This window comes from Toxorhynchites rutilus, chromosome 2, assembly GCF_029784135.1.
Source record: "Toxorhynchites rutilus septentrionalis strain SRP chromosome 2, ASM2978413v1, whole genome shotgun sequence".
Classification (NCBI taxonomy): Eukaryota; Metazoa; Arthropoda; class Insecta; order Diptera; family Culicidae; genus Toxorhynchites; species Toxorhynchites rutilus.
This window is the reverse complement of record NC_073745.1, coordinates 12,310,639-12,382,727: the sequence shown is the minus strand read 5'-3', so window position 1 is coordinate 12,382,727 and position 72,089 is coordinate 12,310,639. Positions and strand designations below refer to the sequence as shown.

General features: G+C 39.0%; 6 protein-coding genes across 7 annotated transcripts in view; 3 read left to right on the top strand and 3 right to left on the bottom strand.

Moving 5' to 3' along the window:
- Positions 1 to 11,359, bottom strand: part of LOC129771705 (G2/mitotic-specific cyclin-A) — a 14,977-nt gene extending 3,618 nt beyond the window's left edge. The window contains exons 1-3 of the mRNA XM_055775641.1: positions 10,749 to 11,359; positions 9,459 to 10,078; positions 9,165 to 9,369 (exon numbers count right to left, since the gene is read on the bottom strand). Coding sequence (XP_055631616.1) covers positions 9,165 to 9,369; positions 9,459 to 10,078; positions 10,749 to 10,931 — 1,008 coding nt within the window. The 5' untranslated portion in view covers positions 10,932 to 11,359. The remainder of the gene's footprint in view (positions 1 to 9,164; positions 9,370 to 9,458; positions 10,079 to 10,748) is intronic.
- A 2,577-nt stretch (positions 11,360 to 13,936) lies between these two features.
- Positions 13,937 to 15,078, top strand: LOC129769333 (exosome complex component RRP43-like). Its single transcript, XM_055771538.1, has 2 exons — positions 13,937 to 14,072; positions 14,129 to 15,078. The coding sequence occupies exons 1-2, from the start codon at positions 14,053 to 14,055 to the stop codon at positions 14,931 to 14,933; spliced, it is 825 nt and encodes a 274-aa protein (XP_055627513.1). The 5' UTR covers positions 13,937 to 14,052; the 3' UTR covers positions 14,934 to 15,078.
- A 10,344-nt stretch (positions 15,079 to 25,422) lies between these two features.
- On the top strand, positions 25,423 to 33,358 carry LOC129769510 (N-acetylgalactosaminyltransferase 6). The gene is made up of 3 exons (XM_055771831.1): positions 25,423 to 25,901; positions 26,025 to 26,246; positions 30,979 to 33,358. Exon 3 carries the CDS (start codon positions 31,018 to 31,020, stop codon positions 32,839 to 32,841), a length of 1,824 nt encoding a protein of 607 aa, XP_055627806.1. The 5' UTR covers positions 25,423 to 25,901; positions 26,025 to 26,246; positions 30,979 to 31,017; the 3' UTR covers positions 32,842 to 33,358.
- On the bottom strand, positions 33,354 to 34,282 carry LOC129769511 (mpv17-like protein 2). The gene is made up of 2 exons (XM_055771832.1): positions 33,841 to 34,282; positions 33,354 to 33,779 (listed from the first exon to the last, which is right to left on the bottom strand). Exons 1-2 carry the CDS (start codon positions 34,088 to 34,090, stop codon positions 33,370 to 33,372), a joined length of 660 nt encoding a protein of 219 aa, XP_055627807.1. The 5' UTR covers positions 34,091 to 34,282; the 3' UTR covers positions 33,354 to 33,369.
- A 5,769-nt stretch (positions 34,283 to 40,051) lies between these two features.
- On the bottom strand, positions 40,052 to 50,619 carry LOC129770370 (N-acetylgalactosaminyltransferase 6-like). The gene is made up of 5 exons (XM_055773158.1): positions 50,393 to 50,619; positions 42,679 to 43,064; positions 42,247 to 42,605; positions 41,307 to 42,187; positions 40,052 to 41,227 (listed from the first exon to the last, which is right to left on the bottom strand). The coding sequence occupies exons 1-5, from the start codon at positions 50,441 to 50,443 to the stop codon at positions 41,048 to 41,050; spliced, it is 1,857 nt and encodes a 618-aa protein (XP_055629133.1). The 5' UTR covers positions 50,444 to 50,619; the 3' UTR covers positions 40,052 to 41,047.
- A 17,510-nt stretch (positions 50,620 to 68,129) lies between these two features.
- LOC129767658 (ATP-dependent (S)-NAD(P)H-hydrate dehydratase) lies at positions 68,130 to 69,835 on the top strand. 2 transcript variants are annotated; one of them, XM_055768758.1, is made up of 2 exons: positions 68,130 to 68,275; positions 68,388 to 69,835. In XM_055768758.1, the coding sequence occupies exon 2, from the start codon at positions 68,539 to 68,541 to the stop codon at positions 69,520 to 69,522; it is 984 nt and encodes a 327-aa protein (XP_055624733.1). In that variant the 5' UTR covers positions 68,130 to 68,275; positions 68,388 to 68,538; the 3' UTR covers positions 69,523 to 69,835. The 2 variants fall into 2 exon arrangements, with proteins under 2 accessions (XP_055624733.1, XP_055624734.1); XM_055768759.1 differs by having other exon boundaries at positions 68,130 to 68,279.
- Positions 69,836 to 72,089: the final 2,254 nt, after the last annotated feature.

Genomic DNA, 72,089 nt, shown 5'->3' with positions numbered 1-72,089 from the left:
CGGAGCAACGGTTCACATGACTCATAACAAGGTACTATTGAAGGAGTTGAAGCCATCAAATGGTAGCGTAGTTGCAGCGAACAAGGCTGAGATGAGCATCGAAGCAATCGGCAAAACCATTTTGCGACCGAGCTGCCGTGACAGAAGCACTAGTCTTCAAGTCAACGACGTGCGGTATATTCCGCAGCTATCTGTGAACCTCCTTTCTGTCAACAAAATTGTAAAGAACGGGTACAGTATGATTTTCGACAATGAAGGTTGTAGGGTGCTGAACGCGAGTGGCGATGTCGTGGCAACAGGCAGCCACACTAATGACATGTTCCAGTTGGATCAACATAATGGTGGAACGGCATTAGCGTGCTTCGCAACAGTATCTATGGATATCTGGCATCGACGGATGGGTCACCTGAACTCGGCGGGACTGAAGAAACTTGCGGATGGACTGGTTGATGGCGTGCTACTGAGCAACAAGGCTGGGAATGATTGCAGTGTTTGTGCGATGGGAAAGCATAGCCGTCATCCATTCAATAAGAAAGGTTCCCGTGCATTGGAGCTGTTGGAGGTTGTTCATTCGGACATCTGCGGCCCGATGGAGGTCAAATCGATCGGAGGAAGCAGGTATTACATCGTGTTTGTGGATGACAAGTCCAGACGGATGTTTGTATATTTTTTGCGATCGAAGTCGGAGGGCGAAGTTCTGGATATGTTTCGGAGATTCCACGTGATGGCTGAGCGGCAAACTGGACACAAGTTGAAGATTATCCGGACCGACAATGGATTGGAGTACACCAACCAGAAGTTTTCTGAATATTTAGCGAAGTTCGGAATTCGTCATCAAACCACGAATAGCTTTACTCCGGAACAGAATGGACTAGCTGAGAGGGCGAATCGGTCAATCGTCGAACGTGCGAGGTGTATGCTTTTCGAAGCAAGACTGGAGAAATCTTTCTGGGCAGAAGCTGTGTCGACGGCAGTGTACCTCCTGAATCGTTCACCAACGCGAGGTCACAATATCACACCTGAGGAGCTTTGGAGCGGAAAGAAACCGGAATTATTGCACATCAGGATCTTCGGAATCCAAGCCATGGTTCATGTTGCGAAACCGAAACGACGTAAGTGGAATGAGAAATCGGAAGCTAGCATCCTGATTGGATTTGATGAAGACACCAAGGGTTACCGTCTATTCGATCTGAAGACCAGGAAGATCGTCAAGAGCCGGGATGTTCGATTCATCAACGAAGGGACAATGCATGGTCGTGAATCAGAAGTAAATCGAGGAAGTACTCGCACGATGGTCAGGCTGGATGTCGAGGATTATGTGTCGTTATCGCCAGACGTTACGGAAGGGACGAGTGCAGCGGCTGAAGCAGTCCCGGCTGTTACCGAGAGCGACTTCGAAGACGACGAACATGAAGAAGCATTAAGCAACATTAGCAGTAGCTCGACAGATACCATGATTGATGTGACTGTGCTCCCTCTGCGCCAAATTTCATATCCGTCTGGGTCACTGGCGTTGAGGCGAAGCGGTCGGGAGCACCATCTTCCAGGCAAGTATGATCAATTTGTAGTTTCGACCAAAGGCTTGCTCCGTCCCCACTCTTCACAGATAACCCAACCCGATGTCGTGCAATAAAAAAAACCCGATGCCGTGCAAGACGCGCAACCCGATGATGAGCAAGTTGCGAAGCCAATTGTATCGAGCCAGTTCAGCGGAATGACGACTCAGCAAATCGACGAAGCGAACGACATCTCAAGTGATCCTGTTACACCACAAGAAGCGATGTCGCGTTCTGATGCCGAGAAATGGAAAGCAGCCATGCAGGAGGAGTACGATGCGCTGATCAGCAACGGTACCTGGAACCTGGCAGAACTACCAAAAGGTAGGAAGGCAATAAAATGCAAATGGGTGTTCAAGACTAAGCGTGATTCAAGCCGAAATGTGAACAGATACAAGGCGAGGTTGGTGATTAAAGGTTTTTCGCAGCGAAAGGGGGTAGATTATGACGAAACGTACTCCCCCGTCGTTCGCCACAGTTCGCTGCGATACCTGTTCGCGGTGGCATCAAGGTACGATTTGCGAATCCAGCAGATGGACGCCGTCACCGCTTTCCTCCAAGGAGACCTGGAAGAAGTGATCTATATGGAGCAGCCCCCGATGTTTGAGAATCCCCAGAATCGTTCGTTGGTGTGCTGCTTGAACAAGGCGTTGTATGGACTCAAGCAATCTAGTCGAGTCTGGAACAACAAGCTGGACTCGATGCTGAAGAAGTTTGGCCTTACACAGGCGAACTACGACCCCTGCGTTTATTATCATATCGATGGCCAGCAGATGATATTTGTGGCAGTATACGTCGATGACGTGATGATTTTTTCGAACATTGACGACTGGATCAAGCGTGTCAAGGTGTTCCTGAATGAAAACTTCCGAATGAAGGACTTGGGTGAAGCTAAGAGTTGCCTAGGAATTCGGATAAGCCGGACCGAGGATACTATTGCGTTGGATCAGGAAGCCTACATTGAAACAATGCTGGCCAAATTCAACATGACACACTGTAAACCAGTCAAGACCCCGATGACTGACAAGCTGAGCAAGGAGATGTCACCAAAAACCCCTAGCGAGATGAACCAGATGGCCAACATCTCGTATCAGGAAGCAGTCGGTAGTCTGATGTATTTGGCCCAATGTACCCGACCGGACATTTTAATTTGCCGTGAACCAGCTGAGCCGATATAATTCCAATCCAGGAATGCAGCACTGGAGTGCTGTAAAGCATCTGTTCCGGGACCTCCGTGGAACCGCAAAAGTGAAGCTGACGTACAGGAAGGATGCTAATGAAGAAGTCGTAGGATACAGCGATGCGGACTGGGCAGCAAATTTGGACGACAGAAAATCGACGAGCGGTTACATATTCAAGCTACAGGGTGCGGCGATTTCCTGGTGCTGTAAGCGGCAGCCTACGATTGCGTTGTCATCATGTGAAGCTGAATACATGGCCCTATCAGCAGCAGTTCAGGAAGCCTCGTGGTGGAAAGGATTGATTTCGCAGTTTCAAGAAATTGGCCCTATCAAGATTCTATGTGACAATCAAAGTATCATCGCTGTTGGTAAAGCTGGCGGATATAACCCTAGAACGAAACATATCGATATTAGGCATCATTATATTCGAGATGCGCTGGAGAGAGAAATGGTCAACATCGATTACGTCAGTAGTGAAGATCAACTCGCTGATGGGCTCACGAAACCGTTAACCCTCATTAAACTGAACCGGAGTCGTGAAGCCATAGGATTAATTGCTTAAGGAGGAGTATTGTAGTGTAGTAAGCCATGACTCAATATAGGAAAATAAAATTTTCAATCAAGTCGATTTTTCACTCGAAGCTACAATAATAACCAGTAATCCATTGCAATCATTTTTCATAGTGTACGACTTACGTGTGACGCTGACCTAAAAAGAGAGCATGAGGAAGGCCTATTCAGCGGAAATCTTCAGAAAGTAGAAATAACTTTGATAGGAATGGCAGTGACAGACACCCTCCGATGATATAGCTTTGTTGAAAAATGGTCCACGAAATCGGACACGATTAGACGGGAACAGCAGTTTATTTCACCTTGCTCCTGTTTCAGACGAAGCAGGCGATGCAGTTTCCGACAATTATGTCATCACACTCGTCCAGCCTTGACGTCTTTCTGAATGCTGTGTTCGCTATAAAGTTGTGCCAGTTTGGGGTTCTCCTTTCTTTTCCTCCACACTGAACCGCGCACCGTTCATCGTTGCCTGAATTAATCTTGTCAGCTTTCGAGGAAAGCGGTGTTCGCCTATGATGCTCCATAGCTGTCGTTCGTCGATTGTTATATTCGGCTATTGAGTCGACGAAGATGTGGTGCGTAGGGACTTGATACTAGCGGGAATCTGCCTCAATGTAAAAATCAGGTCAGTCGTCGAGATACCGCGCATGGTAACTTCCCACAAATCTGTTCCCTATTGCTATAGACGGCGAAAGAGGATCTGAGACAGAATTTGATAAACACCATTCAGGATCATGATTGCACGGTAGTTTTTCACAATCCAAATTGTCACCTTTTTTACAGGTTGGACAGATTACCCCTTCTTTCACTCCGCTGACTGTAAATCAGTGCAAACACTGTATAAGTTTCCCTCGACCTACCTTGAAAAGTTTCGCTGTGAGGCCATCCTTACCAACTACTTTGTGTTTCTTTAGCTGATTAATGGCCTCTTTAACTTCATCCATCGTAGTTCTGCCTCCACATTTCGATCACCTCGCGTTCGTTCGTCAAGATGCCTTTTTCCTTGTTTCTGGACATTTTGGTATGCGACACACGACCCTTGTGCGAGGTTTTTAGTTTCATGAAGAACTTTTGCGATTTTCAAGAACGATAAAGCTGTTCTATCTCCTCACACTCTTTCTTTTCCCAGCGGCACTTTTTTCCCGAAAAACCCTTGTTCGCTGCCTTCGCTTCAGTCTGTATCGTTCCACGTTTTTGTAGAGTTGCAGTACGACTCGCGCAGAAGCGTTCGTCGTTGAACCATTCGTTTCGCTGTTCACGTTTCTCATAACAGATGACGGTCGCTGCTGTGTTGCTTTTCATCGAGGGGAGCAGCATTTAGTTCGTTCATCCACGTCCATCCCATCCACAGCTTCAAAACGCGGCGCATATTTATCCATGAGCACAGATGTCTTATATTATTGACGACTGACAGTTTAGAACGCAGTTTGACCATCATCAGGCTGATGTGTGCGCAACGATAAGTTCTGACGACGATGATATCTGAGAGCTACCGATCATTGACCAAAACGTGGGCGATTTGTTTCCGTTTACTGATGTGATCTTCAAGTGTAGTGACATTGGAGACAGTGCTGGAAAAAGAAGCTACCTTTGTTCATGCTCTTGATGTCCATAAGTCTTAGGCCGTTTTCGTTAATTCGCGGGTGGACGCCGAACCTACCAATTACCGGTCTGAATTCCTCCGCTTGGTCGACCTGAGCTTGACCTGACCTGAGCTCGAATTACCGATGAAGCTGTTATTGTCGTTAACTATCGAATGTAGGGTAATCACCGCTAAACCTGAAGTTGTTGTGAAACTGGTATCAAAGGACAAGGATACTACTCTTGATTCTGGTTATGTTACTTCAGGCAAGTACCAAAATCGATTTTTACTGTTCCTGATGCTTTCCCACGTTTCAGTCAAAACATCAATCATCAGTTCTGTTATACCATCACATCGACTCCTATACTCCTCGATCGCCTCGCTATTGTTCGTCAAGATGCCTGAGATTCTTGCACATATCTGTTCGCGACACAAAACCCTTGTGCAAAGCGTTTTATTTTCTTGAAGAACTCCCTTCATTTTCGAAAACGACAAAACAGCTCCATCTCCTCACACTCTTTCTCTGTCCAGTGATACTTTTTTTTCCAGAAAAATATGTGTTTGCTGCCTTCATTTCAGTCGATATCGTTTAACGTTTTGACTGCGCTAGAGATGGGCAAACCGTTCACGAACGGTACGAAAGAACTAGTTCGCCGAAAAGGGTGAACGAACGGTCGTTCTTTTTCAAAGAACGGTAGTTCTCCCCACGAACTGATTGCGAGCGAACGGTTTGTGAACGAACTGAATCCGAAAGAACGGTTTGCGAGTGAACTAGTGCAGCTGAACTGATTTGCGCTGGACGGAATGGATAAATATAACGAGAACGCTTGTAAGGAAAATAAAACGATATTGTCATTTATGAGCAAAACGCATCTAACGCAGGGTTTATTTTGTTAATGTATACTCAATTTTGGGTTAAAAATTAAATAGAATGATTATCAGAAAAAAATCTTGGCGATCCTGGGGCGATTGATGGATTAGGTAAACATAAAATCTTATAGTGAGGGCAAAGTTTTTTTGTTGCTTTCAATTAATTGTTTGGCCTGTGTGTCTAGACTGCGCGTGCTGCACCCTTCTCACTGAGAGGCGCTCAGCACTCGTCGTCAACCATTCACTCCGTTGTTCACGTTTTTTATACCAGATGACGATCTCTGTTTTGGTGCTAATTGCTAATTTAAGGGTATTCCAGCATTCAGCGAGGGGAGCAGCATTCTGTTCGTCTATTTCTGACGCTGCGCGTATGTTACAATGAGCGCTGATGTCTTACGTTATTGACGACTGACAGTTTACAACGCAGTTTGACCATCACCAGGTAGTAGTCTGAATGGATGTTAGCGCCGACACGCAAGCAGCTCTCTGGAAGCCCTTCAATCAAGTTCAGTCTACAAAGCCTCTCTTCACGCGCTCCTGTGTCCCACCATCAAAGTCGTCTCGATCCTACGGTTGAAAACTGTTGACATTGCCAGAGAATATTCTTATTCAAAAGCACATTCGCTTTCTGAGAGTCTCGTTACTTCCAGTACAATATCTGATAATACCAGCAATCCTCGCAGTGATATTGTTGTCGCAGTAGCAATGGAGTTGACAATACTGGCAATCAAAGAACATGTCGAGAAAACACCGATACCTACGGTGTAACCACAAGTGTCGATCAAGTAAGCACAGAATCTTGAACAATAGAAGCTTGAGGTGAATAGATCGGTCCACGGTGAATCTATTAAATATTGGATTGAATTTATAAAATGGTTACCGAATTGTAAGCCCAGAATTTATTTTTTTCTATTTTCGTGAACTAAAATCATTATACTTTGTAACTTTTAAGCACTCCAAATAAAAGCTGCCAAAAATTAGTAATTTCCTTTAAATCGATCCCGACAGATACGGATCCTGTCTTCACCGTTTACTGTCAAAACGTGGGGGGCCTTATGTAAGAGAACTGAACTTCATTTTGTAACGAGCGTTCTCAGACCTAGAACAGCCACTAACGCCGAGGAAGGCTGTTACCAAATAGAGGTCCGACTAGAGATTTGCAGGGCGGACTGTTCACGGGTTTCAAACACCCTCTTCCATGCGCGTTTATTGTATAGAGGCGTTTCTACCCATCTGATAATCTATTACACACTGTACTATGGTAGGAACTGCTAGTCACCGAATGTTGCGGCTTCTACATGTTGTGGGAAATTGCACAGCGTCCTGAAATTCCGTCAGGGTTGATCGAATGGGAAACTCTTCCACCATTAGCTCGGGTAACACTCCCCACTACTCGCACTCGCACGTCACTTGGAAACGGACTCTCGCTTTTTTTTTTCTTCGCGTCGTTTTTATTCAATTTTTCCGCCCGCTATTTTCACCACACACGGCTTTGGCGTTCTCCACCAAAGTGCTTGGATTTTCAATTTTTCTTTCTGACCTCTCCTTCTCTTTCCTCCACTTCTTTGTCATCCTCCTTATTTTTTTTGTTTCGTAGGTTCGCATTTCCGTTCAACGTAAACATCGCAGGGTAGATTGAGTGGTGATTGGAATGAAGCAAAAACGAACTGATGCAACTTCCCCGTCGACGTTGAGATATATAGAAAGGTTCATCGATTTTAATCTCACCAAAGACCGCCTAACAAATTTTATAAACATGAAGCTAATATTTGGATCGCTTCATTAACTTTTTATAAGGCCATGGAAACTAGGAAAGCAATCGACTCAAACTTCAGAGAAGATGAGGAAGAACACATGTTTACCTTTGATAAAAAATAAACTATTGAAACAGCTGAAAAGACTGGTGTCAATATAGTTGCCACTGCCCTTTAACCCCAAAAACACTTATTGCCACTTCCTCGTAAATTAACTTTATTGCGCCTTTGCTTAAGCATAAATTAAAAAAAAAAATCTAGTGCAGCAACAATTTTTTTTATATATCGACTTACAAAGAAAAGAATGAAAATTTTATTTTTTCATCAATACATTATATATTTTATTGGAAAAAAATGCTTGATCTTACACAGTAGATCTTGAACAGAACGCTTACAGTGAAAAATTTTTCAACGATTTTAAACAGAATTTTCTGCCGGTGCTTTGAAATCGACTTAGACAGCTGCCACTGACTTTAATTCGAAAATTACGCTACGTAGGACAATTCTGTTGCTTCCATTTGAGAAATGAGGAAATTGAATACAGGATACAGTTGTAAAACTTTCAAATCAGTAGAATTAAGTAATATCTCAGAAGTAAAAACTTAAAAGTTAGTGATTTTAAAGGTGTTTTATGTTTCTATCAGCCAAATTAAAGCTCTCTAATCACTCTACAATTTATTCTTTGACACTTCTATCCTTTTTAATTTCGGTTGAGATTTCTATGCCAAATAACTCGCCTTGAATACATTCTGAGTGGCAAGCTCTAGAATACGCGTGATCACAGTGCAAGTCGGAGAAAATTTCTTTGACGAAAAATTCCCCCGACCAGAACGGGAATCGAACCCGAACCCCCGGCATGATAATGTGTGACGCTAAACACTCGGCCACGGGTTCACGACTCGATTATATACAGTGAAAAGAAATCAGAAACTGTAATATAATGGAGTCCGCCCTGTATAATCGAATCACATATAATCGAGTCTGTATATAATCTAGTGCGACCTGTAATATTGGTTTCATTAAGAAAAGTATGAATCCACCAAATTGTCCAGATATTCTTCCAATCGAAAAATATTGAAGAACTGTCATGTGTAAATTAAACAAGTTTGGCAAGACTTTCGATGTGAAAAAAGTTGCCGGTACGGTTGACTGTCCAGTCACTGACCAAAATATGATAGGAGGTATTTAGTGAAAAGTTCAGAAAAGCAGAATATCTTCATAAAAAAACCTACAAAAATATGTTTTACCGATGTTTTACTTTATTTCCCCGTGGAGAAATTGGAAATTTTGTGCGGGCAAACTCTAGATGCGACAGATGTTATATGTGTTTCTTAAGAAGGCTGGTAGAAGAACATCGTTGCGAGCGTAAGATCGGAAGTACGATTTCAGGTCATTCTATTGATTATCTTCTGACCTTTTTCAGGATTAAAATGAAATTTATAATTAAAAACTATGAAGCTCTAGTCTCTAGTCTACAATGCTTCCGTTAATACTCTGAAGAGACATCGACACCCAATTGTATTTTGTCATCCGACCATTCCCTCAAAAATGATAACCTTTCTTTAGATAGATTACCCCATAAGTAGATCGAGAGTAATCGGTAATAAATCTACTAAAACATATTCAAAGACATATCGGATACCATACTTACCATGGACATGTATTTCACCGTGTCGGGCACATCATTCATTACGCAATAGAGCGTGGTGAATACCAACGGAGTTGGTACGGACAGATCGAATCCGAGCACCTTCAGAATTAGCTGTTCCATACGGAGAACCTGCGATTTAGTGTAGGTATCATCGGTAATGTATACAAACTCTCCCACATCTGGTGGATAGATTTCTTCGTATTTGCTGCATAGAAAAAAAAGGAAGGCGACAAGAAAATCAGTGCAAGAAGTAGGAGACGAAAACGAAATCGCCACTGAACAATGGCTACTTACGCAGCAATAAACATTGCAGCTGTCCCCACAAGCTGCAATTTGGCGCGCACTACCGACATGAAACTGAGAAACCGATCGATATATGCGATGGCCAGGCAAAGGGTTTCGCTTTGCAGACGGTATTCTTCGCAAACCTCCACTAACCAATCGACCAGAATGGTGCGCATTGAGTGATTGATGTCCGGTTGCTTCTTCATGTAGCCCGGTTTCGGGCGGTGGCGCTTTTCTGCCTCCTTCAGGTAGGTCAAGATGTCCGTTTGGTACTCTTCTACCTCGAAGAAGCGCTCACGATCGTTCCGTGGAGTCAGGGTGGTATTTTCTGCGATAAGGACCGACTTGTCCACTGACATTGGCGATAGACTTTCGCCGACCGACATCGGCGTCTCGAGCAGCTCAACATTCTTCAGCTCATGGAATGGTTCACGTTTTGCTTCCACCGCATCGGTTTTTCCGGCGATGGTTTGATTCTCTTTGGAATCGTCATACACTTGGAAGACTTTGAATGGTTCGGCAGCTTTTGCTACTGCTTTAGCATGATTTACGGGTATGCAGGCCTTTTCATCCTGCTTACCTTTTGTCGTGACCGATGGTTTGATTTTCAGCTTGGGATCCTTAACGATCTGTCATTGGTAAGGAAACAGAAAAATTATTGAATTTGAATGAAAGAATAAAATATCGCCTTATAACAGTTACGATTGTTTTAAAGAAATTTTCAACTGGTTTATCCCTATGGTACTGAATATTTACAAAGTTAATAGCTATGTATTTATAAAATGACCAGCTTTTTATAGTATTCATTTGATTTGATTTAAGATATATTGCCGGCGATCTAGAGCTATAACTCGTTTCCAGATAATATATTATTTCATAAACTAATGTTCATTTAAATAGTATTTATAATCCATCGGTTTAGCTCAAAGGTGCTTCAAAGACCGCTATACAATTAATATCGTTGAATTGACGAATCAGCTTAGTCGATCTGAATAAGCTATTATTTCATGTTTTAAATATTCCGAAATGAGACAGTAAAATTGTGTTTCCTGATTCTAAAATTCATCTTAGCGTCATCCATCTTTAGTAACTAAAAGTAACACTATGTATCTTACTCCAAGTCATATATTGAAATTTCTTAATTCAAATGTCCATAAACTACATTCCATCGTATTTTGTACTCGGATTAGCTGGGATGAAGATCTGTGCAAACAAGAGCTCATAGCAATATTTGACATGTTAATCTATTATTTTAGGATAAATTCTTGAGGCTCATGAATATTAAAAACAGAAACCTACCGCTTTCTCCCCAACGGTGTGCAGTTCGGGTCTCCCATTGGTGGTCAGATTGTTTAAGACTCCGAATGTTGATCGCTGCATCGGTTGAATCTGCTGTTTGAGGCCTCCGCCAGCAGCTACAGCCTTGCCCGCTAGAACGCGATTTTCCTTTTCCAAATCTTCGTGAATCCGGAAAGTCGCCATATTTTCACTTTTGTCTGTTGTAGACTATTGTTGCGCAGCCCAGCCTTCTGAGGTTGGGGTTAAGCCTTTTTTCGCCTATTCGCTGTACACTTTGTTAGCGTCACCGTTGACTTTTGTGTTTCGTGTCTCACTCTGGCACTGGGAGCTGATCCGATCCTCTAAATCAGTTTGGCTCTCCCTCGCACTCACGTAGACTTCACTTTACGGCTTAAGCTAGGATTCAATTTTGAGGATAAAGCCCATTGAAATTGCTATATCCGACAAAGTAAGTAAATTTCACATCAACATTCTGTGCGAATCCCCCAGAGATGTTCACGCAGTAACAAACAGTAATAAAATAATCCAGAAAATGGTCCACGATGTTAAATAATGCTTCTTCGCTGCGACAATGCCACTACAAATGGAGGGATTTGAGTTTAACAGCTGCACTGGAAGGCACCCGCTAACAGAAAGTGTGTACTAAAAAGCGGATGAATTTTAGCACTCCAGTGCCCGCCTTTGTGTTGACACAGCGAAACTAAAATTCCACATATTTTGACGTTATGGTTTGGGGCTTCATGTGGAGTTTCTCTTGTTACTGATGGCTTGTTTTAGATTCAAAACTTCGTCTGGTCCCAAAAATTATGTATCTGAACCTAACAATGCACACTTGAAGAGTGAAATATTTTTGTTTTATCCCATTTGTTTATTTAGTTTAGACTCATTTAACACTTCAGCTGTGAAAGAGCCAAATTTATTCGTGCACATTTTTTTATCTCATCGATAACAAATACACAACGTTGCCTGTCGCCTATCGCGAAAGAGTATTCCTTTTGTTCTAATGTTCACCGTACACAGCGGGACAGGTAGAATAATACACAAATATGGTCGATTGAGGGGCCCTGAGTTTTGAGCTCTTGATCATTCGCTTAGTAGCGGACACGCCACCAATTAGGCTTCGAAGACCTCTCGAAATATTATTCTCAAAAGTCAAGAAAAAGACCTGAGTCTGATTTCCTGTTATTCAAGAAATCTGACAGATGCATAAGCAAAGCTGAACCATGTATAACTGAGCTGAGCATTCGGATGTTTTAGATTGAATGCTCTTATCGCTTAAATATCTATCTCAAATATTCAAAGGGAATATTTCCTTGATTTCCTTGTTGTTTTCGATTTTCGAGCTGCTTGGAACTAAGCGTTGATCAAGAGTTTGAATAAACCTGTATCGCACCTGGAAAGAATATTCTGAAAACTGAAAAATATTATGAGGACAGGGAACAATTTCGATGCGTTATTCCTGCTGCACGCGTGATTTTCCTAATTTAATCATATGTGTGTGTAGCTTATGGAACTCTGGACCTAATGCAATCAATAGCTCGAAATTTTCAATTTTGCGGGTTGGTCCCCTCTGATTTAACACCGACCATTTATGAACAAAGAAAGCACCCTTACATGTTTTTGAACCCGAGCTGTATGCAAAACGAGAGAAATCAAAGACGTAGTCCTATGTTGAAAGTATCCTCGAAATATTTCTTTCGAATGCTCAAAGCTACGATTTTATCTGTATTTTGATTAAATAGGGTTCAAATAAACCTTTTTTCCTATATTTTATCCCTACACTTTATCGCCCATAAATTGAATTAATCGTTTTACAATATTTTCTCGTACTAAAACATGCACAAACATCCAGGTGATGAAACAATCTCATGCGAAAATTGTTTTTGAACACAACTTTTTATTATAATGAAAAGTTTCAATAACAATGTTGCAAATATATAGACAAATATTAAAATAAAGATCGAAGATACGTGTTTCAAGCAATTAAATAACATGATTTTCATTCAAGTTTTAACAACACTGGATTCGTGTCTTCTAATCTGATAGAGATTACACTAACGAGTTTGGGACCCAAATTATATAAATTATTGGAAGTCGCCACCAGACGACGATACTATTTCACTGTCAACGTGAATACCTACATTTTTGTTCCGTCATTAGGATGAGCACATTCAATTCCGGTAGTTTCTCCGTAAAAATTATTCCTATGATAGCTGACTGACAGTATGAAAATGTAAATGTAGGAGTATGTCTAATAAAAAGCCATATCCATTTCAATCAGTTACAATTTCGGTGGGAGAGAAAAATATTTTTTTTAACATTTACTAATATATTTTTTATTTTGCATTGAAATTTAGTTGCTCTATAGAATATTAGTAGAAAAAATACATACGTTCTAAATCAGATATTCAGATTTCATTGGAAAGTTGCAATCGAAAGCATGAAGTCACCTCAAAGGATATATTGCTGTACGAATTTTTAAACGAGTTTTCCTCGAAACCATGTATTTTTCAGCTGGTGGTATGGATATCTCAAGATCTACTCGACCGATTTGGCTGAATTCTTTTTATCAGCGTGTAAAAATAATTATCTAAAGCGTTTCATAGGGCCTGGTCACAAATGTCACTTCACGGAGAAAACGAAATGATTAGTATGCAAGGTTTTCACTGTGAAGTGATGTTCGTGATCAGGCCCATAGCCGCTTTTGATATTTTCTAAACAGTGATTTTTCATAAAAATAACTAATTTTAAACAGAAATGGCCGCCGTTTTGGCAATTTTCAGAATTTACAAAAACCTCTGTGTAACGCTTTAGGTATCGTCCTAAAGTTTCAAAACATTCATTGGAATTCACCCCGATGCTTCAAGACCGATACCACCAACAAGGTAGCTATTTTCACACAACTACGTATCTAGTTGTCAGCAACGCAATTGTTTTGTTTGGGCACTCAAAAAATGGAAAATACATCTTCAAATGTACCTTCAAGAACAACCAAAATAACCAAACACCTTACTTTATTCCTGACATCCGAAAAAAAAAATCACGAAAATTCATTATTTCTCAACCTTCTAGACAGGGGTCCCCCTTAATTTTTTTACTACTGACAACAAAATGAACTGGCATCTTTGTCCAATTTAAATCATGAAAAGTCGAAGTGGTCGTTGAAGGATCGGCGTTACTTTCCAAACCCACAACAATTTTTGAATTTTAGTACAAATTTTGACGTTCAGAAATTTCAGCAACAATCAAATATAAACAAAATCAAACACGTTTTATATGCTCCGCTGTTTATCTTTGAACTTCAATGGATCTAAAAACCTACAAGTAAACAAGAAATTGTAATTTACCACTGTGTGTTTAATAGTATGATTCTCTTGCAGGATAATCCATCCAGTGAAGTACTACAAAGATCACTTGGATAATAACATCCGGCCAGATGGGCGGGAAATCGCCGATCTTCGACCATTGGCGATTAACTTCGATTCCATCAAATCAGCCGATGGCTCCGCGATTGTTAAAATGGGTAATACAACGGTAGTGTGCGGTATCAAAGCAGAGCTGGCGCCCGCTAAACCTACCGAGCCCGAAAAGGGATATCTAATTCCAAACATTGAAATTTCTCCGCTATCGTCCCCAAAGTATCGTCCAGGACCTCCCAGTGAAGAAGCCCAGGTGTACAGCTGTTCGTTGGCGGATGCAATTCTCAACTCAGGCTGTGTGAATTTGAACGATCTTTGCATCACTAAAGAGAAACTTGTCTGGGCGCTGTATTGTGATTTGATCTGCTTGGATCATGATGGATGTGTTTTTGATGCATCTGTTATTGCCCTAGTAGCGGCTTTGCATACGCTTAAGCTACCAAAAATGAAACACAATCCAGACACAGATGAGCGGGAAGTTTTGGAAGACGAACCACGTGTTTCACTCAGCTTGAACTCGATTCCGGTAACAACATCGTTTGCTGTGATTTGCGGAAAAATTATTGCTGATCCTACGGTTGAGGAAGAGACCATTGCGACATCCACGATAACTATTACTATTTGTAACTCGACGTTGAGTTATATTAACAAAAGCGGTGGGGATCCTTTGGAGCAAGAGAAGCTAGACGAATGTATAGACAACGCAATGAAACGGGAGAAGTCTGTCCAAAAACTTATACAAACCATGATTAAAAATAAAGCGTGAGAACACAAACTAAACTGGTTTCATGCCAATTTTTCATTGCAAAAAACTTTACTGCACAACTGTTGCCTCTTAACCCATTGTAAGCCCGGGTTAACAAAAAATATGTTTTTCGCTGCACTTGGAATATTATTTCAATATTTGACCAAAAACATCTAAAGGCGTTTATTTTTGAATTGCAGGGTATCCTAAATTCTACAAGTGAAAACTAGTTCAAGAACTACAACATCCGAAGAGAATATTAAAGTCTTTTAGCGAAGGGATACTACATTTGGGATTTCTATTTCTAAAAAAATCCAGTGCTTTTTGAACACATGTTCAATGGAATCGTCAATTGAATCGTACGATAATCACTTAGTGTTTTTTTTTTAAATCCAACAGTTTTGAAGAATTAAGTAGTAACAAAATATAATTTCGGTTATCTTAGCTAATTACTTGATTGGTTCAAGAAACAGAAATGAAAAAATAATTTTATAATTGAAGAATGATTTTATATATATTTTCTTTTGAGTTCAATGTTTGGCCAGCAATTCTTCAAAAAAAATCTCATAAGAAAATTGTTTTTGAAGACAATTTTATATTATAATGAAAACTTTCAGTAATAATGTCGGGAATTAATAGACAAATGGTTAAAAAAGAGCAGGAATACGTGTTTCAAGTAATTAAATAACATGATTTGAAAATTGTCATTCAAAATTTAACATTTGAAAACTGGCTTCGTATTTTCAGATTAAAACAACTAAAAAGCTCTTGCATTATTATTCAGAATTTGAAATATAATGCTGGAGCAGTTAAAACCCGTACATATGATAAGAAATAGAATTAATCAGACACGTCATTCCTGGTTGCCGAAAATACAGATAGCCATACGAGAAAGGTGCTGCTTGATAGTACAAACAACCGAATTTCGAATCCCATCGGAGCAACTAGTTTAACACTCCTATACTCGCGCATTGGTCTGTCAGACCGAGAAATCAATAATTCGTTCATTTCTCAGAAAATATCAACACTACGACTTTGCGATTCTCTCTAGCTTCCTTATTCGTCGTTCGTCATCGTTTAGCGTATCGCATGTGTTGGTACAAAGGGGACGTGTGCCACTTTTTTAACACTTTCGGTCTGACACACCGACGCGAGTATAGGAGTAACTTTTTTGGACAAGTGCCACTTTTCATATTCTAGAATATTGTTGAATGAAATGTATAAATTAAAGTTAGCGACGTGGAATATTAATTGAATTTAATGCATAAGATCATTACCAGACTATTCTTATTTGATTTCAGTCCCTTTTGTAACTGGATTGAACGGATCCATATAATAACATTTCGTCGATATATTCGTCGTTAGATTCAAACGTTCAAAAGCAAAATATGAATGTTTGGCTTTCGTATAGTTATTCGCTAAATATAATGGTCATATATATACACACTTTTGAAAGAATTTCACTTGTGGAAGAATTGTAAACAGTAAACTATAAACTAATCGGTGGCTTGTGGTAATTTTTAACAGTTACAGTTTCGGGGATATTTTTTTTATGATGGACAATATCTACAAGAAAACAAGAAAAAAAAGGAAGTTCCTAGAAAACCTTTTATAAAATCTTTTTATGCCCCATCTAAAAAAACATTAATTCTTAGTTTACCAAGAATACAGAGACGAAGAATATTAGAAATATGCAAACTTTATATTCCAGAACTTTTATCATCTGGTAATTATCCAGAATACGTTATACATTCTTCTCTTTAATAAAAAAAAAACAAAAAACACGCAACAACTGCATGAAATGTAAAAAATATGTTTGCTTCGAGCATGCAGTCATGCTATGTTCCGATTCTTACTCCAATGAAACCACAATCAATGAATAGGTTTTTATTTTATTTTATAGCTCTTTATACTTCCATGAATTATATTTAGTTGCTTACTTTTAATTAATAACAGTGGAAACTTCGAATTTCGTTATTTGTGTTGGAGTATCAAAAATTACTCTGTTTTGATGAGGCTGAATTAGATGACTATAAAAACATAATGAAGACGAAGAAAATATATTTTTGGAGTATTTTCATTCAATCATACCCTCTTCTTCAATTAAATGCCTATAAAGCCTGAAAAATACACAATGGCAACAATACACAGAAGTTTAATTTTCGGTCTGTGACACTGTGCGCGAGTATAAGTGTTATGATTTTGCACGTGAGTACAGGAGGGTTAACCATCAGCACCACTCATTTTATAGCGAATTCGTTTTTGTTCAGTTTCAACCCCAGTGCCGCACTAACTGCTGTCAAAACGTTTTTTTATTCACTCAGTTTCGCACTCAGTGTCGCACTAGTTCGCCCCGAAAGCTGTTAGTTTCGCACTGAGATGTTTCACGGGTTGGCACTCGGGTTCACCAATACAACTATACTAAACTGTCAAGTTCCGAATATTGTTTTGGAAAATCTAAAAATAAAGACTATGAAAATGGAAAACCTACTGCTTTTGCTTTTGTATTATTGGAATCGTAATCCAATTTGGATTCTGATTTTGAAGAGTAGAGTAGACGGCATTAAGCTACGTGTGCTTTCATTGGGAGGTGAAAATAATGATGGATATTCAGGTGGAATAAATTTCAAAATCAAAATTATGAATGAAAATTTACTTTAACGTATCGAATATTTATTTTATGTGATTAAATAAAACTTTTTTTCCGATATCGCAGAATATTGAACGAAAACTGTGTCTAATGATGGTTTTATATTATAACTAGCTAACCCGGCAAACTTCGTCCCGCCCATTTACTTGATTAATTCTCGAGTAATGCAGAAATTTGTGTTTTATTTGTATGGCAGCCACCCCTAAGAGAGGGGGGAGGGGTATCTAACCACCATAGAAACATTCATTGCACCCTAAAGTTTCCATATGCCTAATTTGGTTTAATTTGCTTGATTAATTCTCGGGTAATGCAAAAATTTGTGTTTCATTTGTATGGAAGCCCCCCCTTTGAGTGGGGGAAGGACTGTCTAACGATCATAGAAACATTTATTGCACCATAAAACTTTCACATGCCAACTTTGGTTTCGTTTGATTGATTAATTTCCGAGTAATGCAAAAAATTGTGTTTCATTTGTATGGCAGCCCCCTCTAAGAGAGGGGGAAGGAGTATCTTATCACCATAGAAACATTTATTGCATCCTAAAACCTCCACATGCCAAATTTGGTTTCATTTGCTTGATTAATTCTCGAGTAATGCAGAAATTTGTGTTTCATTTGTATGGCAGCCCCCCCTTTGAGTGGGGGAAGGACTGTCTAACCATCATAGAAACATTTATTGCACCCTAAAACTTTCACATGCCAACTTTGGTTTCGTTTGATTGATTAATTTCCGAGTAATGCAAAAAATTGTGTTTCATTTGTATGGCAACCCCCTCTAAGAGAGGGGGAAAGAGTATCTTATCACCATAGAAACATTTATTGCACCCTAAAACTTTCACATGCCAACTTTGGTTTCGTTTGCTTGGTTAATTTCCGAGTAATGCAGAAATTTGTGTTTCATTTGTATGGCAGCCCCCCCTTAGAGAGGGGGGAGGGGTCTCAAAATATCACGAAAACCTTCCCCGGCCCCAAAAACCCCTACATTCCAATTTTCATGTCCATCGGTTCAGTAGTTTCCGAGTCTATAAGAATCAGACAGACAGACAGACATCACTCCATTTTTATATATATAGATAGATAGTAATTATTTGTGGAACAAACAGGAAATGCATCGACAAACGGTTAAGTGAGTGTCAGAAATACATGTGTTAGGTAATCAAACAATATTAAGTAAAAATTTTCATTCAAACTTTTATATGTTTACACTGCACTTGGCCCTTCTGATCTGATGGAGAACAATTTACCTCCCAAGCACTAATATCACCACCAGACGTCGACACTGTTCATTTGCCGTCGTAAATATAAACAAATCAGACTATATAACGCACACCAACAAACCACCGCATTCGTGAAACTGAAAACGTTCTTTTATTACAGAGTCAGTTTGGCACTGACTCTGTTTTAAAAACGAATTCGCTATTAAACATTTTGTATTCCACTCCCACCAATATATATATATATATATATATATATATATATATATATATATATATATATATATATATATATATATATATATATATATATATATATATTAGGCTGTCAAAAAAGTCCTGCGGTATTTCCGCGTACCAATTCTCTAGTCATTTTCAACCCTACTAATCATTGGTACATGTTACAAAAAAAGAATGGTAGGCACATATGTCAAACAAACTACAAATTGTTGGTCCAACATTGGTGCAATAACAGTGAAGATTTTGCTTCATATTTGTGAGAAGTAATCATCAGGGATAATGACTATATTTTTTAATGATTATTTTTAATTTAAAAAATTGTATTTCATTGCGTTTAATTCTACATACTTAGAATACATTATACTAATAACTTATTCTATAAACAACATCAATAATTCTCGTTGGAATCATTCTATAAACTGCGTACAAGAGGCAAATTTAAATCGCAGCCTCAACCACCTCAATTTGATGAGCATTTCCAAAGCAAGTTCCCGTTCCTCTTCCTGCTGCATCGCTCTGATTTGCATTAGCTGATTAGCCGCTGATTAGCAGAGTGACGGTAGAATTAGCACGTTTCATCCGTATTTTGTTCTCTCGTGTCCCTATGAAGAAAAGAAATACATATGTTAATGATTTTAAATATGCAATAAACTATGTATGTTCACCTTAAGTTTTTTACGGTCGATGATGTGTTGAAGAAAGATTCCGATCTTAGCGACAAACTCGCCGTTACCTTCAATCCCATAACTTGGATGGTTTTTGGTAAATAAGTATTACGAGTCTGGGATCATGCCAGCTGTAAAGACAAGGAAAAAGGTCAAAAGTGTTGTAATGTATAGAATATAACTGATGTTTATCCTTGGCGGGAATATGAAAATAGTTTCCCGACCGAGGTGACTGATGTAATGATGTAAAAAAAACGAATACTTATCTCCGATTTGTTTATGATGAATGATTGTACTGCATATAATTTTAAGGTCAACTAAAAAAGAAAAAAATGGTATTAGGTCAATTTTCCCCGCCGAAAATATGAAAACAAATTCTCGGGGGAGATGAATACATAATTGAATTCAATAAAAACAAAGTGCTTACCTCCGAATCGCTTCGTCTCCAAAAGACAAAAGACAAAGTGCGCACATCACAGTTGTTAGGTATGACAATAAAAACAAATTTACTAATGGTATGAAGTAAAATATACGAATTCCTGGTAGGAACATTCATTGCGTCTGACATCTTTTTTACGCAATTTTAGTAATATTTACAAAAAATGTGTATATTTTACCAATGTTTTTGCTACTAAAGATTTGGTAGCTGCTTTTACTAAACTATTTCTCCAGTGTATCGAGTCATGCTATAGCTTGTTGGAAAGGTATTTTTGCGCGCTATAATATAGTCCTTGACAGTGTTTTGTTTGGTTAAGTCGTTCGTGAGTTATAGTGTCGCAAATATGGAGCAAAATAAAGAAAAAATCCGACATATTTTACAGTACTACTATGACAAAGGCAAAAATGCATCTCAAGCTGCCAATAAAATTTGTGCAGTTTATGGACCCGATAAAGTTTCCATTTCCACCGCACAACGATGGTTTCAACGTTTTCGTTCTGGTGTAGAGGTCGTCGAAGATGCGCCATGCTCCGGAAGGCCTGTCGTCGAAAATTGCGACAAAATCGCTGAATTAGCCGAGAAAGACCGGCATAGTAGCAGCCGTAGCATCGGCCAAGAGCTGGGGATAAGTCATCAAACCGTTATTAACCATTTGAAGAAGCTTGGATTCACAAAGAAGTTCGATGTATAGGTGCCACACACGTTGACGCAAAAACATCTTTGACCGTATCGACGCATGTGAATCGCTGCTGAATCGCAACAAAATCGACCCGTTTCTGAAGCGGATGGTGACTGGCGATGAAAAGTGGGCCACTTACGACAACGTGAAGCGCAAACGGTCGTGGTCGAAGCCCGCTGAGGCGGCTCAGACGGTGGTCAAGCCCTCATTAACGGCCAGGAAGGTTCTGCTGTGTGTTTGGTGGGATTGTCAAGGAATAATCTATTATGAGCTGCTTCCCTATGGCCAAACGCTCAATTCGGACCTGTACTGCCAACAACTGGACCGCTTGAAGGTAGCACTCATGAAGAAGAGGCCATCTTTGATAAACAGAGGCCGCATTGTCTTCCATCAGGACAACGCCAGGCCACACACTTCTTTGGTGACGTGCCAGAAGCTCCGGGAGCTCGGATGGGAGGTTCTTTTGCATCCGCCGTATAGTCCGGACCTTGCACCAAGTGACTACCACCTGTTTTTGTCCATGGCGAACGAGCTAGGTAGTCAGAAGTTAGCCTCAAAAGAGGCCTGTGAAAATTGGCTATCCGAGTTTTTCGCCAATAAGGAAGCGAGATTCTATAACAGGGGTATTATAAAGTTGGCATCTCGTTGGGAACAAGTCATCGAACAAAACGGCGCATATTTGACTTGAAACAGATGATTGTAACTTATTTTATGAACAAATGAAAATTAAAAAAAAAATACCGCAGGACTTTTTTGACAGCCTAATATATAAATCTCGTGTCACGGTGTTTGTTACCGAACTCCTCCGAAACAGCTCGACCGATTTTGATGAAATTATACTCAAAATACTTGGTAGGTATGAGAATAGGTTGTAAACTATATATGATACCGGTAGGATACCGATAACCATACATTTAATACCGAATAGGGTGGCTCTATGCAGAAAAAAAGATCTGGATATTTTTTTTCAAAAATTTGACTCCATACCATACATATAACCTTAAATTTTGACCCCAATTCCCTATTTTTAATTGGGATTTTATTATTTTTGTGTCAAAAATATTCTAATAATTTAATCGTTGTTCGTTTTTTCAACAGAACGAATTTATTTAAGTTGTTGAATGACTGATGGCGTAACGCCCGCTTCATTGAACATCCATCTACAAATACACAAGTAACATCAATTCATCTAAAGCAGGGAGCATCTCCGACGAGCTGGAAGCCTTTTTGAATGAGCACAATGAGTTTTTTATTTTTTTTATCCAAAATATATATTTTATTAAGGCTCATATGGCGTCAGCCTAACGGGGCCGGGAGTTCAATATTTTGACAATGTATGCTTAGACTATGTTAGTAATATGTAACCGATTACTCGCGGTTGACTCGAGGTTAGTATTACAAGTGTTCTCATAATTGGTATGTCGCAGTCTTCGATGCTCTGTACGTGTGCCCGACACGGGATACTTCCTATTGGGATGCAGCTGACCATTAATCAGCAACGCCCCCCTAGCCTGTACCCCATATCTAGCGTGGTGCGTCTTTCTCGACTCGTGGAATCCAGGATAGAATGGTCACTAGCCGGCGCAATCATCAGCTCGTGTAGAGTTGTCATGAGCGGTACAACCTTTGGCTCTTGTTGAATAATCAGTGGACTGCACAACCTTCGGCCCGTGCATCTGTAAAGAGTGTGTGTATGTATTGCCGCGACTAAGTAAAAGTTTATCGATCGGATAGGAGGGATATGAAACGGGGACACAACGAAGGAAACATCATTAAACGTTGACATCGGCGTTTCTGAGGAACAGTTATAGATGAAGCAGAAGATCAGGATCACGGCTACCTAAGATATCCCGGACGGGGATATCCGATTGTCTGCCTTGTGCTCTCAGTGCTCTAGAGAGCTGAGAGCGAGCAGCATGGAACCGGATACACGACCAGACAACATGCTCGATGTCGTGGTAGCCATCGCCACAATCATAAAGATTGTTTGCTGCGAGCCCAATGCGATAGAGATGCGCGTTTAGGTTATAGTGATTGGACATAAGCCGACATATCACGCGAATGAAATCACGACCTACATTCAATCCCTTGAACCATGCCCTCGTCGAGACCTTAGGGATAATCGTGTGTAACCAACGACCGAACTCATCACCACTCCACATGCGCTGCCAACTTACGAGCGTATACTGACGAGGAATGTGGAAAAAATCATTTTAAGCAATTTGCCTTTTAAAAAGTGTGCCTTCTAAAGCGCCCACCTTAGCTAGCGAGTCCGCTTTCTGATTCCCCGGAATCGAGCAATGAGAGGGAACCCATGCTAAGGTAATCTTGGATAATTTTTCGACCAAAACACTCAATAGTTGTCTTATTCTTGTTAGGAAATAAGATGAGCGTTTATCAACTTTCATTGAGCGGATTGCCTCTATTGAGCTGAGACTGTCTGAAAAAATAAAATAGTGGTCGATGGGCAATGTTTCAATGATCCCTAATGCGTAATATATCGCACCCAGTTCAGCGACATACACGGAACAAGGATCTTTGAGTTTGAAAGAGGCACTGGAATTTTCATTGAAGATGCCGAAGCCAGTGGACCCGTTTATGAATGAACCGTCAGTAAAGAACATTTTATCAGATCTAACTTTCCCATATTGTGCTCCCTTGGCCGAGTGGTTAGCGTCATAACTAACATGCCGGGTGTTCGGGTTCGATTCCCGTTCTGGTCGGGGGGATTTTTCGTCAAAGAAATTTCCTCCGACTTGCACTGTGATCACGCGTATTCTAGATCTTGCCACTCAGAATGGATTCAAGGCGTGTTATTTGGCATAGAAATCTCAACTAAGTACTAATATAAATGACGCAAGTAATACTACGTTGAGACGGCGAAGTTCCTCTAGGAACGTTAGTGCCATTGAAGAAGAAGAAGATATTCTGCCGAAAATATCGGCGGAATAGAATCGGAGCGTAGGTGATCTGGGATTCCATGGATTTTTTGTCGCATGGACAGATAAAAAATAACAGAGGAATTGCAGAAGTATAGGAATCAAACTTGGTTGGAGATGCCTGGTGAAGGGTGCACGTCGTGTGTAAGGTACTCATGGTATAAAGACATAAAACTTGACTGAGGAGTCAGTTGGAGTAGATTTTCGAAGTTATCAATTACCAATGGATTCATGATCTTGCAACGGATGAGAAATCTGTAGGATAATTCTGTGAACCGAAGAGTAAGCGGGGGTACTCCTGCCAAAACTTCGAGACTCATCGTATGTGTCGAATGCAAACACCCCATGGCTATACGCAAGCAACGATATTGTATTCTCTCCAGCTTGAGAATATGAATCCTGGCAGCTGATCGGAAGCAAAAACTGCCATATTCTAACACTGATAATATCGTTGTTTTGTACAACTGAATGAGGTCTCCTGGATGGGCACCCCACCATGTTCAGATAGCCGCGCGAGATAGCTGGTGGATGATAATCCAGACAACCGGAGTTCGAACCCACATCGAAGCAGTTTTCACCAAACATCAATCTGTGTCATTTTAAACATTTATATTCCACTCCCAACACAGGTTAATTAGATTATTATTTTTTCTACAAATATAAATACTCATATATAAAAATGGCGCTTCTTGATGCTATAATAAACATTTTATGAAAATATTTTGCGCCATTTGTTTTTTTTTTGTATATCTGTAATAAATCGTATATGAGTTTGGCAAAAGTCGTATTAAGTTGACAATTCATGAATATATTTATATTAGATCTCGATTCAATTGCAACATAATCGCTATTATAGTCGATCAAAGTTGCATATTCATCCAAACTAATTCGGTAAGCATTTGCCATGTATGTATAGGCCTCCACTTTTGCATGCATATGCCAGTTAGGCGCATTATATGCCAACCAAAATTTAGGGCATATGATGTTATATATACGCTTGTTATGCGATTTAATGTTTGCTGGGTTCTTCCAGGAAGTTTGCGGATACCGGGCGCATAAGGCCGATTACCGATGCCGATTGGCGTAATGTGGACGCGTCTTAAGTTTTTGTCAATTAAAAACAAGATCGGCAAGTTTTTTGTCAATCAGATATTTTCGTGGAGTTCCCACTGAATATGCGTGTAATGTGACAGTATGCAGTGAAAATTTGTGAAATGATGTCGGAAAAGATGAAGTGATATTTTTGTGTTTCATTTTCACTCTCTCACCTTCATAGAAACAAACAAATTTTCATTATTTTCGCGACGATATGACGATATTTTGAAGGCTCCCAGTACCGGTGTATGTGACTTAAGAAAAATAGTTTACAACTAAGCAACATTTCATTGAAAGTTCAATATTCGATATTATCATCATCTTTTAAAAAAACAATCAATCACAAGATTTCATGAGCATTTTGGTCCATGACATCATCAAATTGTGAGTTATTCAAATATTGTTTCGTTTTTTCCATATACATACCATATTGAATGCAAATAATTACTACACGATATTTTGCTTGCCAATACAGATATACTTCGCCTACTGCTTCACCTCGATATGTAGTCATTGAATCGAACGGTTAACCGACATCTCTAGCCTCAGGCGTATTTTGCGCGCCGTACGCTCAAATTACGCCGGAGATTGCAAAAAGTCGAAGACGCCACAACACCACGAAACGAAAGGCGCATTTTCAAACCCGACATGAATCTACGCTGGTATTGATCTAGAAGATGCTGTGTGGATGTATGGAACTGTAGAAAAGAGAAATGCAGCAGCAGTAGATGTTCGACGCAAGGGGTTGTATGTACACCATCTGCTGTTGACAGTCAGAATTTCGGATGACACTGCCACGCACAGAACAGTTTTTTCTTGTGGATGACGGAGAAGAATTGCCGAGTATTTCTGCATCTTCAGACACAGCAGCGGTCATTGCTATATGTGTTCCAGGTGTCATTTGCGACTTGTTTGTGAAAGTTGCCCCGAACCGCCACCTCACATAGCGGTAATACGAGTAATACCCGATCGGGGAGCGATACACCGCTCCTAGTTTCGTGCTGTAATCAACTTGTTGCGGATCCGATTTAATGTGTTTTGTTTTGGTTCGCTGAATTGGTCTAAATTGGTAAGTATATTATCATTGCTATCAGAGTGGTTCATTCTGTGGGACGCATTTCACTCTCATCATTTACGTTTGTTCGTGGTCATAATCTGTCGCATTAATCAGATGTTTTATCCTATTTTTTAGTGCAAACTGTGTGAGTTAGAAGTGGCATTCATTCATTCATTCTCGTCATAAAGATCGTCTTACAGCTAACACAGCTTGTTTATCATGGTAAAGGTCACTACGAAATGATACACCGGCATTACTTTGCTAAGATGCGCTTTGGGACCAGAGGTTAAACCAGTATTAAAGCTCGAAGTGTGTGCCAACTCATCGTTTGTCGTCGCCTGTGCAAGCTAAATAAAGGTAAAATGACTTGTCTTGCATGTTTTGCTTATCACGAATTATTTTATCAATTGATGAATGTTTTTGCGTGTCTAATTTTTTTTTCAAGTTGCTTTTCGAGCTTCTTCGAAAGTAGCGGTTCGAGTTCGTCACAAGAGTGTGTCTATGTCTAATTAAATTGGCGATGGTAAATCCTAAACTAAACTTGAACGCTGCATTTGAAAGGTGGCGAAAGTATCAATAAAAACAGTTTCTTCCGTTCTGTGTGACCACTGTTTTATAATCGTTACCGGAATATATGGAGCACTGGGCACATGTGCAAAATGAATGGAAAAACTCACAATAATTACAATGGCTGTGTTGCTATAATCATACAATTATGAGGCCATCATTGTTCCACTTTGCGTTGTAATGATTTCGGCACAAGTGTTGTAAGGGTACCACCGATTATGGGTGAATTTGCATCTCGGATGAGGAAAAAAAAGATGCAGCCTTCTAACTGACCATCACAACAGGGTTTTTGGGCAATTTCACTCAAACATTCGATATGACCAAGGGCACACTCCGCGCTTTCGTGTGCTTTCCAAACTATTGGAGAACCGCAAATGTGACATCGTAGCGCTGCAGGAAGTTTGTTGGGTAGGATCTACAGCATGTACGTTTCGCGATGGTCATACCGTCTACCAGAGCTTCTGTAACACACGGAGATTTCAATGCTCAGATCGGTAAAGAGGAGGAATTAAAACCTGTAATTGGTATGTACAGAGCACGCCAGTTAACAAAACAAATCAGCCTAAGACTCAACAACTTCGCCACCTCTAAGAATATGGCCGTACGAAGTACCTTTTTCCAGTGACAGTTGGGAGACAGCAAACCCAACTCTTCAGGGGAAAAAAACATCGCCAGGAAGAGGATTGTGAAAAACTCGATCAGCTGCACATGAGACGCGAAAGTTCTGTCGGAAACATCTCGAAAAGGCTTCGTGCCACGAGTAGAAATGAGTCGGAATAAGGATGGGAGAATTCTAACGAACGAACGTGAAGTGACCGAAAGGTGGAGACAGCACCTCGATGAACACCTAAATGGCGTGCAGGCAGAGGACCAAAATGACGATAGAAGCGATTACATTGGTGCAGTAAACAATGAAGATGTACCACTCTCAAAGTTAGGAATACCATCACGGCATAAGAACTACATATCAACTGGAAAAGATTGCATCGGAGCGGAGCTTATCGAGATGAACCCGGAAAAGTAGGTTATTTGTTTGAGTTGACTGATCATCAGAATTTGGGAAACAGAACAGCCACCGGAGAAGCGGAAAGATAGGTTTATTTGCCTTATCTTCAAGAAAAGATACAAACTAGACTGTGAAAACTTTCGTACAATCATCGTTTTCAATGCCGCCTACAAAATACTTTCCCAACTCATCTTCCGTCGTCTATCGCCATTTACAAACAGAATCTTGGGAGGTTATTAGGCCGGCTCAATCGAAGGTCGGTCTACTACTGACTAAATCGGACCAAACCCTGCCGAGTTTGGTCCGATTTAGTCCCGCAGGGGGCTTCGACAAGGTGATGCTATCTCTTGCCTGTTCAACATCGCGCTAGAGGGTGTTATGAGACGAGCGGTACGATTTTCCATAGATCCAGTCAATTCATCTGCTTCGCTGATGACGTAAACATTGTCGGTAGAATATTCGAGACGGTAGCTGTACATTACACCGGATTTAAGCATTAAGCAGAGAGAGAGTTGAACTGAGAATCAATGCATCTAAAACCAAATACATACCGGCTGTCGGATCCGAGTACGACAGGACCCGATCAGATAGTCGTCTGGTTGTCCGGTTGTCGTCATCTATGGGCACGAAACGTGGACAATACTCGAAGAAGTCCTGCGAGTCCTCGTTGAACGACGTTTGTTAAGAACCATCTTCCGCGGTACACAGAAGGACGGCGTATGAAGACCAAGGATCACGCAACCCACTGGTGAACCCAGTGTCCAGAAAATGATCAAAGCTGGAAGGACAACTATCCTGCAAAAATGGTGTTCGTCGAAAATCTGGCTGGTACGAGACGACGAGGAGCGTAGAGAGCAAGGTGGTTAGAGCAATTGTAACAGGACATGGTGAGCACGAGTACCGGTGGAATTGCAGAGAAATAGCCACGAACCGAGTTGATTGGAGAAGAATTGTGAATCAGGCCATGTTGTAAAGACGTTGAGCCAAAATAAATAAATAAAAACGCCCAGGAATACTGATGCCGGTTGCTTTTTGTGCTCAAAGGCCAGTTGAATATTTGTGGAAAGCAACAAGCAAGTTGTTCGATGAAAGAAGAGCCATACAGCATTGAGAATGGTCTGTCCAGAGGTCCGCCGCTCGGAGACGTTTCTCGAAGAAAAGGTTGGACTGGCACTGAATCTGGACAGATCTTGTCAGTGAAATCGAATATCCATCGGTTGGAGTATTTTTCACTCTCGTTGGTAGATAAGCGGTTACAAATGTTGCGAGTTACCCTCTACAAGGTGCGTATTGGGGTTTTACAGAAAAGACTCAATAAAATTGCACCAGTAACCGCGTTTTTTTGTTTTAACCAATTGTTTTCAAGCTTTGAATATTCCTCGAAGTGTGTGGTTATTCATTGTTTACGAAAAGCTTTGAGAGCATCAGATTTTTTCAAATACAATTTTGTACATTCATCGTCCCAGCCAGGAGTGGTTGATTTTCTTTTAAACAGAGCGCTTGGAACTTTTCTTTTTTGTGCTTCCAGTGAGCTTTTATACATCAAATAGAAGAAGAATCGATATTCTGTCAATGGTGGAAGTATATCTATTGATTCGACACCGATTGTTACCGCCGTTGCAAATTTTTGCCAGTCGATGTTAAATGGAATGGTTAGATCAAATGGAACTCGAGATGGTTCAGAGGATTACGGGCTACACTCGATTGATATATTGATTGCCAAGGGATCGCTACCATGGGAATCATTGATGACTTTCCACTGATAATCTAATGATAGCGAGCTTGAGCACAAAGATAGTTCGAGTCGACTTTCCCGAGCCGGTTGTTGTGTCACTTCACCAGTGTTCAAAATAGTCAAGTTGAAATCGTCACATAAATCGTAAAAAAGTGTCATCATAAAGATCGCCCCATCCAGTATCATGGGAGTTCATGTAACCCTAAATTAGAACTGGGGTTGAGAAAATCTAAACTAGATTCTTAAGTTGATTGCGGCTAATGAAAGTATTTGGAGGAACTACACTGAAGCTATGCAAAGTTCTATATTCTTATAATTTTTGAAAGAGTAGCACCTAAAACTACTCCTCCATCCCTAAAACTACTCCTCCATAGGAATCATCTCTATCCAGGCGAATAATGTTAAAATAGTGGAAGTTGTGTTCTGTGTCGGACGAAAGCCATGTTTCGGGAAGGGCGAATACATAACAATCATAATTTCAAAGTAAAAATTTAAACGAGTCTATTTTAGGCACTAGATAATGGCAGTTCCATTGTAGCATAGTGTAGCATATTCTACTACGTTAGGTGAATTATCCATCGAAAGATATGATTGATGTAAGGACGGGTCATAAAGAAGTCAATTGCTTAAGATAAGACTTTAAAGATGAAAGCAAGGCAAAAATAAGGGTTCTGAGGGGGTCTTGAATATTGAACGAGTTTAATGTGAAGTCTACAATGTCCGAAAAAGTTATCAATCCTCGATTAGACACGAATTTTCTACGGGAAGATCGAGGAACAGCGTTTTTATTCCTCTCTGCTCTGGGTAATGTAAAATACTTACTGCAACCAGGAACTGGCTGAGAGGAAGCCTTCGGGTTCGCTTTTTAACTATTACCTTTGGAATTAGACAATCTTCTGAAGGTCATTTTAGCTTTCTTACGATCTTTTCATTTTTTTTTTACGTTGGTGAAGAGTTTTCATCCAACATTGAAGATTCATGTGCAGCTGTAGTATGACCCTCATCCGAATCAGAGTCCGATCCTTGAGTTGACAAAACCGGTTTTTATCTTGCGATTCACTTTATCGCTTGTACCTTGGGCACCCTTGAAGTGGATGAGGATTCTTTCCACAGTGAATACATTATTCCACTGTTTGTGTGCAAGAATTCTCAATATGTTTATCGTCACATTTGCTGTTGCCGCAGTGACTGATCGAGTGTCCCAACTTGGTACAATTGGTATAATTATAGGCGCACTGGAAAAAAAACACTCTACTTTCACATAGTTCGGGAGAACAGAACCTGCGAAAGTTACTCGAAAAGAGTGGGGGGGCTTATTAACTTTTCTGTTGTCTTCCAAAGATGCCGAATGCAGATACCTAAATCTGAATCTTCACATGATCTCCAATTATCGAGTTTTTGAAACAATCCGATGGTTTTTCTGTTCATCGACACTCAGACGCGCGTCGGTTACTACGCCCCCTACCTCTCTAGAAGGGATGTAAATGTGATACTCCATGTTAAAATCATCGTGGTCAACAATCTTGTTGGTCACATCATAAGTCAGTGCTTTTTTGTGTATCGAAACGCCCGGATACTTACACAGCGAATCTCTTGAAACATCAAGAGTTCTCAAAGTTTTTTCCTTGTACGTTCGTCTCGACGAGGAATGTATCAGACCATGTAGGGAAGACGTTAAGCCAAAATAAATAAATTAGAATTGAACCCTGAAACTACGCAAACAAAATTTTCATATAATGACTTAACGCTTTGTTTAATTTATTTTCTCTCACTTGTTTTAGATTTCTCACGCTCACCCATTTGGTGAGTACGCAGGTAAAATGCGTCGTAATCTGCGTGTGCTGCTCAAATACGCCCTTGTCGGTGGTTTCGTCCTGCTTTTCGTGACCCTCATCATCCGCTCGTTCAACGTTGTCGATAAGCAGCAACGTCTTCTCGAGCCTCACCCACCTGAGTCGCTCGTTCAGCATCAGAAGCAGGGAGCATTTTTCAACGGTCCGGCGAAGAATGTGCACCGGAAGAAAATCGATTGGCACGACTATCAGCTGATAGAGGCAGAAGCGACGCGGACTGGAAAAGGCGAACGGGGAATCGCTGCCCATTTGGAGAAGAAGGACGAGGAGATGAAGGATAAGTTGTTCAAGAAGAATGGATTTAACGCTGTTTTGAGTGATTTGATTTCGTTGAACCGCTCGCTGCCGGATATCAGGCATAACGGATGCAGGAAGAAAACATATTTATCCGAGTTGCCGACAGTGAGTGTGGTGGTTCCGTTCTACAACGAACACTGGAGTACTCTGCTGAGAACGGCTTCAAGTGTGTTGCTGAGATCCCCTCCGGAGCTGATCAGTGAAATTATACTCGTCGATGATTGCAGCACGAAGGAGTTCCTCAAGGATCAACTGGATAAGTATGTGGCCGAGAATATGCCCAAAGTAAAAGTGATACATTTACCCGAGCGGTCCGGTTTGATCACGGCTCGCTTGGCTGGCGCCAAGGCAGCTACGGCAGATGTCTTGATTTTCCTGGATTCGCATACGGAAGCAAACGTGAATTGGTTGCCCCCGCTGTTGGAGCCGATCGCCGAGGATTACAAAACGTGCGTATGTCCTTTCATTGATGTTATTGATTGGGATACCTTTGAGTATCGGGCGCAAGACGAAGGAGCGAGAGGTGCGTTCGATTGGAAGTTTTTCTATAAAAGATTGCCCCTTCTGCCGAAGGATTTAGCAAACCCTACCGAACCGTTCGAGAGTCCAATAATGGCCGGAGGGTTGTTCGCTATAAGTTCCAAGTTGTTCTGGGAAGTTGGCGGTTACGACGAAGGTTTGGATATCTGGGGAGGAGAACAGTATGAGTTGAGTTTTAAGATCTGGCAATGTGGCGGACAGATGTATGATGCTCCTTGTTCACGTGTGGGTCATATCTATCGAGGATATGCACCTTTCGGGAATCCCAGGAAGAAAGATTTCCTTACGCGAAACTACAAACGTGTGGCGGAGGTGTGGATGGACGAATATAAGGAATATTTGTACATGAGGGATCGCAAAAAATACGACAACACTGATGCAGGCGATCTTACCAAGCAGAAGGCAATTCGAGACAAGCTACAATGTAAACCCTTCAAATGGTTCATGGAGAAGGTAGCATTTGATTTGATGGAAAAATATCCACCTGTGGAACCGCCGGATTTCGCGAATGGCGCCATCCAGTCCGTCTCCAATCCGGCACTTTGCGTTGACACATTGAACCACGGAGAAAAAGGAACGATTGGACTTTTCTCTTGTGCTGCTGATAAGGTCCAACCACAGTCTAATCAGTTCTTCCAGCTTTCCTGGCATCGGGATCTGCGTATCAAATTTGGCGAACTATGCTGGGACGTTTCGGAAAGTGTTCCGAATGCCAAAATTCTGTTGTATCATTGCCACGGAGGTCAAGGAAATCAATTGTGGCGATACGACGTGGATAAGCAAATGATAAAGCAGGGCAAGAATAATCGATGTCTGGATATGGACGATAGCAAGCGGGAAGTTTTTGTGAATGCCTGCAGCGAGAATAATCCCAACCAGAAATGGAGGTGGGGATTCGTTAATGCGACAGCTGTTGCGAATTGGTCAACTTATGGCGCGAAAATGATTGACTGATTTTTTAATGGTTATTTTCCTTTCAAAGCTCAACGTTTCGAACGCTCATCACGTGATTTTGTAGCATTAAAATATGTTAAGTTTTTACTGATAACAAACATTGCAAAATGTTTTCAAGATTTCTTCCGATTAAAATTAGGAAACCGATAATTTGACAGACGAGATTTTTCTCTAGAAAATTAGAGGATAAAAATTGTTTAAGTTAAAATTACTTTCGAGTATACGTAAATCTTGAAAAAAATCATCACAATAAGCCGAAGATCATTTTTACAATGTCATTCAAAATTCCTTGCCATGTATCATTCTTTCGTTCCTATCAAAGAGAACAGTATCTTTACATATCTAGTCTAGAAGATTTTCGTGAACTACAATCAATGGAGACAAGAGAGAACATCATCGCAAACATAAACATTCATTCTCGCGAGAGACAGAGACCATTCCCACAATGAACAAATGCAACACTAACAAGTATTTCTAAAGCCAGTCGGAGAGCAATAAAAAACGTATTTTCAAACTATTATTGCTTGTTTAATATACTTTTCTCTCTTCAGAATCTATCCGAAAGTCATCATTGTGTTTGATGTAACAGAGAAAAACATTGTACAACATGGTGATGCCGTTAATGTACAACACGCGGTACTTTGGGCTGAGAAAATAAAAATTAATAAACTGCGTGGGAGGCCATATCAACCAGTCGGCCGTATAGATAACCCAGAACTTATCCGCCAGCTCGTCTGAACAACGGCGAACGCTATTTCCTTCTAACAGCCCAGCGCTGTACATATAAGTGATGATGAAAATTGGCGACATAACGAACTGATCTATGCCGATCTTCTGGAATACTGTTTTAAGATTCACTCCTGGTAATATACGATCCATCCATTTATACAAATAGTGATGCAATGGGCCCTGGGAAATCCCAACCAACGTCATATAACCTGTGCGAATACATTTCAAAAGAACTTTTCACAGATAATTGAAATCATCTCAGTCTATTACCTATTCGTCGCCAATCGAATTGCCTCTTTTCGACTGCGTCACGTTTCATCTCGATTGCCTGGGCTGCTACATCACCTATCATCATCAGTACTCCTGAGCTGACGGTATTTGTGATCAATAGATAGCGTCCGAATAGTAGCCTCCATACTCGTCTCACTGTGGGCTTATCGCTCGATGGTTTACTTGATACGGATCTTCGGTTGATTACATAATTGATGTGTCCGATAGCTAACCTGTAGAATTTACTCATTGCTTGAGGTTTAGCACACGTGTCCACGTTTTGAATATAAATTTAATCTTTTTTTTGAGTTATTTCGCTAATGATACCAGTTCGAGCATATGATCGATCGATTCTGTGGGACTGTTTACATTTCTGATGCAAACATTTGCACCAAGGCGCCTAGAAGTATATCCTAAGGTGGGCCAACTTGCTAAAACCACTTTTCAGCCATCTTGGAAGTCTACTGTGCTTTGTTTGTAAGCAAAATACAATACGCTAGTGCCGAAGCTTGCTCGTGATCAGTCTGTCTCTTTCACGCTACAAGCAAATAATTCCCCTTCTACTTTTTTCCGTAATGTTTTCATATACCGCTCCCCTAACCAACTTAGTGACGAAACGGCCTCACCTAGTACCATAGATCCGTCTTGATTTGCACCAGCTGATGCGTGCATGGGTGCCCGAAAAAAGAGGGATTGATTGAAAAACATCGAATCAGAGAGAAGATAACACTGCTTTTCAAAAGTATCTGACAATATCAAGTAAGAATTTCATTTTGTGGAAATATTTTTTACAAAATTGTTAAACGTTTGATATGATGTCTGAATGGAAGAAGTTGGTTGAATGGTTGGGTCATTTTTTGACGTAGGTCTACGACTATCATTTCTGTACCGGGGCGTAACTTCTAAGTTTCAAAAACGAAAGCGTTAAGTCGGAGGCTTAGAGCAATAATTTTCCTTGTCGATTTAACGAAGTGGCAGGATAAAATTCGAGGGTAACATGTCAAAGAGTTATATTATTGTTACCTATTCATCCAAAACATTGTTTCAAAAGCTCAAAACTGCTTCGAAAAACTTCTAATGAAATCACTATAAGAATAAGGTCCTATTCTATATGACGTGACGAGCCATTCGGCAATTTTTTCTGCACGGGCTGTGCCCACAAACTTGTCCATGTTTAACAAATGTTTCGATTTACAATAAAGTTCTAGATTGAATTCTATATTCTATGTAAATGAAAATTACTTTTTCTCTTGCAATGCGTGGTATACAAATTACGTAACGTTAAAAATGCGGTTTTTGGACCCAAGGCAAACCTCTTTCTCCCTTAAGTTACGTAACGCCAACATAATCTGTGCAAAAAGTCAAATTCGTTTGAAAAATTTACTAAATATTTTTTTGATTTTCGGGAAAATTGGTAGTTTTGTTCCTTATCAAAAAATATTAGACCAGCTTTTCGACGTAGAACTACGTCTTTCATTAAGGGTGCCACATCAGAAAACAGGTCACGTTTTTATGAAATAAAGTTAACGTTAATAACTATTTTTGCTGTGAACGGATTTACGGATTTACATACTAAACGAATCGGAAATTCCCTAAGATTTGTTTGATATGCTATACATTATAATCCCATAGTTTGTGTATGATTTAAATTGATCAAAATTGGAAGCATTCCCATTTGGCCATACATTTGTGTACTTCCCCGAACAGAGCTGTCAATAACGAGCAACTTAACGACGAGCAACGAAGGGGAAATCGTAAGATGTAAAGTCTCTGTGAACAAAGGAAAAGAAGAACGAAGGGGAATATTTGCCTAGAGTATAAACAGTGGATCTCGCTGAGACAAACTTTCATTCTTCTTGAGGAAATCGACCGAACAACATCGTTGCTGGGCGAGCTGGACGGCGAGGGATCGAATGCCTTTCTCAAGGCAATGGGGGTGGAGGAGTAATATTATGGATAAAGTAAATTTATCCAAGGGCCTTTTCGAAGGTTACAGACGAATGAACTGTATAAGTTTAAAGTATCAAGCAAGGAAGGAGGGAAAACTTTCAGTATCGTTCTTTATTCAAAACAATGAATATCGCTTGTTCTTCCTTGTCACATGTCTTCGTTTCGGATTGAGCTGTAGACGCAACCTAATTACTCACTCGCTAATGTCTCTGGCATTGCAATCATTGCATCAAACTGACGTCATTGCATTAAGCTTCTGAGCTACACAATTGTATGGGGAATCCACAATCTAGGCTATCGTCAGCTCACCAAGAAAATAGGTATTCTGAAATTTTGCCTGTGTTATGGTTTCACGTGACGATAGAAAAACTCTCTCCACAAAGGATGATAGCTAAGCTGATCTAGACTGGCAATATTAACAGAAAGGGCTTCTGTTGATAAGAGCGCAAAACGGAGATAAGTGTGTGTATATTTAGTTGCTTCAAGCCATCGTATGTGGATATTTGTATGCGTACGTGCGTGCTTCATATCCCGTACGTAAAAATAGTGCATCTTCGCTACGCTGGAACCCCATTTGTATCTGCTCCCGTTTGCATTGGTCCTGTAACGATGCAACAATCACCTATTTTTTATGCTATGATTGATGATTGTTTGGTGTTACAAATTATGCAGTCGTAATGATAAATATAAACAAGGAGGGGAGATAGCGGGAGGGAAATATATACACTAGGGTATTGATAATGAATCTCTGCTGAGGCAAATGTTCAGCCTTTTTCCAAGCATTTGAATTCAATTGTTTTCTGTCATTAATGCATTGAACTGACGCTATTGTGAAGCAGGTGTTAAGGTTGTGCACCAAAAAAATATTTGGGGAATACCAAGTTATAATATAAAGTTGTTAATTTATTCGGGCTCGCATACCAGTCGCAGAACTGCTTTCAACTAGGTTTGCATTTGCGCTAATCTTGATCATAATGAAGCAGTGTTACTCTTTTCGAGGTTGTTGAGATTAACAAATAGAGTTTTTTTTATCGTTTATTTAGTCACCAAGAAAGTAAATGTCGTTCTGAAGTGTTGTATGTGATTTGGTTTCGTTTGCCAGTAGCAAAACTTTCTCCACTAAGGATGACAGCTGCGCTTATCTCTAGCATGTATTGTTCTGCGAGCACAAGAGTGACCAAACTGGTAGAATGGTTATTTCAAAATTTTCGTAGCATTATAAAATAATATCCGCAGTTATAAACAAGCTACTTGAATTAAACTACAGCGTAGTTCTACGTCAACAATGCGGTCGTGTCTTGAACACAACCTTCTATATTTTTTTCATTTTTTCTTTAGGGGGTCAATTTTCATTTTAGGGAGGCCTGAAAAATCAACTTCTTCCCCTTTTTTTAAAAATAATTTTTTTTTTCAAAAATTTATAACTTTTGAACTACTGGACCGATTCAGATCTGGGTCATGCGGAATCAATGAAGTAATTTTGTGAAAAATAGTAATTAAAAAAAGTGAATTTGCTTGGAAAAAAAGGTTATATTGGATCTTTTTTCCCTCACACTGTCTTTCAAATGTTTCTGCGATCAAAGAAACAAACGTTTTCGTGACTTGGACTTAGTTTATTTACGTTTGTGTCCCCGAAGAAGCATTTTACTCGAGGAAGTGGTCAGTTTGATTGAAAATGGGTTGTTCAGTGAAAAACTATCCGAATATGAGTAAAAATAGTCTCGTAAATTTCCATCGTCTCCCTCGGATGCATTCTTGCAAATGCACTGGGTCGGTTTTCGTAAGACGACAAACTTATTCCGAACATGGATACCCGTGTCTGTGGCAATGGTTGAATTATTATACACTAATAGTGTTGCAAAGTTTTCAATTAGTTTTGCACCATTCTAACAGAAATACGAGGACAGTCCGATAAGTACTTAGCCTAAAAAAATTGAAATTTTGGAAAAGTGGCGACTTATTTCTCAACATAGTCTCCTTTTAGCTCGATACACTTGACCCAGCGATGCCCCAACTTCTTTAATCCATCTGAAATATACGTTTTCTCGAGGTCTGCAAAGTAGGCCTCTGTGGCGGCGATGACCTCGTAGTAGGCCTCATTCGAGTCAAATTTCTGCTCGGCGCACAGTGGTCTCTGAGAAAATTTAAGCGGCCGAAACTCAGATTTTTGAGCTTAAAATCAAATGTTTGGTAGACTGGGCTTTTCGGATACGCTGAGTTCTTTCTTCAACTCTGTTTCATCGAAAAACCAAAACAGGGGGAGGAGCAAGGGGGCAGAGCTCAAAATTTTCAGTTTTTATCGTGTTTGGTATCAAAGTTTCAAAAAAAAATTCTCACACAAGATGTATCAGACCTACAAAATTGTAGGGAATATAAGGAATGTAATATTTATGTTTTCATTTAAAAAATATCAAGAGAATTTTTGAAAAAAAAAATTTTGAAAATTAAAATTTATTTTTCTCGAAAACATGTTCTTGAAATTCTAATATAATAGATATGAGCCCATACAGTTTCCAACAAGTCACCCATGCATCGGATCGTTCATTTTACAGAGAAAAAGTTTTTCGAATATCAACTTTTTCATGATTTTCTTTGAAAAATTACTATTAATGTTTTATTAGTAACATTTGTATGCATAAATTATCGCGATTTACATACTCTGCTAACTATTTTCTATTCAGAAACAAGTCAAGAACATGTCAAACGCAAGAATTTACACACAAAAATGTAACGAGTAAAACATTATTTTTTTCAGGGGTCTCCATACAAAAATGTCCAATATTCCAGAAAAAGACGTCTTGACGTCTTCGACGAAAGTTCATATTTCAATAAGATATAAAACTTTGTTGAATACACTATATTACTATCTTGATTATAAACAAAATTAGGATTTTTTCAAAGAAAACATGAAAAACCTGTTGCCCATCTTCCGATGTATGAACGACTTGTTAGAAATTGTAAGGGCTATTCATATATATATATGTTTTTAAGAATTTTAGAAAAATACATTTTTGAGAAAAATCAATTTTAATTTTGAAAATAATTTTTTTTAGCGAAATTTTTTTCAAAACCTTTTCGGTATTTTTTTATGGACATTTGTACACTTTTCTACATTTTATGCTTTGACCCAAATTTTGTAGGTATTATAGTTTATGTGTTATATTTTTTTGTAAAAAATAAAAAAAAAATTTGGCCCTTATAAAAAAGTAGTCTAATTATTTTTTGAATATTTCAAGTATGTAAATTTGTTTAAAAGACTCATGTGTTTAAACCCACAACGTTTCGCTGGTATCTGAGATGGTGCTGAAAACGGCCAGTCGAGTCGAGCATGAAATTTGTCTTATATCCTGCCCAGTTGTTCTTAAATGATCGAACAAATCCTTGTTACATAACTGGGGACCATATCTACAAAAAAAATTCAGATTATTAATAAAAAGGCACATCTTTAAATAACACTTTAAACTTTAAATAACATTTTGGGTTGATATTGAGAAAAAATCCAAAAGGGGGGATTTCTGGTGTTGAGTGATAAAAAACACTTTGAGGAACACTTTCGTTAAAAAAGTTTTGCGGGGAAATGCTGGGCAATTTTTATAAGTTCACCGAAGCAAAATAAAATTTCCAAAATATTACTTACTTTGTGTGGACATACTACAACCAACTGTATTTTGAAACTGACAACAAATGCAAATTCTCCGTTAAAAATACTTCAAGAAACATAATGAGCCAAAAAAATCGTTCAAAAACTTCACCATAACACATGTTAGAAAAACACACGCGAAATAGTGGCATCGGCGAGCATGCGAAACTGGTATCTTATCGCGTTGCCAGAGCAAAGATTCGAGCGCGGAATGGGGTGAAACACGTGATCCTAGAGGCCTTGAACATCCAAGAATAAGGGACTATAGGATTTTTTCTTGTATATGCAACTTCATTTTTTGGGTTTTGGCCGCCTAAATTTTCTCAGGGACTAAATTTTCCCAGTGCGACGAACCAAATATTCATCGCTAACACCACCCGTCCACATACACATAAAAATAGGTGGCGGTCGAGAGTTTGTTTAGAGGCGAACAGTGTTGCCACATATACAGATTTTTCTGTAATAAACCAATTTCCAGAATGTTTTCGACCGAGAATCTGTATATACTGATTACAGATTATTGGATATCCATGCAGATTTTATACATATTTTATTTTAATATAATTTTTTTTATATAATGTGAACAAAACAAAAATTGTAAAAAATAAGGTAAAGCATTCCAAAATTTATGAAGCACCAGGCTGGGGAGATCGTTTTAATTGACGTAATCATGTCTTGGAAAAAAAACTAATCTGATAGAACCGTGTGGCAGTAGAGCAGCTATATGAAAAATAAAGCATCGATCAGATTTGAACATCTTCATTTCTGGCGAAACTTTGCACATGTGTTTGTCTAGATTTATTATAACGAGTTATTTTAGGAATGGGAGCCTGTATTTTAGAACGAATCTTCGGTTGTATAGAAGCTTTTAGACATAGGGGAAGGGAATCATGAACTGCTTCAAAAAAGGAAACAGAAATATTTGGCCTCTATGGGAAATAAGTTGTTCTTTAAGTGGCGAAAAATTACAGAACTAGGCTATTTTAATTGCTTATTGTATCTTTTGTGCATTTTATCTTTAGTACATGGAATACCGTTTACCGGCTCACAGTGCGATGCGTACTAACGGTGGAACGGATCTGATTGTGCTGTTAGACGCTCACTCCACTCCAAAATGTGTTAATTAATGTATTTCATAAGCCTTTGTTTGCATATGTGTGCATCTGTTAGAGGTTAATGCAAATGCATGTATGTGCGCGCCTTTGTATATCTGCTTAACTAAAGGATTACATTATTACTTTCAATGTCGAAGTCGCCAAAAAATAAATATCTTAGATGCTTGGTGGTCGTTGCAAATTAGGGGATCGGGCCAGGACCAACTAATAACAAAAATTGCCCTAAAGGCACGAACATCCTCTTACTACAATTTTTATTTTAATTTCTTGGAGAGAGAGAGAGAGAGATATTCTTTAAAATTTATGAGATGATTGGTGGAATTTGATTGGAAGATTTGCAGCATTGTGATTGAGTTGGTCCATTGGCGATGAATACAGATATTCCAATTTCTTTAGAAGGTGAAATGCAATTATATTTATTTATGTTATATCAGTTATAACCCTAGTTGAAGTTTATAATTTTAGGAACTAAGTTTATTTACAGAGCATATTGGGTAAGTTTTCAAGGGAGCAATTTGGCTCCATGAATTTCCCAATTTGTCAAGCTAGTCATATTTACAAATCCCCATTCCCATCGTTGAGTTTTCTTCCGATGGTCACATTTTGACACCACCACTCGTCTACCAACGAGGTCCAGACACTGATTTCGACTAGGTTTCCCATGAACTATTGCTTTGGTATCCTATAGAAATAATAGAGGAATAAAGATATATATATATATATATGCATGACCCTCTAAAGTTTATCAAAATAAGTATTACCAAATCATATCGCCATAATTGATTTCCCTGGGACTCATGACAATTGAATAAAATGACATCTGTATCATCACTAGAAGCATCCAAGCACTTGTCTACACTAGCTGCCCGGATGTCTCTCTGATGCGTCAGTGTGAAGAATTGGTTATGCTGGGGATGAGTACTATTTTTTGCACAACCAAATACTCCGACAGGTTCTTTAACCTTGTGATTTAAAGTATCCAGACAGTACTGGGTGTTTGCCAAATTTTGAACTCTCCCTGATGCGAACGGCAGAGGATCTCTAATAGGGTATCTGACAATCAGATCAGGTGCAACATCTTCCAAAAACCATTTGAATGACTTGCACTTGAGTTTCTCCCGTAAAGCTTTCTGTGCGGTAAGATCGCCAGCGTCTGTTTTGTCAAACTGAGGATTCCGTTCGTACAGATATTGCTTGTACTCGTCCATCCATACTTCGGCGACACGTTTGAAGTTTCTGGTAACGAAGTTAACGCCACGTGGATTTGGAAATGGAGAAAATCCTCGGTACACATGACCAACACGGGAACATGGAGCGTCTACCATTCTACCCCCGCACTGCCAGATTTTGAAGCTTAGTTCGTACTGTTCACCGCCCCAAATATCGAGTCCTTCATCGTATCCTCCCAGTTCCCAAAAGAACTTGGCACTGATCGCGAATAGTCCGCCCGCCATAATGGGACTCTCGAAGGGCTCTGTCGGATCTTTAGTGTCTTCCGGTCGTAAGGGAAGGCGTTTGTAATAGAACTTCCAATCGAAAGCACCTCGTTTGCCTTCGTCCTGTGAACGGTATTGGAATGTACCGTGATCTATTACATCTATGAACGGACAAACGCATGTGCGATAGTTCTCGGCGATGGGCTCTGGAATAAGATTCATTATTTAGATACATATTTGTCGACTCACGATTCATTGAACTTACCTATCAGTGGCGGAAGCCAGTTTACATTTACTTCTGTATGTGAATCAAGCACGATTAATACGTCTCCTTTGGCAGCTTTCGCTCCCGCCAATCTAGCAATGATCAAGCCTGAGCGTTCTGGCAGATTGATGAGTTTTACTTTTGGACCCAATTCAGATTGAACGAAGTCTTGGAGTGGACCCCATAAAAACTTTTTCGTGCTGTGATCATTAACCAAAATGATTTCTTTGAGTATGTGCGGAGGTGACCTGTTCAACACACTGTAAATCGTTCGTAGCAAGGTGCTCCAATGTTCGTTGTAGAAAATGATAATGACACTAACACTTGGTAGTTCCTGAAGGTAGTGCTTTTTACGACACCTAAAAGCTAGAAAATTATGAAAAAATATCCCATTTTTCTTTATTACCATTTAGCTTACTGTGAAATACTCACAATGGATGTCGGATATCAGGCACAGAACGATTCAGAGCGATCATGTCGCTGACTATTGCTGAATATCCATTCTGCTTGTAGAGCTTTTCATTTATTTTAACATCGTCTGCTAACGTCAATTTGAATGGTTTTCCATGTTCTCCGGGGCCTTTCCTTTCTTGTTCGTGTGCAATGTATGGATAATCATGCCAATCTATTCGAACCCTCTCAACATTTCTCGGAATTCCATCGAAGAACGCATCACTGTCGATGTATCGTGAGTAGATTGCTTTTTTGAAATTGGAGATGTTCTGATACTTATGAAGGATAAGCACTAACGTGATGATCATACATGACAGCACGAATAGAAGCATGAGTTTCCATTCGCCGATTTTGTCTTTGCGAACCTAAAGGTGTAAGATAATCGTTATAGTTTCATCAGTTTTGCTGAGAAGGTTATTGAATTTGCATTCGTATTCTAAGCATGGAACATGTGTGCAAGATTTAATTCAGCCTTCTGTAATATTCAACACGACTGTACCGTTTTGTCTCATATTCTGAACACTTAAGCTTTGATGGCCATTAAACAGTGTTTCATTACTCAGAATGGTACTCTTTCGCGAAATTTATTTGATTCTTGGATATAATAGAGCCTTCTTTTTCATTTGACTACAATAAAATTGATTTACAAATACATATTCATGGTGGAAAACTAAAAATATGTTTAATCACTTTTGTCTCAAATTCCGAACACCATTTTTTTCACTGACTCATATTCCGAACAGAAAAAAAGCAATTATTGAAAAAATTATAACTTTGAAACTACTTGACCGATTCATATGATCGATATATCAAATTAAATTCAATTAGTTAGTCTTTTTTGGAAAAATATTATGCTCGCAAAAAATTTCATTTTGCTTTTATAATTATTGATTGTATTTGTTTCTTATAGTATACATGGTTTCGGGACCAAGGGCGCTATATCGGTATAGACACCTGTAAATGATGCTAAAATGAAGTCTATTACTCAAAGTATGTCCGGGTTTTAAATATTAAATTATTTATAACATTAAAGCTCAGCAAATTCACATCATGCACATCATGAATCATGCGTAGAAACTTGATTCATATTCCGAACACTACTTCAATATTAATTTTAATGAAGATTTCTGCATGAAATATTAGTTTTTTCACCCACTTATTGTAGGTTCATACATTCTCTAGCACTTAACATGAAAACAACAAAAAAAAATAGTTGAAACAACTTCAAAAACTGAAAAACGAACGATGCATATTTTCTACGGAATTTGCTAATGCAAACATTGCATCATTGGTTTTGACTGTCACTTTTTTGCAAATGTCTAATATTATAAATTTTAGGCTGTATCGATACCTGTAAATGATGTCAAAATGAAGTCTATACCTCAAAGAATGTCTGTGTTTTCATTATTCAATTATTTATAACATAAAAGTTTAGTAAATTTACATTTAAAAATGTAGTGTTCGGAATATGAGACAAAACGGTATGTCACTATAAGCTTCTGTCATATCTCCTCGTTTTCGATGACATCATTTCAAAGTGCATTTGAAATGCTTCAATGACTCAGCATAATGCCATCGGTGCATCCGCTTACTTATCTAAACGGCTTAAGTACGTGACGTTCTAACGATCGACCGCGACCTTGGCCTTCCGTCTCTCGCTTTGTTTTGTCCATCAGCACCATCGTCGGAGACATACATTATTAACCGTCGTAGTATCTCATGGTCATAGCACCCAACCGGTGAAGCTTATGATGTGCTTTCATCATTCGTTTGCGCGTATGTAATTTTATGTTTTTGTACTGCAGTGTGATTTATGGTTAAGTTGGCTAATGTTTTTTTTTGTCTTCCTCTCAACGAAATTCATTAAAATTGACCTTAAATGTTGTTACAAAAATCGTACCCCCATGATGAAGTGTCAGAATAGTACACAACAGAAAGAAAATCTATGTTCCTTTTAATTTCGGAACAGCCTTAATATTTATACTTCTAACTGTTGTTCAACTACGTTGTTGTTGCTATTTTATGTATGCTATATATTGGCATGATGCAACAGCAATTCCATGGAGAATAGATCGCCGAAAAAAAATGCTTTCTAAACCTTGATCGATCTCCGACCTTTTTACATTAACCCTCCTGTACTCGCACACAAAATTATAAATCGTATACTCGTGCACGGTATCACAGACCGTGCGTGTCTCTATAATAACTTCTAGCAGAGCAATGATTACGAGCAACCAAAGATCGTTTGTGCATCACGCATCTATAGTAACCCACATCGTACAGTACGTGAAAAGGCTTACAGCACTTTATTGACTGGTGGGATTATTGGACCAACTTTTCACGTGCCACAATTGAGTGACCTTAGTGTGCAGGAGCTTTGGTGTTAACAAGACGATGCAACACGCCACACCGCGCGTGCTATAGTTGATTTATAAAAAAGAAATCTTCACCGAATTTATAATTCGGAGTAATGCATCCGTCCCAAGATACTAATATTATGCGATTTAACACCGTTGGACTATTTTTAGTGGGACCTCTCTCTGGTCTACGCCAATAAGTCACAAGTAACTAACGCCCTATATCACTAATGTACAGCCTCCATTGCTGCAACAAGCAGTTGGAAAATGGTAGGATCGTTTTGACGTAGGATTACGTCTCTCGGGAACATATTGGGGGTGCAAATTGGAAAACGGAGTATTTTTTGCGTCGCATACCATCATTTCCTGATGGATTTACGAGATTTTTGTATCAATCGATTTCAGCACTCCTTAATAATCTTTTGCCATGAAGATAATTCTACAATTAATGAAACTAGCTATGAAACAATGGAAAAATGTCGAGTCATTTCTAAATGAACATCCTGAATTCTGATTAGTCGATTAACACAGACTGTCTGTGCTCTTCCAGTTGTTTCCAGCGTTTTCAGTGCATTTGCCCTCTATAGAAATAAGAATACGAGACTGTACAATATGCTATGTACAAATATGCTTGATTTTCTGCTGCACTGAATTCCTCGTTTTGATTGGGCTCCTCCAGTTTTGTCATCTAAAAGTAACAATTGTGCCCGCACAATATAGTAACAATTGTGCCCGCACAATATAGTGCGTGTGTGCCCGCACAATATAGTCGAATGAAGTAGGGGTAGTGGGGGCAAAGTGGTCACCTGCTTGTTTGGTACTAAAACTATTGACTATAGATGCCGTATTGTTAATCACCTCATATTTGAAGCATTTAATGACTTTTGAGTCACCCTGTACTTCAGTAGAGCTGTCGTATGTCAAAATATAAATAAAAACAGAAATTGGTCTCTCGATAGCCATTCGGCCATAGTTCTGTCCGCATGGTATCTAAGGAATTTCTTGTGAAATTTAGTTTATTCAATCTGATATGTTGAATAAATTACTAGTTTGGATGACTGTTCACATATTCTGATGAGCTGAACAGATATTTTCTTTAATCTCAGCGATTAATTAGCATGGCAATCAATTTGATGTGTGGGGGCAAAGTGGTCATAGGTAAATAACGACTTACAATGTTCTGTTTACTAAAGCTGATATACCCCATCGCATTCTGCTCTTGAAGAGGTTACTTTTGTGACTTTGACCCTAGGAAAATATGCCACTCCATCTAAACCAAGCCTTATTATGCGGAACGTTATGTGTTTCTTTCATAAACTTTCATAAAAATTTCATAAATAATTCTTTAGTAAAAAGTTCCAGGGACCCTGAAAAAGTTTAATGGCTTGCGTGGTTTTGTAGAATCATTTTGAAAAGCAACGATTCTTTCTTACCTTTGCGAGAACAATACACTAATTGGTCATATGTGGCATTGTTTATATCAATGGACGCGTATTTAACGAGTATTTAACGAGAAGCATCTTCCGTGCATCGCCATTAAACAAGCATCAAACACGCTGGGAAAGGGGAAACACAAAACGAGCAGAATAAGCGACCTTTGTTATTACGGGCACAGAAAGATTCTGAGAAGTTTCCTCAGAGGAGATGCAATTAGCTAGCGACAGCTTACTCACTATGCAAGGGTGGAGTTTACTTTGCAAATATTCTCTTTTCGCTATCCCTCTTTGTTGTTTCTATTCTAGCGGCTGTATAAGTTGCCCGTTATTGGCAGCTCTGTTCGGGAAAGCACACAAACGGATAGGACAAATGTATGGGGAAAAGGGAATGATTCCAATTTTCATCAATTTATACCATATACAGACTATGGGATTGTAATGTATAGCATATCAAACAAATCTTAGAAAATTTCCGATTCGATTGGTAAGCAAATCATGAGAATTCGTTCACAGTGAAAATAGTTATTAACGTTAACTTTATTCCATAAAAACGTGACATGTTTTCTGATTTGGCACCCTTAATGACGTAGTCCTACGTCAAAAAAACATGCAAGCAAGCTCGCACAGTAAGGCTGATGACATAGTGAATGCGATGCGATGCGTATTCCATGCGGAGAAACTGTTCGTGTAGCATTTTGCCGCGTTGGACCAGAGATGCCAGTTTTGAAGACATGTCTTCATTTTGAAGACATTTGACTTACTGTGAAGACATTTGATTCGTGAAGACATTTTGATGACATTCTGAAATATGTGAAGACATTTCAGTATGATAGCGTACGTGGGTTTTTTAAGAGGTATTATTTCCTTGAAATTCTAGCTATTGACCGAAAATATCGGCAAAAGAAGTAACGCTTTTGTCTCAGTTTCATTCGCTCGCTTTTTTATCAGTGTCATTTGTTTACTTTTGTTCATAGTAATCAACGAAGACTTTTGTCTCGGGGTTATTCACCTGCTTTTTTCAAAGCAATAGAATGAATTCAACAACAAAGCGACTTTTACTTCAAATTCTGGAGAAGAAAATGGGAACTATATTCACTTCATCAATGGTTTATTAAGCTAATTATCATTTCTAAACTCATAAAATTGAGTTCTCTGTTACGCGATATATTCTTTGTTCACATTAATTGAAACCACTTCAAAACCACAGGGTGAATTTAATACAATGCGCTATATAACACTACCAATTAGAATAGACATTGAATAAGCTATCAACCTTTTTTCAAAAGTAAGTTATGAATTTTAGTTTCCTCCGATATGAATGTGAAGACATATGAAGAAATTTTTTCGCACCACGTGAAGACATTTGGAAAAAAACACCTGGCATCCCTGCGTTGGACGCAAGTGATGGTTGCCAGATGATTTTCGTAAATATCGAACTAATCAAACGGAAATGAAAATTGAGCTATTAAATTATTATTTTCGTTTTGTTCAATAAATGTTATAACTTCATTCTAATTTACAAAATGCATATCAATAACACCATTCTTGATGTTTTTTATTGCAATTTGTTCTCATTGGATCTAGTAACGAAAAGAAGAAATGGTATCTGACGAACGAGGTATATGGGCTATATTATGATGGACTTAGTGAGAATTGGTGTCTGTGGTCTGAACCAAGGCGCCTTGAAGTATATCCTAAGGTGGGCCAACTTGCTAAAACCACTCTTCAGCCATATTGGAAGTCTACTGTGTTTTGTTTGTAAACACAATACGCTAGTGCCGAAGCTCGCTTGTGATCAGTCTGTCTCTATCACGCTGCAAGCAAATAATTCCCCTACTGCTTTCTTCCGTACTGTTTTCATATACCGCTCCCCTAACTAACTTAGTGATGAAACGGCCTCACCTAATACCATAGACCCGTCTTGGTCTGAACTATGAACCGAAGAGTTGAGTAGAAGATGAAACCTTTTAGAGAGGTGTGTTACCATGAACAAGAACATAAATAGGGACTACTTGTGCCGTATATGCTTGATTCACCAAGGCACAAAATATCTCCAGAGCAACTCAAAGCCGCTTGATTATAAGTAGGAAGTTCCGACAAAGTTTGGTTTATGAGACAAACTGCAGGTATATAAACGAGCTGATATCGCAAATCTGATAACATGAGAGCGGTTTCGGTGGAAAAAAATAAATTTTGGGTTTCTGGTAAAAGTAAAAGAACTATGCGAGACAGACTGCTCGGCGCTGATTCAGAATTGAATTGTTGGCTTGCATCAAACAGAAAGACACGGATAAAGCTACACACATTTCTGGAAAATAACTGGTTGTAGCCACAGATATGGTCATGATATGAGGGCTATATTCTCATAAACAAAAGAATTCTGTTTCCGAGATCTTATGCGATAGAAATGAAGATTCCACACGGTGAATAATACCCCTTATAGCTGGAATACATTCAATGAATAACTATTTAACAGAAAACACAATAACAACTGAAAAGTCAGTTCAGACACAAAGCTTTCTTTTCGAAACTGTTTCTTCTGGTTCTGAAAAGTATCGGTTTTGGCTGATGATCGTATCATGAAGACGGTGGCATAAAATCGAACAGCTTACAAACAACTCACATTTCCAGGAACTGGAATTATAAATCATAGTATATAATCTGTAAAGATAAGGACTGAATTGTTCTTGAGGTAGACGGTTTTGATAGTGGAAGTTCATGCAATTCACTAAAAAAAAAACTCCAAAATAATGTCTGCTGGAAAATACAATTAACTTCGTCAAAAGTGAACAACATAAGCAAGAAGAACAACTTTTTTTAGAAAAGTATGAATTTGGTTCCAAACGTCGAGTTCTTTGAGTAATATTCACTATCATTTATATGTTAATTTTCATATTGACACTAAACCTATTTTTTTCTAAATTTTGTTCTTAGGCAGCGGTTACACTGGATGCAGAAAAGTGATCGCACGAATTGTATGCAATAGTGAAAGTAAACAACCACATTGAGTTGCATTGGTGTGGTTACATTGCTTCCCCTTTGCTTCGTTCGAATTCGTCAGCTTCTATTGAAAAAAATTGTTTGTTTCTATTCGTACAATCAAATTTTCGTGCGTACTCCGATCCAAAGAAACCTTAGCCTTAGAATCCACACGCGAAAGGAATCGAGTGGCAACACAAATACGCAAATACAAATAGATAAGACTTATCTGCAACGTACAAAACAAACAAATGCGATGCACGTATAACTTTCGATGTGGTATTACTCCTATTGCACCTCTCGTCTTTTACGATATGTCATTTTTTAATGATTACGATATTTCGTCGTAGGTGAAGCATGACTATTCCACAAGGCATTTTTCTTCTTGGATTACTATTCACACTGAGGATTACAGCAATTCAACAATAGATTCAAAAAAAAGTCACGTTGGTTCAATGTACTGCGTGTTTTTTCAGCATCCTATTGTCACCCCTTTCTTGTGAACGGATGATGGTGAGTACTCATCGCTCAAACGAAACACCTCTCGGTTCAAATGGGAAGAAAACAATCATTAAAACGCAAAGCCACAAATTAATTAAGAATTCGACGATAATCATCTCTGAGAAGGATAACCGAAAACCAATAGTAAGAAGATTCACACGCCGGCGAGAGCATTCCACCAATCATCATTAACATAATGTGAGCTGAATGCGTCGAAAGCGCGGCGCCAAATTGTGTTTATTATCTGGTGATTCTCGTGCCGAATTTTAGGATGAGGAGCGAAACTGGTTTGATGTATTTATTCGTGCGGATAGCATGCGTACTTTAATTTCTGACGATAGTACGAAAGTTTCGGAAATGGAAAATCTGAATAATCCTTTTTGGAGAACCAAGTACTTTAGAACAATGCTTTTCTCTCACCTTTCGATTAACACTCAATCTATACCGTCTGTATAAACGTACGACCCTCATGATGCTGCTCGTACATCAACAGATGCACGCGATGTGGCAATCACACGAAGAAGATAAGCCTTTCACTATCTCACATAAACTAACAGTTCCTAGTTTGTGATAACATTTTGTATTAAACCGAAAATGAACTCCGTCTGAGTGTGTAGGATACAAACTACGGTGTGTAACGGGCAACCATTGGATACCGACTGATTAGGCTATCTGCATTTTACTCTCGTAGCCGATTAGGGTATTGGGGACGTCCGTTGACAACGAAACCCGTTGATTTCAATAGCATTCCAAATATGAACTAAATATGAGCTGTTTGACCTTCCCCAGTTCATCTGGTTTATGTTATTGGAAGAGACGTCGTTTTTGATGGATGCCTCCCACAGAAACATTTCGAACGACGAACTGCCGTCGTCGTTGGTAACGTTGATACGACCAAACATGTGAATTCCCAAAACAGGCTAATGTAGGTGTTAGGTCGGATAACTTTTTGTTTGTAATTTACAACGTCGTGACATTCTAGCGTTTTTAAAAAAAAGTGCGATAGTTTTGTTTTTCATAACTTCACGTTTCGTTCGCACTATAATCACCCAATTTGATATTTATGCTCAGTTTGAAGGTCACAACCCAAAAAGTGTGCCTTTCCTACACAGAGAACGAAAATCTTCGAGAACCGAATGGAATGAGGAATGAACATCGGAATACGTTTTTATCGTTCCAAATATGATATACAGTTTTATTTTCAACTGTGACTCCCCGAAAGGATTGCTTTCGTTCGCACTACTGAGCAGAAACTTGTATGAAAACGAGATCTGCTAATGTGGTTGACCAGTCAGCGAAGTCTGTGCTTATCGTTGTCCTTAAGATTTCGGGAAAGCCGGCAACTTTTTAGATAATGTATCAAATACACCATGTCCAATATTTTCTCATACAAATTCAAACTTCGATTATTTTACATGAGGGGCTTAGAATGAAAGGGGTGTAAGTGATTTGATCGATTTCTCTAAATCGACTCTCTCTTTGGGTCATAACTTAGCTGCAAATACATTCCCAGCTGTATTTACCAACGTGGAAAATAGGTCAGAACCTCATCTATCGGATTCTATCACTTACTTACACCCCTTGCATTCTGAGCCCCTCACATAATATATTCAGATTTCGGATTTGATCAGCTTCAAACGTGTTCAAACCCGTCGCAGGCGGCCCGAACGACTTTCATCGGCATTCCGTCCCAAATTCGAAGGACCACGGCCTTGAACTGGGCTAAAGTGGACACCTTACGCTCGATAACCTTCGACAGTATGCGTGACCATACGAAGTAATTCAAGGGATTTAGATCTGGTCTTTGACCAGAAAGTGGGTTAAATTTTCCCGACGTCAGTTTCTCAGTTTCTATCTGAAACATTTCTTGAACTGTAGGCCCACAATCTGTCGTTTTGGAGATTATTTTGCAAAACAAAACTTTTTATGCCAAAACACAAAGTTTTGTGCCCTGAGAGTGTTGCCCTTTCAAATTTGATCTTTTTCGTATTTTTCCGAAATTCCATGAACTTTACGTTTCTTAAAAGTTTGACATCTCAGGTCATGTTTGAGCATGTTGTTCATTGTCGATTTCGAAACATTGAGATCAGTGGCTATTTAAGGAACAATTTTTGAATTTTTTCTTCTTTTTTTTCGAATTTGCGCTTCTACTTCACCACTACAACAAGGTAAAACAGTGTATGCGAATATCTTGGACACAGTGTAAACTATAAGTACCAGCCGAAAAGCTGCTTTGAGGTGTTAAAAATTCTAATTGGTGGATCCACAAACTGATCCATAGACTTGTTCTCACAGCAATGTGGCGAGAGCGTGTCGTGTTTACTTCTCATTTAGCCTCATTTATTCATTTATCTAATACTATCTAGTACACTACTACTAGCGTTCTAGCGTTGTACTTCGAAAATTCGAAAAAAATGCCTGTTCCCATGTACAGCGTGAGAACCATGCAAGCAACTCGGTACAATCGCTGTATCTGTACCGACCTGTTTCACCGTTGTACAGGGTCTTTCAGATTAAACGCTCACGCAACAAATTTTAATAACTTCTACAAAAGTGAACCGATTTTTATTAAAAATAAAGCTTATTTTAGGATATTTTCGATGTGACCACCCCTTTTTTCGAAAACGCGTTTTAAACGGTGAACAAAATTCTTCATGCACAACTCTAACATTACGACTTCGATGCTGTTGAAAATCCAAGTTATTTCTTCTTCAAGTTCCTCCAAATTTTGTGGCATATTAACATGGCAACGCTCCTTCACGTACCTCCAGAGGAAGTAGTCGACGACGAGAAATGTTGAAATTCTCACCATAAGAGTACAAAGTTTCATTGAGGCTTCAGATGCCCGAGTAATACGATTTTACTAAAAATATGTACAATTAATCTTGACACTAAAAACCATCCGATCAGACTGAAGCCGAGTAGCCGAATACAGTCCAGAAGTGGGGAATGCAGTTTACCATCGACGGAGCGAAATTTTTTTTTAATAAATAGCTATTCGGTTTTTTTTGCGTGAGCGTTAATCTGAAAGACTTTGTGCATGTCTACAGCTTGTCAATTTCAACTGTGCGCAGCGCCATAGACCGGTAGTGGTGGGTAGCATGAACAAACCGAATCAAAAATCTTATTATGTTATTATCTGTTATGTTATTATCTCGGTAAACATTCTTTTCATTGACTTTCTCTTGAGTTAATGGCCCTGATTCTCAAATACACTTCACGGTGGAAACGAAATAAACGGCACGCCATTGAACTACTTTTTACGAGTTAGTGAAGTGTCGAAGATAATGATGAGTTTTCAGGCAGAATGAGCAATTTTCAAATAAAAAATCATTAATGAAAATTAACTTCTTCGTATCAAACTGGCATTCAATGTGAGTGGAAAACTTTGTTTCCTTCATGTGACAGAATAATCTCATAAAAAAATTTCATCTGAAGATAATTTGATATTATAATGATTAGTTTAGTGGGAAACTAACCTCGTATACAGATGTCGACACCGTACCGTTGTCATCGCGGATACGTTTCACTCGTTTCCACCGTGAAGTGTTATGGCGATCTAACGCAAAACGTAAACGATCGGTGAGACATCTGGATTTTGTTTTTGAACTAAGAAAATGATGCTAATGTAACCTAAAACTCAAAAACAAATCACGTATATTTTACTTTCGGGCTTTCCAAGGTAGTTCTCACATGCAGGAATCGTGCATTTTTCTACTTGTGTTTGATTGTGCTCTCGAATTTCGTTCTTTGATTCAACCATTGTCAACATTTTTATAATTTTCACTACTGAAAGAGGTAAATAAATAACATGTTATATATAAAATTGCGCAGAATTAAATTTCTTATAAACTCATCGCAATCAAATAATCTTTTAAGATTATAACATTGTAATTTATGGAAAGAACTACAAACCTTCCATAAGCTCACATGGCAAAATTTAAAACCATCATCACTTTCACCGCAGCGCAGCCTAGGTGTAGATTTGTACGTTAGATCGCCAATTCGAGAATCAGGCCCAATAACTCAGATTGGAAATTTGTTTTTTGTGTTTGATAGTTTGACGCTAAATAAAATCCTGTTTCATTTAAATAATATGTGGTGAAAATTGGTTAAATTGGCAAAAATCGAATGGGCTAACAACGCTTATCATTCGAACGAAATTTTCCAACATATGAAAATTCAATTCTCGATTTTCCTTTAGAGTTTCCTGAAAATTTTCCGATTTTTCTCTCCATTATATTGATCTATGGGCAGAGACAAATACATCAAAATAAATACGGCTTAAATCGGACAATTTCTGCTTTGGTTTTGTCGCTTAGAAACACATTTGGCCTTCCATTTTATTTATATAGATAGAAAATATAGGAGTGTATTATTTCACTTGAAAATCCATGTCCACATTCGAACAAAGATCAATTTCATTAGCGCAAACCTCGAATGGGCTACCAACGCTTATCATGATGTAATTTTTCGAACATATGGAAATTCAATTTTCCGAGTTTTCCGACTTTCCTTCAGAGTCCGAACATTTCCCGATTTTTCTCTCCACTATATTGATCTGTGGGCAGAGACAAATACAACAAATAAATACGGCTTAAATCGGACCATTCCTTCTTCATGTTTTGCGCTTAGCAACACATTTGGCCTTCCATTTTTATTTATATAGATGTTACTGCTAATGATATAGCTTCAAGACCGCATTAGCTGTTTTGTGATATGGTGCATATATTTTGGTTACAGAATGGTTTAAACTTTTTTTTTAATCCAAAATATATATTTTTATTAAGGCTCACATGTCAGCCTAACGGGGCCGGGAGTTCAATATTTCGACAATGTTTGCTTACAACTATGTTAGTAATATGTAACCGATTACTCGCGGTTGGCTCGAGGTTAGTATTACAAGTGTTTTCGTAGTTGTCTCCAATGCTCTGTCCGTGTGCCCGACACGGGATACTTCCTATTGGGATGCAGCTGACCATTGATCAGCAACGCCCTCCTAGTCTGTACCCCATATCCAGCGTGGTGCGTCTTTCTCGACTCGAGGAATCCAGGACTTTGAAAAGTTTTAACTGCGCAGAATATGATGGAGTTACTGTAGCACACTTGGAGATTCCCCGTGTAGTTTTTGTGATGAAAAACCGCAGCGATGGCTTGATAATGGGATGTGAATGAGAAAAACCACACATAGCGGTCAGCTAGAGCTTTAGAATCAATAACTTTTTTCCTGCAGAGAGATAGCATGGTTTTGCGATAGCTCGTTCGATGTTGCCTCTGTCATAACATGGCTGCATCGGAATGACCCCATGTAAAAGTAGGTGTAATCCTAAGGTTCTGCGCGATATATGACAAGGAATCAAGCTGGGCAATCGTCATCTCAATCAGTTCGGGGCTTAATGACATCTTGTGGTGTCGAAGGACTCGAATTCATTGACGGAATAAGATTCATCCTGTGACTCTCTACTGTTTCAACCTGGAAAAGCTCAGTAGCAAGAAACCCCTCGAACTGTGTCGGCTTAATATTGTTCTTCTTTTTGAATAATTTCGGTTTATTTGCTGACAATATTGGCTTGTTATCCTGGCCGCGAGAGAGAGGTGTATGCGTCGTCGGTTCATGTTTGGTTTGAACACTTACCCTCACGTTTGATCGGGCGAAACCAATCAGGCATATACGAGGGTCGTTCGAACAATAAGTTTCAGTGCCCCAGAAATCGCGGAAGAATAAAGTTAGGACAAAAAACAAGGTGATTTTCGTGATCCCCGGGAATAAGTGATAGTCGCTAGGGGCGAGGTCTGGGGAGTAAGGAGGATGCTCGAACACAGTCCATTTGATTTTTTTCAAATGCTCTTGAGTTACGCGAGCAGAATGGGACCGCGCATTATCGTGGATGAGGAACACTCCTTTCGTCAATAAACCTGGCCTTTTGTTCTTAATCGCGTATCTTGATAGGTCCAAAACTTCACAATAGTACGGTGATGAAACAGGCGTTTGGTGATCAACGATTCGATAACACTGAAGAAATTCGTGACGCAGTTACATCGTACTTCAAAAAGTTGGACGCTACGCACTTCGCGCTCGTAATAGAAAAACTCGTGCCACGCTATGAAAAATGCCTCGAACGTTACGGTGATTATGTAGAAAAAAAAACACAAAACGTGGATTACGAAAATCATCTTGGTTTTTGTCCTAAGTTTATTTTTCCGCGATTTCTGAGGCACTGAAACTTATTTTTGAACGACCCTTGTATGTGAAACATACGACCGGAATCCACGAACAAAGATGATTCGAGCAGTCCACAACACTCCTGGGCTCTCCTTACGGGATTTGGCGAATAAGTTCACTGCAATCCACAGTACATTTCGGCGAATTTGTATGCTAGAAGGCTTGCGGTCGTATTATGCTAGCAAACACTCCAACAGGACGCCGAACCATATCCTGGTTGCTAAAACCCGTGCAAGAAAGCTGTACGAGCAAGTGTTGGCTAAGTACAAAGGATGCATTTTGATGGACGATGAAACATACGTAAACATGGATTTCGGACAAATAGCCGGTAGCAAATTTTACCTTGCCAAACGTAAGGGGGGTGCTGCGGGTAAATTCGGGTAAATACGCAGATAAATTTGCCCATAAGTTGATGATTTGGTAAGGGATTTGTAACTGTGGAGAGAAGACAAAGGTTTTTATTACTGAGACAACAAGGAATGGAAAAGTTTACAAGAAGGAGTGTCAAGATTGTGCCATTCATTCGATCACACAAAGGTTCGGTGAAGTTCAGGTTCGATTTTGCAAACTTCCATTACAGCCGGGATGTCATCAAGTGGTATAAGGAGAACAAGATCGATTGCATTGAAAAAATATATCAGTCCACCAAAGTAGGACTTCCACTAGTTTACAATTTTTTTATTGTTTGTTATGTAATATATCTATATAAATAAAAATGTAAGGCAAAATGGGTTGGTAAGCGGATAACCCGAAGAAGTGATGGTCCGATTTTAGCCTTCTTTATTTTGTTGTTCTCGTCTCTTCCCGTAGATCAATATAGTGGAGAGAAAAACCGGAAAATTTTCGGAAAACTCTGAAGGAAGGTCGGAAAATTGGGAAAATTGGATTGCCACATGTTTGAAAATTACATCATAATAAGCGTTGTTAGTCCATTCGATGTTTGCGCTGTCGAAATTGATCTTTGTTCGTAAGTGGAAATGGATTTTCACGCGAAATAACGCATTTCCATATCTTATATCTATATAAATAAAAATGTAAGGCTATATCTCTTGGTAAGCGGAAAACCCGAAGAAAGGATGGTCCGATTTTAGCCTCCTGTATTTTGTTGTATTCGTCTCTTCCCGTAGATCAATATAATGGAGAGAAAAATCGGAAAATTTTCGGAAAACTCTGGAGGAAGGTCGGAAAATTGAATTTCAAATTTCTGCATAACTCGAAAACTAATCAAACAAATGGAGCCAAATTTGGCATGTGAAGGTTTTACGGGGCATGAAATGTTTCTATGGTGAATACACTCCCCCCCCCCTCTAAGGGGGGCTGCCATACAAACGAAACAAAAACTTCTGCATAACTCGAGAACTAATCAAGCACAATTGGGATGTGAGGGTTTTTGGGTATGAGCAATGTTTATATGATGATATGATACCACTCACTCCTCTGGAATTGAGAGGGGGTCCCATAAAAATATTACACATATTTCAACCAAAAATATTGCAACCAAACATGACAATTGAAAATATTCGGAAAACTCTGAAGGAAATAGGCAAAATTCGGAAAAGTTAAATTCCCATATGTTCTATAACTACATAGTGACAAGTGCTGTTAGTCCATTTGATGTTTGCGCTAGCGAAATTGATCTTTGTTCGAAACTGGAAATGGATTTTAATGTGATGAACCGCACTCTTATATCTTCTTCTATCTATACCAATGAAAAAGTATCGCCGAATGTGTTGATAAGAGCAGAACTCGAGGAAGGAATTGTCCGATTTAGGACTGTCTTTATTCTATCATATTTTCTGTATAAAACATTTATTCCATGTAACGGAGAAACATGTTATTTGCAAACTATACAAAAATCTTAAACGAGAATTGTGTCTGAAAATAATCTGATATTATAATGATGAGTTTTGTTAGAAATACAGTCGCATACATTTAATGCGACGTTTCGATTATTGGACGGACCTGTAATGTGACACGTTTAATTGGACATTTTTGTAAACATCGAGTTCGCGGCCCAAATTATGGCGCCACATTAAGGTGAAGGTGGAAGCTAGCCACAAATGGCTGCCACAATGGCGCTCATTTCTTTCATCTCTGTCCCTCACCCCTCGCCCCAAAATCAATAATTTCGCGAAACAGTGTGAAGAAAATGATCGTTTTCGCACACTTCCCATGGAGTAATATCAACCAAAATTTAATCGATTACTCACAAGATATCAAATTTTCATCTGCTGTCGCACTGTATAGTGAAAAACGTCGGAAAACTCGAGCAAGTGCTCTGAAAGTTAAATTTTCATTTTTCAATCTTCGGCAATGGTTTTGTTTGTGTTGGTGAAAGCATCGTTATTTTTTTGACACTGATGCTAGACAACATCATCGAAGCAGCTATCAAAACCACTCAATAAAATGTTATTCCTGAGTCATAGCCTTTCATGTCATGAAAATCAATAGAATAAAATAGTGTTGATATCAATACAATCATTATTTTTACGTTTAATGGATCTATAATGTAAGTTTTAGCAACTTTAACATTGGGTAAGAAAATTGTATTGCAGAGCTCGGAACACTGCCACGGCTGCCTATGCTTTCAAAAACAATAAACGGAAAAGAATTACATTCAATCAAAATGTCTCAGCCAACGAAGAGAAGGGTTAAGGTTCTCCAACGTGAATATGTGAAAACAATACGACCAACGAAGGAAAATATTGAGGAATTATCAGCATCGAGTTACTATGCGGTAGAACTTGTTAATATCAAAAGAGCCCCAATTCGCATGTGTTATAAATTTGCACATGTTACGCTCGCGTATAATCAGAATTTTACTTCATATGCAAAAATACCCCTTCTATATATTTATGTTTGCAATTGGCTTGGTTCATCGGAACATATCGTTCATACATTTAACTTCAGTATTGAATTGTTATTTTTTTTTCAAATGTATTCAAAGACTCGTGTCAATGAAGCGCCACACAGTCTGATAAGTGAATTGATCTATTTACATGTGCTTTACTCTTCCCTCACAAACACTATTACCCCATTTTCACACGTGGTTTTACCTATACTACTACAATGGCTAGCTTCCACCTTCACCTTAAAGTTGCCACCAGACGTAGACACTGTACCACTCACATCGCCAATGTTCAATTATTCACGTATTCACGATGATTGGACGACTTATACGTGCACCTAGTACGACTATTGTCATGCGTATATACGATTTACTACAGACAACCAAAAAACGAATGGCGGAAAACGTTCTTGTTAATTATATTATTATAGATTTTTGTAAAAACATGTATGTTTGGAATATTACTATAAAAATTATTTTGACGTAGGACTACGTCTAATCGGAAGATATAGGGGGTGAAATGGAAATCTAGGCACTGAACAAGTAGGAAAAAATGCAAGATTTGGAACGCTTATAACTCGAGCATTTCTCAATAGATCGCAAAGGTTTTTGCATCAATTGATAGGAAATATATCTACGCATTTATCATAACGAATAACATTTCATTTTTCTTGAGATAAATAATTGAATAATTGTGAAATATCAAGCATTGTCAAAATGCACAATGTGCCCATTTTTGATTGGTCCATTTTGTGCTCCTCAAATCGTACCGACCAAAACGGGCAACCAGAGCAGCGAAATAGAATGAAGCACGATTGGAAAGGAAAAAGAAAAAAATGAACGAAACATTGGTCGCAGTCTCACACATGCGTAATTCTCGAGCCAGCCAGTCAGCTTAAAAATCCCCGCTACGCTGCCGTAACGATCATTCTCATTCAAACCGTACACCACATCAGTTCGCATCACAACACATCAACAAACCAACCCAAGCAGCCATGTCTGGACATGGTAAAGGAGGAAAAGTGAAGGGAAAGGCAAAATCCCGCTCGAACCGTGTTGATCTGGAGTTCCCCGCAAGGGTAGCTAGGCCGAGCGCGTTAGTACCAGTGCAGCAGTCTACCTAGCCGGCGTTATATAGTTTCGGCCGCCGAAGTGATCGAGTTAGCTGGCAAAGCTGCTCGCGACGATAAGAAAACCCGCATTCGGAACAGAACACATTCGGTTCGGTGGACATCAAGACAACAGGCAGTTGCAGCGAGTGGCGAGTGGCAAACGCAATCGCAAAACGGCATCAGGTAGCAGAAGAAAAAAGTTTGTTCTTTATACAAACTGCTTTGGTGGCAAATCCAGAACAAGGCGGCATCGAGGGCGTTCGAAATGGTTTTTTTCAAAACCACTAAGTTTTCTAAATTGGAACCATTCCATAAAACAAGGCGCTTTTCAGGGCCATTAAACCTTCCAAAAAAGAGTTTAGGAAATACAGTTCAATGCTTTCTAAAACAATATCCAAAATAATAATAAAACACAAATTGATTTTTTCATAATTTGTTTGCCAGGATATGATGAGTATGTGAATTTGGCAGTTGTTCTGAGCTTATTGATTTTCACCAATTCCTCAATTGCTTCTAGATTGAAAGTACAGTAATTTACACTTATCTCGACATTTAGCTAATTGGACGGACCAGTAATGTGACATATTTAGTTGGACATTTTTGCAAACATAGAGTTCGGGGTCCAAATTATGGCCCCACATTGAAAGTCGACACTGTACCACTGTCATCGCAAATGTTCAATTACAGGTTAAAATTACCTCCAATCCGATACTGAGTGGTGGTAATACGACGTGCCATTGAATGTAATTTACTGTAAAATATGTCACAAGCTGGATGGAAAGAAATTTTCCAACTGTGAAAGCTGTGGTGAGTGGCAAATGCAATCGCTAAACAGCAAGGTTTAGCCGAACAAGATGGGGATATCGAGTGATAACAAAACAATAAACTCTTTAGATTGAAGATAATTTTGTGATCCTGAAAAGGACCCTTTTTAGCCTGCATGTGAATCCAACGAGCGAACAAATCGTAATGAATGTTTTTTTTTTGCCATCGCTCCCTTTTAACGCTCATTCGTTCGTCTCGTTGGACTCGCCCCTCTGGCTGAGTCTGCCGATTTGTCTCTATCCTGTGTGTAGAAGAATGTGTACCGCTAGAGTATAAAACACGCGGACCCCAAAAAAATATCTTATTTTCTTTCAAACCGTAAACCCGTGTGGTTGTACGGCATCGGCATCGTGGACGTAACAAAGGAGGACAAGTTAAGGGAAAGGCAAAGTCTCACTCGAACCGTGCAAGTCTCTAGTTCCCTGTTGGTCGCATTCACTGATTGCTCCGCAAGGGTAACTAGGCCGAACGGATTGGTGCCGGAGCACCAGTACACCTAACAGCGATTATAGAGTTTCGGCCGTCGGAGTGCTCGAGTTGGCTTGCAAAACTGCTCACGACAATCAGAAAACCCGCATCAAGAACAGAGCAGCTTCGGTTCGGCGCTCATCAAGGCAACAATTAGGTTCAGTGAGTGGCAAAGCGTTTCTCCGGCACGTCGCATTAAATGTAATTTACTGAACAACATGTCACAAGCTGGATGGGAAGAAATTTTCCAACTGTGAAAGCTGTGGCGAGTGGCAAACGCAATAGCTAAACAGGAAGGTTTAACCGAACAAGATGGGAATATCGAGTGATAACAAAAACACAACACCAAAGGTTCTTTTCAGAACCATCAACATATTCATGAAGAGTAAACAGTAAACTAATCCATTTTTCAGGTAGATAGGTAGGTATTCACGTAGGAGAAGAAAATAAAACAATATATTTAAAATATATATTTAACAAAAGCTGTCCCCTTTGTATAGTCCTACGTCACTCCGGTTATGTCCCCGACATTACCCACCCGTCTTTTTAAGTCCGAATATTTCCGGCTTCAAGAAAAGTAAAAGTTAAAGTTGTTGTTCTGATAAACATAGTGACAAAAATAAATTAGTTCAACTTCGTCATTCAATTGCACTTAACTCAAAACTGTAAACATGAGATTATGAACTTGACAAACCAAGCTTCCAAGTATTCCAACCCAGCAAACATTAAATCGTATAACTATCGTATATAGAGTATCGAATATCTGATATTTTGAGTGGTATATGATGCGCCCAAATTGCATATACAGTAAGCTACCTCTAATCGTCGACATACCGAGGCACTACTCAGTGTCGCATTAGAGGTGATTGGCCTGTAATTCGACATTCACAATGATAGTGGTACAATGTCGACATCAGGTGGCGACTTTCAATCTGGGGCCATAATGGTTAAATAAAGTTCAGTACTACATGTTTCAAGTAATCAAATAACATGAAGTAAAATATTTCATTCATATTTGAACAATTTAAAGCTGCCTTCGGGCCTGCCCAGCAAACATTAAATCGTAAAAAATTCGAGGGGTTGTATCCGAGACACGACCGCTTGGAACGTAGGACTACGCAATCCTTTTTCTTTTGAAATTTGATAATTTATCATTTCAAATATTATTTGCGAATACGTCGGAATTTAATAAATAACTCTTAAGTAAAAAGTTCCGGAGACCCTGAAAAGGTTTAATGACTTGCGTAGTTTTGTAGAATCATTTCGAGAAGCAACGATCGTTTTTTACCTTTGCGAGAACAATACACTAAATGGTCATATGTCGCAATTTGTTTCTTTATATCAATGCATGCATTGCACTAAATATTACCAAGAGGCATCAGTTTAAAGTGTCTATAATTAAAAAAAAAATTCGAGGGGTTGTATCCGAGACACGACCGCTTAGGACGTAGGACTACGCAATTTTTTTTTTAATTTGTTGGTTTATCATTTTTTATTATTTGCCAATACGTCGAAAGTTTATAAATAACTCGTTAGTAAAAAGTTCCGAGGACCCTGAAAAGGTTTAATGGCTTGCGTGGCTTTGTAGAATCATTTCGACGGCCAACGATTCTTCCTTGCCTTTGCGAGAACAATATACTAATTGGTCATATGTCGCAATTTGTTTCTTTATATTAATGCACTGCACTGCATTGCATTGCATTGCAATGAGTATTCAACGAGAGGCGTCTTCCGCGCATCGCTATTCAACATGCATCAAACACGCGTGCACACAGATGCACACAGTTGCAACGATAAAAATGAAACATCACGAGAATGACCGTTTAAGAAAAACCGTTTCTCGACTCTCTGTCAAAACCGTCAACAAAGCTAGAAGCATGTTGCATTAGAACAGAGCCGATGCACACGAGAGCAAATACGAATGGCAACTAAAAATATCGAAGGTGTGCTCTTCACATGTACAGGAGATGAACAAGTTATAAGTTTCGTGCACTTCAATGCACTTCAAGTGAAAAATTCGCTAGCGTTCATAACTCGAGGGGAAACATAAAACACAAACCGTGCGACCTTTGTTGTTTCGGCCACAGAAAGATTCTAAGAATTTTCTTCAGAGAAGATGCAATACTTATACGCTAGCGACAGCTTACTTACTTCGCCAATGTTCTCTTTTCTCTATCCCCCTTCGTTGTTTCTATTCTAGCGGCTGCATAAGTTGCTCGTTATTGACAGCTCTTTTCGGGAAAGCACACAAATGGACAGAACAAATGTATGCGGAAATGGGAATGCTTCCAATTTTCATCAATTTAAACCATATACAGATTATGGGATTGTAATGTACATCATATCAAACAAACCTTAGAAAAGAAAATTTCCGATTCGATTGGTATGCAAATCGTAAAAATCCGTTGGCAGCAAAAATAGTTATTAACGTTAACATTATTTCATAAAAACGTGACCTGTTTTCTGATTTGGCATCCTTAATGTAAGACGTATGTGCTCCCTTGGCCGAGTGGTTAGCGTCACAACTAACATGCCGGGTGTTCGGGTTCGATTCCCGTTCTGGTCGGGGGAATTTTTCGTCAAAGAAATTTCCTCCGACTTGCACGGTGATCACGCGTATTCTAGAGCTTGCCACTCAGAATGCATTCAAGGCGTGTTATTTGGCATAGAAATCTCAACTAAGTACTAATAAAAATGACGCAAGTAATACTACGTTGAGACGGCGAAGTTCCTCTAGGAACGTTAGTGCCATTGAAGAAGAAGAAGAAGAAGAATGTAAGACGTAGTCCTACGTCAAAAGAAGAAGTGCATCGTCATTCAACAAGCATCAAACACGCGTCTAACAGATGCACACAGTTGAAGTGCTAAAAATTAAACATCGCGAGAATGACCGTTTATGAAAAATCGTTTCTCGACTCTCGGTCAAAACCGTCAACAAAGTTTCTCTAAGTTTCTATGTTTTGCGCAACGAAAACAAGCAACACACAAAAAATCAAACATCGATGTTTAGAAGCGACCTATAATCATTTGCACTTTTCTCTTTTTTCGCCTTCTTTGCCATGACTTGGATGGTTGTGTTAATTGCAATGCCAGATGCATTTCAAGTGAAATATTCGCTAGCGTTCACAGCTCGAGGGGAAGCATTGAACACAAAACGAGCAGAATAAGAGACCTTTGTTGTTTCGGGCACAGAAAGATTCTGAGAATTTTCCTCAGAGGAGATGCAATACTTATACGCTAGGGACAGCTTACTTATTATGCAAGGGTGGAGTTTATTTCGCCAATTTTCTCTTTCTGCTATCCCCCTTCGTTGTTTCTGATTTAGCGGCTGCATAAGATATCCGTTATTGACAGCTCTGTTCGGGAAAGCACACAAATGAACAGAACAAATCTTGCGTAACTTTTGAAAAGGTCCAATGTAACATTTTCGCCAACTCGAGAAAAACGTAGTTGAAGACCCGAACATTATTTCGCGAGTTGTCTTAAAAGCTATTAATCTTTATCACTGTTTTCACCACTAGCTGTCAAGAATAACTCCGTAAAACCAATCGTAACTATTGTTCCGCGATTTGAGATTAAGGTTGAAGCCTCGGAGCGAAAAATGTTACATTGGACGTTTTGACTGCCCGCGTTTGAACATTGGACATATTACGTTGCACTATAAAAATTTGAAACTAACTAATAAACAACAATCCAAATATCAGCATTTCGTTCTAAAGACTGATTATTATTGTTATCACTCGTTGAATTGCACTGAAATCGATAACAACACCTGTAAGAAACAAATTCCAAAACGACCGAAGTACGACTGCGAGTTGTATTAACTGCTTTGTTACTTCAGACGTTTCGGCCGTCGGAGGAAAGTGGCGTCCGAAGTAACAGCCGGGTGCTTAAAATTCGAATCTGTACATTGGATATTTTTTGTATCGGCGACAAAAAGATGAAGAAGATAGATACGTGAACGATTGTTTTTGTAATACATTCAATGATTGAAAACTAATAGCGTGCATCCATTAACTCGATTTGTTTACATTTGTTACATAGGACCTTTTCAAAAGTTACGCGAGAAATGTATGGGAAAATGGGAATGCTTCCAATTTTCATTAATTTAAACCATATACAGACTTTGGGATTGTAATGTATAGCATATCATACAAACAAAAACTTAGAAAATTTCCAATTTGATTGGTATGCAAATCGTTTAAATCCGTTCGTAGAAAAAATAGTGATTAACGTTAACTTTATTTCATAAAAACGTGACCTGTTTTCTGATTTGGAACCTTTAATGTAAGCCGTAGTCCTACGTCAAAAATCTAAAATTGGAGGCGATATACATACATCCAAGACACATTACTTGTATGATGTGTATAACTGGTATATGCATATGAAATTGGAGGCAATTTACATGTATATATACCTCATGTAATATAAACGATAATTATAAGATTTTAGTTTTTCTAGGATGTATGTATATCGCCTCCAAGTTTGCATGTATGGGCTGGAAGGTGCATCATATACATGCAATTTATATTAGTCATACTTGTATGTTTGTGAATATAATCCTCAAAATAAAATGATTAAACTAAACCTTCGTTTCAAACAACTTCACGCAATAAACATCAATAATTAAATCGTATAATAAATCATATATAAACATAAACATTCCCAACTTTCATCCTTCATTAAACACCTCGTAGTAGAAATCTGTCATTATGCATACACTCTCCTACGAAACATAGTGGAAAAAAATATATTCGTCGATGTAAACAAGCGGTGAAAAAGGAGACACTTTTCGACGAGTGATTTGTATGAAGTTCCACTGCCGTGGTTAAAGGGTAATCAATCAATGAAGAGTTCAGTGATTGGTGTCACTAACGTTCACTTAGTAAGAAAACGTGGAAGTTTGAAAGTATTCAAATCAAAAAATCTATTTTGGTGGGACGAAGTTCGTCGGGTCATCTAGTATCTAATAAAACTGTAATTTCAGATTGATCCAGCCGTATGGCACCCGCCATGCTTTTGGTGCCAACATCTCAAACGTCAGAAGTATTTGTTTTCTTCAAAACAGCGATCCGCGTTGACGGCAGTGAGCTTCGTTTAAGTGCGATTCACATACAACATCCACGTCACGTTCACGTCCCGTCACGTCACGTTACGTCAGTTATTCTACCAAGCAATTATTATTAAAACATTCACATTGCCGGTGTACAACGTAACGACCCGTCAGCATACGTTCAACGAAAACGACCGGCAGGATTTGTAGAAAAGAATAATTGACGGAGACGGACGGCTCGTTTGGTTTTTGTCTGGGCTTTGTGTCTCGGCTTTTGTTTTGATTTGGTTGTACAGTAATTTATATCTAATTCGACATTAAGCAAATTGAACAGATCTGTGATGCAATATGTTTAATTGGAAATTTTTACCTCTTATTGGACATTTTTGTAAACATTGAGTTCGGAGCCCAAATTATGGCCCCACATTGAAAGTCACCACCAGTCGCGAATGTCCAATTACTGGTCAAAATAGACTCCAAGGCGACACTGAATGGTGCCTCAGCATATCGCATGATAAGTAACTTACTGTACTTTTTATGTCAACATATCTCTTAGCTCCAAATTTCGGAGTGAGAATCATTCGCGAATAGCTGAGAGAAATATTCTATTTATTATTATTGTTGAATAAGGGTCGGACTACGGGGTTTAAGTAGTTAAATAATTGAATTCAATGATTTTCATTGAATTTTTCAAAATTTAGAACTGATTCTAGGCATGCTGATTTGAAAGAGGGCATTGCAATTTAAAATTGTTGTAGGTGGCGACACCATGAATAACATTACATAAATCATTCGTTTGACATTTAACGTGACGGTGCTGGTGGAAGCATTGACTGCATGTCTGAATTGGTGGAGACGTTGACGGAACGTAGACGTTCTTCTCCGTAACGTTCTATGTGAATCGCACATTACTATTTTAGGGGAGCTGATTTTCAGTCGGAATGAACGTTTTCAAAATTAAAATTATGAATGAAAATTAGCTTTTCCATATCAAATTAGTATTCTGTTTAAATAAAAACATTTTTGTTAGCAGGTGGGGAAAAAGTCTCATACGAAAATTGTTTATGAAGACAATTTTATATTATAAAGAAAAAAAATCAGCAACAATGTTGGAATTGTATGACCATATGGTTGAATGAAAGTCAGAAATACGTGTTTCTAATAATTAAATAACATAATGTGAAAATTTTCATTCAAATTTTAAAATTTGAAAACCGGCTCCGTGTCTTCTAATCTGGTAGTGATCAAGGCGCCTCTATATAGGTGAAACAATCATATGAAATGCATTTTCAGCCATATTGGAATTGCTGTCGGTATTGTTTACAAATAGCATCAGAACGCTGCCAGCGGCTCCCTACAAACTGCTACGATGCTTATTCGAACGATGCCTTATTCGAACGATTATGTTCGGCATTCGCGAATTTATGTGAAAAAGAAAGGATGGTTTTGTAGAATTTCATTCTCAATTCCACTACTCTCGCATGTGAAAATGCAAAAACGGCGTATCCTAGCAATAACAAAACAAACAACCCCCGCTCCACAGACCGTAATCATCATCTTATTGAAGTGATGATGTTGCTTCACCTGTTATGCATCGATATAAGCGCCTTGGTAGAGATTACACTAACGATTTTGGGACCCAAATCATGGCTCTAACTTGAAGTCGCCACCAGACGTCGACGTCATCGCGAATTACCAATTTACCACCATCTGACATATCGTGATGTCGATGATGAACTTTTGCAGCAGAGGGATAGTGAGATAGGCGGTGACGGTAGGTAGAGTGAGATAGCTATAATCGTGTCATACACCTGGATTGATCATAGTAATTTATTTTCTCGTTGAAATTAATCGCGAAAATCACATACTTTTTATGGTGTTCATAGTGTACTTTCCCGTTAAGGATAACATGAATGCAAACCACAGTCTCGTACACAATTTGTATTTATTGTATACAAGTTCCAGTTGAGTTGTCCATGGCGATGTTTTATGCGATGATTTTTTGTTCTAAGCTCAAAATAATAATATGATGCCGCAATGCCAATCAACGTGATTGGGCAATTCTCTACGCTTCGACGTGGTTTAGTGAGTTATTGCTCTCAGCAGAATATACCGAAATTTGTGCGTTGTCAAACCGCAACAATTATGACCGACAACAACACACAGCTACTCGAGCGGGCCCGGAGCATTGTTCCGCAGCTAGCCGCCAATCGCCACAAAGGACAGGCTGGTAGAATCGGTGTAATAGGTGGATCCTATGAGTATAGTGGGGCTCCATATTTCGCCGCAATTAGTGCCTTGAAGGTAGGAGCAGATCTAGCATATGTGTTCTGTCCGAAGCTAGCTGCGCCGACAATCAAATCCTATAGTCCAGAATTGATAGTTATACCCCTAGAGGACGAATCGAAAGATGCCATCAAACAGGTGAAGCTTTTCCTAGAACGACTGCATGTTCTGGTTATAGGGCCAGGATTGGGGCGAGATTCTAATTTTCTTCCAATTGTGGTGGAGCTGATCAAAATTTGTCGACAAATGGCGAAACCCCTGATCATAGATGCAGATGGGCTGTTTTTGATCACGCAGGACATAACATTAGTGAAGGATTATGAAGGAGTGATTCTAACACCGAATGCTATCGAGTTCACTCGCTTGTTCGGAGGTGAGCGGAATCCTAAGGCAATGCACAATGAGTTGGGAGAAGGAGTTACTGTTATTGAAAAAGGTGTCAATGATCGCATTTACAATACTTCAACATTGGAGTCCTATGAGTGTCCTGCTGGAGGATCTGGACGTCGCTGTGGAGGACAAGGAGACTTACTTTCCGGTGCCCTGGCTACTTTCTACTGTTGGGCATTGGCATCTAAACAGGAAACTAGTCCAGCTTTAGTGGCTGGTTTTGCTGCATGTTATTTGACGAAGACTTGTAATAGTTATGCATTTAAGACGAAGAGACGTAGCATGATGTGCTCAGACATGATTGAACAGATACATCAGGTTTTTCAGGACCATTTCGAGCACTAGAAGAAATATCGCGGAAATCATTATAATGATTTTAGCATCAGAAACATAAATTATTTTAATTTGTTTGAATATTAGTATTGTTTATATCCCATATATACTTTTGTGATAATCATGTGAAAGATATTAGGGTAACGTGTTAACAGTAAAATATTTGGTAACGGTCACTCAAGCAAGAAAACATAATATTATATATCAAACCGACTGACTCTATTATAAAATGAACGAGAACTCCTTCTCTAACTGTCTAACTGGATAAATAATCAATTGATGATTACGTTGAAAATATACAAAATAATAAATTTATAAAGTTCAATTGAGTGGTCTTTTTTTGCACCTGATGCTGATGAGAGCTCTTGGCGTTTCGTACGATTGGCGTGATGGGGAATTCCTTGTTGGATGTTAACCATGGTGTCCTTCATTTCGAACTATTTTGTTGTGATGGGCTATACTGATATATCTTTTATGGTGACCGGAATAAATCGCCACAGTAAACAACTGCAACAGAAACAACCGCTTAGAAAAAGTGTAGTAGGCTAGAAATATTTGGCGCGGGAAAAACATCATGTGCCTCACATTTCTATTATAAATTTATTCTCTTGTTCTCGTTTTTCGAAATTTATTCTGAGGACAATGTAATGGGGACGAAGTCCCCATTTGGCGAGGATAAGGAATCGAGGCGGCCCATGCCGCCAAGATGACGCAATCCGAGTCCACCGCCGACCCGCCGTCGGAAGCGGCGGTGTCTCGCACGCAAACCTGGGATCCACTGATTGCCCGGTTAGTTTGAAACATAGGATACGATCCTTTAGCAATGTCCGACCGAGCTCTAGCGAGCGTCGGACGGTATACGTCTGCCCGGGGCGTTACGTTTGCCTGGGGCGATACGTTTGCCCGGTTAATTCTTGTTTTGAAATACAATACCGCGCCACAATATTTATAGCCTACTACACATTTTATAAGCGGTGGTTTCTGCTGCAGTCGTTTTCTGTGGCGATTTATTCCGGGAACCATCTTTTATAAACCTAATGTCCAGAGAGTTGTCAACTAGTTTCGTGCTTTTCCCTTGATTGCCTTCCATTTCAGTCGGTATTAAATGTAAAATCGTTGTCACATAGGGCCCTATTATAGAAATCGAATCGAGGATTCGATACAATCACTATCACTATCACACCGAGTAAAATCTGGAATTATAGAAATCGAGGAAAACTGCTCCATTCGTTAGCAAGCTCGAATGTCAGCGGTTGTGATGAAATATTTTGAAACAAGTTCGAAATGTTTCACGAAGCACTATAGAAAGGATGCCAAATTTTTTTTTGAGGCATCTGCTATGAAAATGTATTTCCAAAAGTGTTAATATGGTTATGTTTTGGAGTAAATTGATTTTCCCTCAAAGAATAAAGCTTAAAAGACGTAAAGCACGCATGCATGTGTAATAGAAACGACAGCGTGGAACAATTTGCTTTACAAAAAATATAATTATCAGAAAATGAACTTATTCATGTATTTTCATGACTGCAATCTATGGAATTCCGAAAAGAGTCACGCACGAATTTCACTTTTTTTTTTAGCAAAACAATTTTTGTTATTCATGTAATTCTCTTTTAGCGTCGATTTCTTGTTGTAGCGGCATCAATAGCTTTATTGTATTGGGACCACCACCTGTTGCTCTAAATTCTCGCTTGTTGTGTGCTAGTGTTTTCTTTACGTTTCCCCTCATGTCAATCCAAACCTGTAATTTAAATAAAATCATTATTGTTTTGCAGGATAGCTTTAGCATATGGTATAGAAAGTTTGGAATCTTCTATAGGAGCATTGCAACCACTGCGACCATTAGTTTGATCTATTGTAGTGAAAGTGGTGTAGTTTGGCATAGTATAGCAATAAAAAAGAAAATTGCTGCCAAAAATAACGTACTAATGTATGCTAGTAGGGGTAAGCAATTTTTAGGTAGGAAATTCGGTTGAAAGAAATTCAAAGAGTATGATAAAATTTACTTATGAAAGTTATGTGTATCGTAAAAGAAATACTTACTTTCTACCATTCTGAAACTAGATGCATTGGTGGTCTCAGTGCATTAAGCTCCTCTCTGAATTCCTCTAACTTAGACCGGGATTATATTAGAACTGCCTCCTCAAAAACAACGAGCAATGTCTACATTCGCTTTCATTGGATCAACGAGCCGTTCGAACTGGTGGTGATTTGGTTTTATTTTCTTCCGCCACTCATTTTCAGCCACTGAAATATGCGCTGGAAGTAAATTCTGCATTGTAAATTATAACATGATTAATATAAATAATGCTGGACTGAACACTTACCTTGTATACACTATTCTGGCAGCACAGTAAAATAAATGCTGATCAAAACAAACGAACATGTGTTGCAAATTGCATATATTGAAGCGTTTCTGAAATGTTTCCTAAAGGAAAATATCAGGGACGCAAACCAAAACAAAATAATTCGCTGAAGATATGCAACAAGCGAACCAAACAACTCGAAAAGTTCTGACACTTGCATCGATAGCTATCACTTGCTCGGTGCTACCGAATTGCTCGATTTCTTTAATAGTA

Coding starts and splice junctions, on each gene's coding strand:
- LOC129769510 (XM_055771831.1), top strand. CDS start 31,018: ATGCGTCGTAATCTGCGTGTGCTGCTCAAATACGCCCTTGTCGGTGGT.
- LOC129769333 (XM_055771538.1), top strand. CDS start 14,053: ATGGATCTAAAAACCTACAA. Junction 14,073..14,128: donor ATGGATCTAAAAACCTACAA/GTAAACAAGAAA, acceptor ATTCTCTTGCAG/GATAATCCATCCAGTGAAGT.
- LOC129770370 (XM_055773158.1), bottom strand. CDS start 50,443: ATGAGGGTCGTACGTTTATACAGACGGTATAGATTGAGTGTTAATCGA. Junction 42,188..42,246: donor CTGGCTTCCGCCACTGATAG/GTAAGTTCAATG, acceptor ATCTTATTCCAG/AGCCCATCGCCGAGAACTAT. Junction 41,228..41,306: donor AATTATGGCGATATGATTTG/GTAATACTTATT, acceptor TTATTTCTATAG/GATACCAAAGCAATAGTTCA.
- LOC129769511 (XM_055771832.1), bottom strand. CDS start 34,090: ATGAGTAAATTCTACAGGTTAGCTATCGGACACATCAATTATGTAATC. Junction 33,780..33,840: donor ATTCGATTGGCGACGAATAG/GTAATAGACTGA, acceptor GTATTCGCACAG/GTTATATGACGTTGGTTGGG.
- LOC129767658 (XM_055768758.1), top strand. CDS start 68,539: ATGCCAATCAACGTGATTGGGCAATTCTCTACGCTTCGACGTGGTTTA.